Genomic DNA, 72,089 nt, shown 5'->3' on the forward strand with positions numbered 1-72,089 from the left:
AGAGAGAAAAAGTGAGGAGAGAGAAAGAAGAGAGAGAAAGGAGTCAAAATGTGAGGAGAGGAGAGAGAAAGAAGAGAGGGAAAGAAAGGAGTGAGGAGAGAGTGAGGAGAGAGAAAGAGTGAGGAGAGAGAGAGGAGTGAGAAAGAGAGAAGTGAAGAGAGAGGAGGGAAAAATGAGGAGAGGAGAGAGAGGAGAGAGGAGAAAGTAAGGTAGTAAAAAAAGTTATTTTATGTTTAGGGAAGTGAATAGTGGTTCTCTAGATGTAGGGAACTATTGTTCATATTCTGTAAAATAGGGAACCTCTAGGTAATCTGATGCAGAGCTCTATTTTGACAAAATCTCTATAATTTTTCCCTATTTTACAAACAGATTCATGTTTAGGTAATCTGATGTGGATGCTCTTATATCATCTGTTCGGACGGATGAACTCATCCAGACCTCTATGCTAAAAAACCTGCAAATCTGTAACTTAATCCAAGTATTAATCAACTGTGCGATTTCGTCCCAAATCATGGCAATCACACCAGAATCCTAAATCGAAATACCACCATATAATCATGGGTTCAAAGATTTCGTGGTTCACGATTCCAAATATCTCCGTCTGGGTCTTCAAGTGAGTCAAGCAAGAGAGTGAGAGAAGCAAGAGAAGAGATCTTATGGAGAGATGTTATGGTTAATTTCAGGAAGAGAAGGATTGGAAAGGCTGGCTATGGTGGCTGGTCTCGCGATAGAGAGAGAACGAGAGATTTACGAGAGAGAGAGAGAGAACGAGAGAAGAAGACAGGCATGGGAGTGAATGGAGAGGGTTTAATTTTGAGATCTAATATGGTACTTTGGTTTGATCCAATGGCTATTAAGCCTATCCTTATTTTGAGTCCTTATAAGAGAAAACCTGTATGTATATTTGTATATACACAACATGCATATATATATATATATATATTGTGAATATATAATATATGCATATATATATGTGCAGTACGCATATCTATATACGGAAGCACTACATATCTATAAAATAAATATCCATAAACTTACATAAACATTTAGATGTCTATGTGACTTTTTTAATAAAATTTGTTTGTTTTTTTTAATCTATGTGACATGCCTATTTGGCTTGTCACTTAGATTATGTAAGTTCATGAATGAGAAAATTATGGACATATATCATTTTGGATCTATATATAGATATAACATATATTTATATCATATATATACATATATATATATACACACACAAAGGAATTCTCACATAAGAGTCTAATGTTAGGGTGTAAAATATGAATCTATGTTTGTACCATTGATTTGAAACATGTGGAAACCAAAGCAGTGGACCCCACTTGTCATATCATTCATCCACACCATTAAAAAGTAACCCTTATTTTACACCCTTATATATATATATATGTTTGTGTACATCACATGCACACATTATTGTACACACATGCAGCCAAAGTTTCACATGCGCACAATATATTACACACACTGACTTGGGTGGGCCTCAATTGGCAGTGGACAAACAAGCATTGAAACATCACTTCTTTGAAGCTTGGGCCATCATTTTTGGGGTAATAAAATAGCTCCATTGGAGTCCAAGTTTTTGCTTGGCCCATCATTAGGGACATTATTTTGGACTTTTGGGCCACCAAAAGGGGCTCATTGTGAGTGCTCTAATTAGTGATAGATAATCCACAATTGTGCACATTAATGGGACATGGATGGGTAAAAAGTGGGTTTTATTGGCTCAACATAGGAATGGATGTGTACAATAATGCCATTTTAATGACTCAATTTTGTTGGGTTAACTTGTAAAGAAGGGACATTGTCATTTCCCTATATTAGTCATTTCTTGTTCATTTGTTAGGTCCCATGATCCCTAAACCACAATGATGTTGCATATTTTTAGTATGTCAAAAATGTGAAAAGTATGGCCAACAAAATTGCACTATTGTGAGATACCACATTTCACTTCCCATTCATATCTCACTTTGCATGTTTTCCAAGTTTTTGTTCATCCAATTAACCTAAACACCATTGTAGTTGCTTCAATAATTGCCGAGTTGGTTAGGAATAAATCCCTGTATCTAAAAAATTCAAATTCAACTAGGTGATATGCCCACGTGAATGTAATTTTAATTATATTGTATTATACATTTGATTGTTTTATATCATTAGTCGTACACCCAAGTTTTGCTCGTTATTTTTTTACATTTTTTAATTGGCATTTAGAAACATAATCATTTTACTGAAGTTCGGAGAGAGTTTTTTGCTTTGCTTCTACTAAGCGAGTCACGTCAGCCACCACTCAAACTTACGTGCTAGCAACCACAATGGTAAAATTTTGTTGGGCCAACAAAAATATATTGGATTTTGTGTTTTGTTGATATGACTGTATTGGGATACGTGTTTTGCTGATGTGACTGTATTGAGATTTTATGTTTTGGTGTAGTTTTGTTGGGGACAACATGGAGACATGGAATGTTGTTGGCCTCCATGTTGAATGCGAAGAGATAATGTATAAAAATTTATGTTTTGCTAATGTGGTTTTATTGAGATACGTGTTTGGCTTGACTTTTTATGCAATAGAGGTGGATTTTTGTTGGCCCAGTAAAAATGTGCTATTGCATTTGCTCTTAACATACGTCAACAAATTTATATGTAAACATTTGGTGTTTTTTTTTATGAATCTTGGAATTCATCAAGTACAAATAATATTCTGATTTATGTCTCATAAATAGTTCTGACTCTTATATGGATTTATTTAATTTAATGGTCTTTGGGTCTTCAAAACGTTTGCAAGTACAGATAATTCTTTAATTATGGTCTCTTAAATAATGTAGTCTTTTGAATAGATTAATTAAATGGCTATTTTAGACTCCTGAATATTTTGAACTACATAATTCTTGATTGTGGTCTTTTAAATGGTGTGATTTCTTAGATAGATAAATTAAATGACGTGACGCTGATGCCCTTTGTTCTCCTTTTTGTTTTATATAATTTGCTGCTTATCAAAAAAAAAATGGCTTGACGTTGAACATGATTCTCCCCTATGCTTTGGTGGTATTCATCATTCAATTGCACGCTGATTCAGTGAACCGCATGCACTGTCTAGTGAATACTTCATCTTCCTTCCATGTATAACGAAGATAGCTTAGCCAAGGATGGAGGGAGGGGGCTACACTAGGCTATAGCCCCCAACATTAATATATATATATATATATATATATATATATATATATATATATATATATATATAACTTCTCTCCTGCGGTATAAGTTTATGGGATTTTATTTTCGGCAGTTGGATCAATCCAACGGTTGACTGTTTCAACCTCTATTTTACACACAAATCCCCTTCTGTGACTTTGTTTCATTCGTACTTCAAATCTCAACAGCACGGCAATACACTAAACTCGTCGAAGCCAACCAACAAACGATGGAGTCTTCATCTCATCACGCACAATCTCGCTTTGGGAAGGAGTCGAGGCACGTTTACCTGCTGAGAATCGCAGGTCACAACCTAATTTTTGGGTAGGAAATGACCCAGTTGATTTGGGAAGTATTGCGACCCACGTGTTTTACAATTCCAAGGCTACAGGTACCCAATTTCTAATTCCATCTTGTTTTGGTTACCACATGTTTTACAATCTTTTGACATGGAGTATTTGATATTTGCCCAAACCTGCTTGTTGTTTGCCTTGTGTCATTGAATCTATAGTTATGGAGGGCAGTACTACTGGAAATAATGCAATCTCGCATATGGATATGGGTTCTTCCTCGTCCAATGATCAAACTTTTGTTCCTCAAGTAAGGTTTGAAAAGATTCCTAAAATTGGACAAGAATTTGAATCGTTGAACGACGCCCATAATTTTTATAATGAATATGCAAGGGAAGCTGGATTTAGTATTCGAATGTGGAGTACTAAACAATCCTAATAATGAAATTACCAGGAGGGAATTTGTGTGCTATAAACAAAGGACTCAAGGGCAGGTAGAATCAAGTTATGTTTTACACGAAAACGAGGTGTAACTAGAGAAGGGTGTAATGCAAAAAAAGTTCTTGTGAAGTTATACCCTAGTCAAAATTTCATTGTTTCTATCTTTTACAAGGCCTATAATCATGTCCTGACAACACCAAGAAAAGTTCATTTGTTACGATCTCACCATTCCATGTGTTCCGCCATGAAGGCATTGACATGACAACTTAGTGCAGCAAATGTGTCAATTTATAAATAAATTAGTATTTTGGAGATAGAAATACGTGGTGTAGAAAATATTGGCTGTATTGAAAATGATTTTTATAATGCTCGACGAGATGAGGTGAAAATGTATGCTAGACATGATACACAAATGTTATACAAGTATTTTGAATCTGAAAAGGAAAAAAAATTCAGACTTTTATTTTGCAGTCAAGATGGATGATGAAAACAAGTTCACTCATTGTTTGTAGACGGATGTGGAGTGTAGAAAGGCATATCATGCTTTTGGGGATGTAGTTGTCTTTGACACTACTTACAATACAAATCGTTATGGTATGATCTTTGCACCCTTTGTTGGAGTAAACCATCAGGGACAAGCTACTCTCTTTGGGTGTTCATTCTTGAGTGATGAAACGACTGAGTCGCTCCTGTGGCTTTAGAGTCAGTTATTGTCATGTATGCCATCTGGACCACCTAAAATGATTATCACTAATCAAGATCCTACAATGGGTAAGGCTATAGCTGAATTACTGTCAAACATTGTGCATAGGTTTTGTATGTGGCATATTCTGAATAAATTTTCAAAAAAGTTAGATACCGTAAAATGGAGAGACCATTATCGACAGTTTCATAAATGTGTATGGAATTTAGAGAGTTCAGAAGAGTTTAAGTCCGAATGGGCCGAGGTTATTGAACAAAGTGGGTTGTCTACCAATGATTAGCTAAAAGCATTGTATGATATCCGTTTCAAGTGGATTCCTGCTTATATTAATGATACATTCTCTGCAGGTATTCTAATATATTGTATAAATTGTGAAATGATTTCGAATTGTTCCATTTATTTCTTGTACTTACTGACGTTGGTTATTTAATATAGGTATGTCTTCTAGTCAAAGAGCAGAAACATGTCATGCATTTTTCAAGTCATATGTTTCAAGGAAAAATACGTTGATGGATTTTGTGGTTAGGTTTACAAGAGCTATAAAACGCCAAGGACACCAAGAGCTGTATCTTGACCACAAAGACATTAACGAACAGCCCATTACCAAAACTATGTTTGCAATAGAGAAGTCCGTGGCTGCAGTGTATACTCATACCATTTTTTACAAAGTCCTGGAGGAGTTGTACCAAAGCATGGCGTATATGGCAACAATTACCCAAGAATCAAAAAACATATGCCTCTACAATGTTTTGCGAGTTGATGGGAGTCAAAAAAGCATAAGAAAAGTTGTGGACAACAAGTCACAAACTCATTTGACTTGTAGTTACAGGAAATTTGAGTCAACTGGATATGTTTGTCGACACATCTTTGCAACTTTCAGCCGCAAGATGCAAGTTTATGCTCCATTGCCTGATATATATATGTGTTGCGTATATGGACCAAAGTTGCTAAGTGTTTTAATACCTAATCTTATGGCAGCAGTGATGGGCGAGGTACTTTTGACGTTAAAGTGGTTATGAATCACAATACATTGCGTAAGATTATGCCAAATATTGTTGAGTCTGCTATCATCAATGAAGAAATATACAAGATCGCATTTGACACAATGGAGTCCCTTCAAAGTAATATAAACTCATGGTCTCTAAATGATGTAGGACAATCTTATTATACACCTAGTATTGCTCTTTCGCAACGTGTCTACAATGAGCCGGAAAAGAAATAGTGAGTAACAATGATAGACGTTGCAATGGTTGCGGGTTAAAGGGACAATCACATGACAAGAGGAATTGTCCTTTAATTCGTGGCATGATGGTACATCATTGATTTTATATTCCAAGTTGTTTGCATTTCATTTATTAAGTTAATTAATTAATGCTGATTTTTTTTCCCGGCAGGAATGACATACTGGAATGTGTTTAGTTTTTGGATCATCTAATTTGTTGTAGGTTATGGATGTTGATAGAATCTATTTATGGTATTGTTGACAAGGATAGTTCATGTAATCTGGAAGTGGATATTTTTAATGCTACTAATTTGTTTATGTCTATTGTTGGAAGAGTTGATGAGAATTTCCATGAAAATGTGTTGATAAGAGTTGAAATCTACTAACATAGTTGATGAGTAGTAAAAATATTTTCTCTATCACTCAGTTGTTTCTTCTAATTAATGAAATGATATCGGCTATTTTTGAGAGAATTGACAGAGTTGATGGAATGTCGCTGTTTCTTTTGTTTAAAATTCATCGCTGTCTTTGCTTATAAGGCCATGTCTAGTTTTAGGGCAATCTGGAAACAAAGCAGCTTATGAAACAATCACAACAACCTAGTAATGTCAATTGGGCATGGATCTTAATCAAGACCAAATACACCTTTCATAAGATCCTACTGCAAGGAAGAACTAAATGATGATAGGCCTAGTGCCAAGAAAGAAAAGAAAGCAATTCTGCATATCTCACAACCTTTGCATCTTTCATTGTATGTATGTGTCAAACATTACCTCAAAATGGGTTATGTGATCATTCTAGGCGATTCAAATCACCCTTTTGCAAATAAAGAAAGATAAAACTCTTCATACAAGGCAGGTCTACATTACAAGCATCGAAGAAATTCAGCATTTCCCATAATATCAATCTCATTTCAACACTGCAATCAAACCCACCATGATTTCTCTCACCGACAATAATTGAGAAATTTGGCAAAAAATAATGAATTAGAAGCAACCAAAAATAACAGTTCCAAGCCCTAGATACAAATTTTTTTATTTTCCTACGAGACAAATCCAAATCTCCAGTCGTAACGACTGTGAACTTCGAAGCTCGAAATCGGGTCGAATCCAAATCTACAAATCGATAAAACGAAATAAGTGATTGGGTAGAAAATGAAATTGAAACCAAAAGGACTACGAATCCAAATCTCCAATCGATAAAACAAAGCAGCTAAGAAGGATTGGGTTGGTCCTTTGGGTAGAAAGGGAAGAGGAGAAGATCAATGTTTGCTGAGAAGGATTGCTACCTTTAGGTGAGACTAGTGGATGAGGAGGAGACGACGCTGTCACCAATCACAACGACTGCGAAGTTCTCTCTACATCTCCTCCGGTGAGAAGAACGAATTCCTGTGTAAAGTAGAGGTTGAAACTATCAGCCGTTGGATTGATCCAATGGCCAAAAATAAAATCTCGTAAATTGGTCCCGTAAACTTAGTCTTGTTAGGTCTTTCTTAAGTTTAGTTTGGGCTTCTCATATTATGGCCCACAATTTATATTTAAGCTTTAGTCTTGTTAGGTCTTTCTTAAGTTTGGTTTGGGCTTCTCATATTATGGCTCACATTCATATTTAATCATTAAAATCATTTATCTTTATTTAGGAAAATTTTATCTACAAATCACAAAAACACTAACTATCTTTACACTACTTTTTGAACATGATAAATTTACACCAAAAAGTTACAAGTCTACACACAAAATTGTAGTGAAAAGACCAAATTACCCTTGTTTTATACACATTTAACCCGCACACATTCAGGCACCAAATCACCTTGCTACCTCCACTACCTCCACCCAACCCACCCAAAAATGACCTTCCCTAGCCAACTGGCTCCTACCACACCCACCAATGGCTTGCTCTCTATCCTTCTATTCCTCACAATCTTTTTGTCCCACATCTCAACCCACCCTAAAAAAAACCATCACACCAACCAATGGCCACCTATTCATCCTTCTATCCCTCATAGTTCTTCTGCCCCACACCCAGCTTTTGTTCGGCCTCTTCCATCCCACCCAATCCAAACCTGCCGCTACCCCTAAATCATCAGCCATCGTTATGACCCTAACCCAACTGTCATAGCCCAAAAATTCTACTTTGAAAATTTCCCCCTTAATTGGAATGCGGAGGATATGAAAAGAGCCTTCTCTCGTCATGGGATGGTTCTGGAGGAAAATTGTGTACCAGTAGCATGTGTCCATATATCAATTTTCACTTTGTTACAACCAAAAAGATGAAGATCTAGATGATGACCTCCATTAACAATAGTGTTGTTTCATGTCCATTGCCAAAGACCAACCTTGAAAATACTTTACCCCGAAAATTAACGAAGTAAAATAAAAAATAGGATTAATTTGTCAATGTATACAAGGATATTTATGTAAACTATAAAAAATTAAAAAGTGGTGTAAAGATAATATTTTTGTGGTATGTATATAAAATTTTCCCTTTATTTATTTTTGTCATGTCTAGTTTGGGCTTCTCACATTAAAGCCGACAATTCATCAGTTTAGCATGGGTTTTATTGTCGTTTACAAGATCCAAGACATCTTTAGTTTGTACATTTTTATATTAGGCTATTTGTCTTTGTAATCATATACTTTCAAATGAATGAATTTTTGAATTTCTCTCTCTAGATTCTTCTTCTTCGAATCCTCTCACATTCATCTTCGTTATCTTTAAATCTTCTCTAAAACTTTGAATCATCAAAGTGCAACATGAATGTTCATAATATCATCTAAACAAGTTCTTAAATTATTCAGAAGAAAAAATATAAGAACGTTCGCTTTTTGTAAATATGTTAAAATATCTATCAAAAAATTGAATATCATAAGTTATTCAAGTACTCAATTACATCCATCCTATAGCTCCACAATCATCTTATAAGTCTGCCCATCAAACTTCTGAGGTTTGTATATTAATAATTTCACAAATCTCACCATTAAATTCTCCAAAAGCTCACCTGTCACGCCCCGTCCCAGGAACGTGACTTATTGGCAATACGTGTGTGCACCCACATGCCGCCACCTAAAACAGAGACTCAAATCCCTTAACTTACAATTTTAAATCAACAAATTTATATACAAAAATCCGACAGCATCTCCCCGTATATCGAAGAATGCCCCCTACAATAAATATATCAATAAAACCAATTAATCCCTATACAACAAAGCAAATCAGTCAGGGCCTCAGGCCATATCCATCATCAAACCGAAATGCATACATAATACTAAGGCTTTTGGCCAAACCATCCAAAATCATCATTCATCCATAACAATAAGTACCCATACGTATCTCAATACATAACTAACGAAAGACAAATCAAACACCACAACATAAACACCACACAAAACAAACCATCACAAGTCCAGGCCATCCGCGTCATGCTTTTACCTGCTGATCCGTAGGCGGAGCACTAGCGCTAGTACCTATATCACCTGAGGAGGGGCAAATATAACACGGTGAGCAGGAGGCTCAGTAGGGATATCGAATAAGAGCATAAAATGAGGATTAAGGTTGGAATATTATGGAAGAGTAACGCAATGCAACAATATGCCATGTTGTCACACAAATGCAATCCGTACATCTAACCGAGCCATGTCACTAGAGCCAATTATTTGGATCCACTAGTGCATGTCCATACTAGTACCATCAACCATGTTACTAGAGCCAAATAACCGGAACCACTAGTGCACGTTGACATACATACCAAAATCCCATCCACTGCTTCCACCATGCAACAAATGCAATATCACACATTCATGTTATGCAACTAAATTCATTGCGCAACTTCATTTAACATATGATCAAGAACATCAACTACTTGATAGGTGATTGAGGGTCCATGGTTAATGTATCCCACATCAAACACACAATATAGTAAATTGAGTTCACGATAACACCTTGCCCCAAATCCTCAACCCTAGCTCAATCACTTCTTAGCCAACACTCAATCTCAATCCAAGCTCAAATCTAACAACAATATGCATAAACTTTGGTTAATCAACAAGCTTTTACCCCAAAACTTCCAATTTCACGAAATCAGCCCAAACTTACAAAACCCTAACTTCAATCTTTGTAAAACTTACCTTAATCTTGTGAAAATCTTGAAATCCAAGTTGTGTAAGCCCCAAATCTTTGATTCAATCTTCCTTTTCTTTGATCTCCTTCAAAATCACCTTCTCTCCACTCTCTCTCTCTCTCTCTCGGCTATTTCTGTCAAACCAGTGAGAAGAATGAGCCCAGAATTGTCCAAATGTGTTTTAAAACAAAATTTATCATCGAGTGTCCGGACAGCTCAAAGAGTGTCTGGACACTTTATGAACAAATCAAGACAAAGTGTAAAATGCTCAAAAATTGCTCGAGGTGTCCGGACAGCTTAAGGAGTGTCCGGACACTTTGTGAACAAACTGAGACAGATTGCACACAACTGCTCTAGATGTGTAAATCTTCTAGAGGTGTCCGGACGCCTAGTATGGGTGTCCGGACACTTCATTTTTTTTATTGCGTTTTCACATCCTTTCCTACTTAAATAAATTTCGTCCTCAAAATTGAAATCATACATAAGAAGTCGAATAGATGTGGATACTTTTTCTTTATTTCGGATTCCAACTTCCAAGTTGCTTCATCGGTTCCATGATGCATCCACAACACTTTCGCCAATGGTATTGTGCTTGACCTTGTAACTTTATCTTGCCTATCCAAAATTCCCACCAGTTGCACAAAATAGGTTCCATCATCCTCTACCGTCAATGTCCCCCAATCCAACACATGTGAAGGGTCCGGTTCATATTTCTGAAGTGTCGAAACATGAAACACATTATGCACATTCAAAAATTTCAGCAGTAATGCCAAACGGTATGCCACTTCCCCAACTAGAATCTCAAAAGGCCCAACATATCTTGGTGCTAACTTACCCTGCTTGCCAAAACGTTGCACTCCTCTCCTAGGGCTCACTTTCACAAATACTTTGTCACCCACTGAGAACTCCAATGGTCTCCTTCTTTTATCCACATAGGATTTTTGTCGGCTTTGGGTCGTAAGCAACCTCTTCTTAATCTCCTCTATCTTGAGTTTGGCCTCCTTCACAAATTCAGGCCCGGACAACACTTTCTCTCCAACTTCCGCCCAACACAAGTGCGATCGACATGGTCTTCCATATAAAGCCTCAAAAGGCGCCATTCCGATACTACTTTGGTACGAGTTGTTGTAAACAAACTCGGCCAAATGTAAATAATCCTCCCAACTCCTACCAAAATCCATAACACACACCCGCAACATATCTTCCAATATTTGAATCGTTCTCTCACTTTGTCCATTGGTCTCTGGATGCAACGAAGCAGACATAGTCAACTTGGTACCCAACGCTTCTTGCAAACTCTCCCAAAAACTTCTCGTGAATAGCGGATCTCTATCCGACACAATGCTTAACGGAACTCCATGCAACCTCACAATTTCCTGCACATACAACCTACTCAATGATTCAAGTGAGTCAGTTTTGTTAATTGGAAGAAAATGTGCTGACTTTGTCAACCGATCCACAATCACCCAAATGGTGTCCTTCCTCTTCGGTGTCAATGGTAATGCTATCACAAAATCCATTGTGATACTCTCCCATTTCCATTAAGCAACCGGAAGCGGTTGTAACGACCCCGCCGCCTTTGATGTTCTGCCTCCACCTGTTGACATATGAGGCACCTAGCAACATACTTATCGACATCAACTTTCATTCCATGCCACCACAATTGACGCTTCAAATCCTGATACATCTTATATACCCCCCGAATGCATGGCAAACCGGGAATGGTGTGCCTCTCGCAAAATTTCCTAAAGTAATTCTTCGTCATTTGGCACCACCAATCTACCCTTAAATCTCACACCACCATCTCCGCCTCTAATCCATCCGGACTCTTCCTCAGTCACATCAAATGTTTCATTCCCAATTTGTGCATCTAACACCTTTTGAATCAATGTCGGCCGAACAGAAACACATCCCAAATACAACCTCTCCTCTCGCTCTTGCAATTCCAATCCATATGAATTAATCAACTCCACAAACTCCCACTCCCGCATAGAAATTTCCGCAATGGTATTCTTTCTACTCAAAGCGTCGGCCACAACATTAGCTTTTCCCAGGTGATAGTTCAATGAAAAATCATAATCCTCCAGATATTCCATCCACCTTCGTTGTCTCTAATTCAATTCCTTTTGTGTGAAGAGATATTTGAGGCTCTTGTGATCAGAGAGCACCTCAAACCTCTCTCCATACAAGTAATACCTTCACCGCTTAAGTGCAAACACCACCGTCGCCAACTCCAAGTCGTGAACCGGATAATTTCTTTCATGTTGCTTCAACAACCGTGAACCATACTCCACCACCCTCTCTTGTTGCATTAAAACACATCCCAAGCCTACTTTAGAAGCATCATAGTAAACGTGGTATCCCACATTCCTCTACGGAACAACTGATACTGGTGGAGATGTAAGTCTCCACTTCAACTCCTCAAATGCCTTCTCGTACTCCTCGGACCATACAAATGGTGTTTCTTTCCGCGTAAACTGTGTCATTGGTGCAGCAATACGTGAAAAGTCACAAATGAACTGTCGGTAATATCCTGTCAAGCCAAGAAAACTTCGAATCTCGATAATATTTTTCGGCCTTTCCCACTTCAACACTGACTCTACTTTAGACATATCCACCGCAATACCCTCTTGTGTGATAACATGACCAAGGAACTTCACCTTCGTCGCCCAAAATTCACACTTGCTCAGTTTCGCATACAACTATGCTCCCGTAACATTTGCAATACTGCTCGTAAATGCAACTCATGCTCCTGGACCGTGGGTGAATACACCAATATATCATCAATGAAAACCATCACAAAACGATCCAAGAATGGTCGAAGTTTCCGCTGCATTAAATCCATAAACACAGCCGGTTCATTAGTGAGTCCAAAAGGCATAACCAGGAACTCATAATGCCCATACCGTGTTCGAAACGCAGTCTTTTGTACATCTGACTCCCTAATCCTCAACTGATGGTAACCGGATCTTAAGTCAATCTTAGAAAAATGTCTCGCACCCCGCAAGTAATCAAACAAATCATTGATTCTCGGTAATAGGTATTTATTCTTCACAGTCACACGATTAAGTTGTCGATAATCAATACACATCCTCAAAGTTTCATCTTTCTTCTTCACAAACTACACCGAAGCACCCCACGGAGAGACGCTCGGTCTAATAAACCCCTTTGACTCCAAATCCTTCAACTGAGTCTCCAATTCCCTCAACTCCGCCGGTACCATTCGGTAAGGAACAATAGAAATTGCTTTGGTGTCCAAAACCAACTCAATAGTAAACTCTATCTCTCTCCTTTGTGGTATCCCCGGCAAGTGTGAACATGACACTCCTTTGGATCCTTGCAATTGGATCACCCCCCTCCAGGTACATTTAGAGTGACCCTTCGCATCCAAAAATCAATCATAACCCTATGCTTTGTCAACCAATCCACACCCAAAATCACATCAAAGTCCTTAAAATCAAGGTCATATAGATCCGCCATCAATTCTATCTCGCCAAACCTACACACAACTCCTTCCGCCCACCCTTCTAGTGAAGTGGTGTACCCAAACGGAGAAGTCACCGCAAACATACGTTTTATCGGAGACACATCTAACTCTAATGACATTGCCAACGATGTAGAAATAAAAGATGTTGTTGCACCAGAGTCAAACAATACTCTCACCAAACAATTTGAGAGAAGAAAAGTACCTCCAACAAAGTTCGGATGCTCAAACCATGTCTAGCGCCCTAAGGCAAATACTCTCGCCTGAGTCAATGCAAGTTGAATCTGTGACTGCTGCTGCTGTGTCCTGGTCTGTGATCACCGTCTTCCAACAGAGGCACCTGAGGAAAGCTATGACGCAAGAGGGGTAGTAGGTGATGAGGCTGCCGATGAAACCTCAGATCTCTGCTGTGTGTCTCTCCTCCTCTAAGGACAATCTGGCCGCTTATGGCCTATCTTGCCACACTCAAAACATTCAGGTCCAGAAGTAGTACACTGGTGCCTAACATGACCCGTCTATCCACATCGATAACAAACCCTCAGTCCCTGTTGTGATCCTCTACCTCCCTGGGACCTTTGCCCTCCACTGCTCTTCCTGACCGGTTCTGTGAAGTTTGACTGTCTGTCCTCTACCTCTTCTTACTAAACCACCCCTGCCTCTGTCCTCTAAAAGCCCCTCCAATACCACCACTTGATCGACCGCCAAAAGTATCCCAATATTTCCTTGAATCTTTATTAATCTGCTCTTGCTTCAAAGCCTCCTCTCTCACATCATCATAGGTAACAATCTTCATACTAGCCAGCGGTGCCCCTACATTTGGCACCAAACCTTGCCTGAATCTCTCCGCCTCGCTCTCCTCATCCGGGGTATACATCTTCCCAAATTCATATAACTCCTCAAACTTGTAACTGTAGTCTGCCACTGACATATCCGGTTTCTATACCAAAGTCAAGAACTCCTTCACCTTCTCCGTGCGATAAGAGTTTGGCACAAAATGCTGTAGAAATAATCTCTCAAATGATGCCCAAGTAAGTTGTTCCTTCCTCTGCCCCAGAGCATACCACCAATCATAAGCCTTGTCTTTCAGGAAGTACGAGGCTACCATCCCCCGTCTCTCATCCGAGATGCCTAAGGTATCCAATCGTCTAGTCATCTCTCTGATCGAAGTATAAGCTTTTGCAACATCTATGTCACTACGAAATTTAGGAGGTTCCAACTTGAGTAGTCGGTCCACCTCTTTCAATTGCCGCTGAATTCTATCAGCCTCCCCCGAGGTCTGACCCTCCACCACACCGTGAGTATCCAGTCCAGTGCGTGCCTGAACTATCTGAGTAACATTTTTCATCATCTCCGACATCTCCTTCATTACTTGCACTTGAGCCTCAAACATTGACGCCATCTGAGTAGTTGATAAAGCTTGCGCCTACGTAGGTGTGGCCTCAGGAACCACTCCCTCTCCACCTGCCACATTCATTGCAGGATTTTCTATCTCTTCAGAGTTCCTCACGACAGTACTTCTTCCTCATTGCTGACCAAGAAACACAAAGTAAATTCCAGAATATACAGGATTGATGACATACTTGTTTCTATTAATTCTCTCCACATTCATGGACAACTAATATCATCCAATGTAAGCATATTCCCCTACAAGCAGGAAGCAACAAGAAACTTTGCAAACTCTGCAACTTTGTTTCTATTGAATGTGAACGTTCATAAAATCAACCGAACAGAACAAACAGATCAGTCAGCAACATTGATATGGTATATGAAATAGCAATTTGTTACCAACATTAAGCTGGAATTTGCAGAAAGGAGTGATTCTTGAGAGCAGATGAGGAAAGCAAAAGGTTTAGGTTTAGGTTTAGGTTTAGGGTTAGGGTTAGGGTTAGGAATTCAGATAGCAATCTGAGAATTTTGACCTTCGAAATGGGCTGGAGTCTGGACCTTCCTTCGGGCTTTGGCAACTTATTTTTTAAGAGTTTTGTTATGTCATTGGGCTTATCTCATAAGAAGGCCCATATTCAGTCACGATTGAATCATCAAACTTCTAATTATATTTCCATTTTATTTTATTTTTAAACGGGGAGGGGGATTCGAACTCTGGAGACCCTTTTTACCATTCCAACTAGTGGCTTGGATATAATCATCTGCCCATTAGTTTGTGATTGCCAATAATAACACCTAATGCAACCCAATAATTAAATACTAATCCCTAATTAAATCAATGTGAAGACTTATGTAAATAATATTTCACATTAACTGCTAATTAATACCCAATTAGAAGTAGTAAAACGAATTCAAATGTAATTAGATATAAAGTTTGCTTATATATAACTCTAAACAACTCCACCCAAATCATCACGAAAAAAAAAAAAACACAAACTGATTAATCTGGGTTTAGTGCTTGTCTAATCAAAGTCTTCAGATTACATATATATATATATATATATATATATATATATATAGAGTTGTGATATAATGAAGACTGGTTTCACGTTAATTGTCAGTGTTTTAGCTGTTTTTGCTGCAACAAGTTTACCTGGTGCAGGCAGACTCAGCTCCAGAGCCGGTTGATGCTCCTGAACTAAAGTCACGACCTCGAGGGCTTGTCTTTGATGTAACTCACCATGGCGCTGTAGACGATGGAGATACAGAGAGTAGCTCGGTAAGTTTGGTCTCTACTTCTTTACTATAATTTGCTAAATTGTTGTTGATTTTGAGTGAATATGTTGTTTTTTGGGTTGCAGGGATTCTTAGCAGCATGGAAGGCTGCTTGTGATCATGATGAGAGAGCGACTTTCTATGTACCGGAAGGTACATACCATGTCGGTCCGTTTGAATTCTCCGGCCCTTGCAAGAACAATCAGTCTCAAAGATAGTGATTAGAGGGAATCTGATCGCTCCTAGTAAACTCCAATCGTTCCCGTCTAAAACTTGGATTCAATTCAGTCACTTGAACGGATTCAGTATAACCGGAGAACTTGACACGACCAACTTTGATGGACGAGGAGCGGTTGAAGCTTGGAAACAACACAGCTGCCATTCCTGCCAACATTCTTCCCGTTGCGAAACCTTAATCCCAGTAAGTATTGCTTCTGCTTCTATACATCATGGTTAATTAGACCATCACTTTGATTAAATGGAGTTTTGCTAGAATTTTAAGGGTCTTACTTATTTGATTTTGATCAACGCAGTCGCTGAAATTCGATCATGTTTCACATGGGACGATCAAAAATGTTTCCTTGTCAAATGCCAAGGGGTTCCATCTGGTAATTCATGAAAGCAGCAATGTCAATGTTCACAATGTTATTGTTACTTCTCCTGCTCCTGAAGATAGCCCAAACACTGATGGAATCCATGTCAGTCACTCTAGTAACATCAACATTTCGTCTTCCACGATTGAAGTTGGCGACGATAGTGTTTCCATTATAGCTGGTTCTGTCAATGTCACTGTTTACAACGTCACTTGCAATTGTGGCCATGGAATAAGGTACCAAAACTCTGACTCTATTGGGACAATTTTGATTCATAAGTAACGTAAATTATGTAATACTCTTTTTTGTTTTGTTTTTTTTCCGATATGGCAGTATTGGTAGCTTGGGCAAGACCAAGAATGAGGAGGATGTATCAGGGATCAGTGTCAAGAAGTGCAAAATAAAGAAAACAAAGAATGGTATCAGAATAAAGACTTGGAGTGGATCTACTTCAAGCAATGCTTCTAACGTGACATTCGACGACATTGAAATGACCGATGTCTCGAACCCCATCATCATCGACCAAAAATACTGTCCGAACGACAAATGTGATACATCAAAGGTACACAAACACACAGCACAATCATCTATCTTTGCATTGATGTACACAAACACACAGCACAATCATCTATCTTTGCATGTGTATATATATATCTCTATCAGTACACAGACTGACAGACACACACATGAAACAATATATATAGATATAGTTATTTACTAACTTGGTTTCAATCATTGTTCTGTGTACCTCAGCCTTCAAAAGTGAAGATTAAGGATGTTACCTTCAAGAATGTGAGGGGAACATACAAATCAGAGTTTGCAGTGAGTCTGTTGTGCAGTCCTAGTGTGCCTTGCGAGAATGTCAAGCTTGTTGACATCAATCTGACCCCAACACATGAAGAAGATGATGAAGATTGGAGGGAAGGCAATCTGAATCTAAACGGTGCAATTGATGGCTTAAAAGTGATTAATTCAAACTTCTGAAGTGGAACTGTGGAAGGAAGCATAGGCACTCTTTCTTAGTGTTTTTACTCTCTTAAAGGCTTAATGACTTGTTTAGTTCACATAGATATTAGATATACGTTGTTTAGTATATATAGAAATTGTTAATTTTCTTTTATGAGGCATTTGAGATCTTGTTGAGGGAGTCGTTTTCTCTAATTAGTAAATGTAATGACTATATTAATTTTCTTGTATTCTAATTTTTTTTTGTCATGTTGAACCCATCCAAGAGTTGGCTCACTCCGGAACCTGTCTTTGCATGGCAAACTCAATACATGTCCCAATTTAGTCATTAATATAATTCCAAACATGGAATTGAACCATATGTGTGCCAAACCAACACTTATCAAGATCCACCCTTGCCACTTAGGATATCCCATGATGACTTATTTTAGTTTCTTATAATCAAATTAACATCTTATTGATATAGTTAGGGGTGTAAACGGTCGGGTTTTTTATAAAAATTTAATCGATCGATCGGTCAATTATTTTGGTTATTTGGTCGGTCCTCACTATTTTTTTTCTTACAAATAACCGACCGTTAACTGTTCGGTTATTCGGGTAATTTTCTTATAGCCATATATAGTAATATTAGCTAATATAACCAATTTGTTAAAAGTGAACCAATCTAAGAAAATTGGATTTAGTTGTATGACTGGTAAGTGTAATTCAGTCTCCAACATCTTTAATTACACAAATAGATAACAAGAATTCCAGAGAAAAATAAAATCAATTTTTAACGTTCTTTTATTTTTTAACATGAATGACTGAAACGACATCGATTTATTGTGATGTCCTCCATTTTCGTTGGAATGAGGGTGTAGGCGTGTAGCTCATCGCAGACAAAAATTAGAAACTCAGAGGGAGGGAAATCAAGTAAGCCGCCTGAGTTCCGCTCTTAATTTTAGGTCATAAATATGTATAAAGAGCTAAGTTGCAAGCAATGGACTTGCACTCTCTATTTCCATGCACAGTGCATCTGCAAGTTTAAAAAATGCAGCAATACTCCAACACAATGACCACAAACAAAATTTTAGCAGTAGCATTAGGGGCGGAGATGGATGGGTAGAGTGGGGTCAACTGACCCCACTCAATTTTAAAAAAAAAAAATTTAATATATGTAATAGTAATACTATGTCGTTTTGAAGAATAGAAGAAGAGAAGTGTAACCTAAACTCTCTCTATCGCTATCTCATCGTCATCGAGTTTCTCTGGACTCTGATCTCCCTCTCGAATCTCGCTGTCTCGGCCTCTCAAAGAAAAGTTGTTGGCACTGCCACTGCGCATCACGACGATTGGAGTACTGTTGTACTGGTCCCGCTCTGCTTCTGCTCTGCTACCTCGGTTACTCTGTTACTCAGTAGTGAGTAGTCTGTCATTATCTTCAAAGAATCAACGGTCTGTCCTTCACTCCTTTGTTGAATACTTTTAATATTTTATACTTGAATAATTTAATTGTTGAGTTGTTAATATAGAATGTAATTTTTTGTCCTATTGGCTATTGAGCCATACATATTGTGCGAGTGAGTCTCGGAGTGTGTGACTTTTTTACTAGGAAATTGGAAACATGCTTTATTGCTTTACTGCTTTAGTGCTTTTGATTTGTGTCCTATTTGAGTCATACTTGAATTGTTGATTTAGAAATATAGAATAATGTGAATTGTTAATGGGATTTAGATCAATCTAGAGAATAAAATAATGTGAATTGTTATAGAAATAGAGAATAATGTGAATTGTTACCGTGAAACATTCTTTTTTACAGCTTTGTAATATGGATAAATACCTCAAAAGAAAAGCTCCAATGGTCCCAGTGGATGTAGATCAACCTAGTTTGAATCAAAAACAGAAAGAAATTGATTTGGAAGATATTCTTGCGGATCCTGGACTTCGAAAACCAATTAATGAGTACCTTGTTAATGATAGAGACAGAGTTCGAAGAGCATATTTACAAAAGGGTCCTACTCAACCTCATGGGCACATGTTCCCACAGAAAATGATTAGTGGTATGTTACGACGGTTCAATGAAGCTTGGTTTGATGAATATCCGAGCTGGTTGGAGTATAGCGTGGAGAAAGATTCTGTTTATTGCTTATATTGTTACTTGTTTAAGTCAAAAAGTGGTTATCAAGGAGGTGGTGATTCCTTTGTTGGTGATGGATTTTCAAATTGGAAAAAGAAAGGCAGATTCGATGTCCACGTGGGAAGGCCTAATAGTTCTCATAATGAAGCTCGAATGAAGTGTGAGAATCTAATGAATAAAAAAAAAGTATTGCATCTTTCTTCTCTAAGCAGTCATTGAAGAATCGAAGTGATTATCGAATTCGCTTGAATTCTGCTATCGAGTGTAGTCGGTTTCTATTACACCAAGGGCTCCCGTTCCGTGGCCATGATGAATCTCAAGCCTCAAGCAATCAAGGAAACTATTTAGAGCTTCAAGGTTTTCTTGCAAGAAATAATGAGGTGATAAAAAGTGTTGTTCTTAATGAAGCTCCTGGCCATCACAAATTGACATCACCCGATATTCAGAAGGAAATTACTCAAGCTCCTGTAGAGGAGACTACCAGTGCAATCATCAAAGACCTTGGTGATTCATTATTTTCCATTATGATTGATGAGTCGCGTGACATGTCATGCAAAGAGCAAATGGCTGTTGTTTTGAGGTACGTCGACAAAAAAGGGCATATAATGGAGCGTTTCCTTGGCATTCAACATGTGTCTGAAACGACAGCTATTTCACTAAAGGCTAGTATTGAAGCTTTATTTGCTACTCATGGTTTAACTATTTCAAGATTACTTGGTCAAGGTTATGATGGAGCAAGTAATATGCAAGGGGAGTTCAACGGCTTGAAAGCTCTTATTTTGAGAGATAATCCGACTGCGGACTTTGTCCATTGTTTTGCACATCAACTCCAATTAGCTCTCATAGGTGTCACAAAAAACCACAATGATGTTGGAGATCTTTTTAACTTTGTCACTAGTATCTTGAATGTTGTTGGAGGATCGTGTAAAAGGCGAGATATCCTTAGAGATAAACAAGAGGCCAAGATCATTGAAGCACTTGAGGGAGGAGAAATTTCAAGTGGAAGGGGTTTGAATCAAGAAACTACTCTAAGACGACATGGTGATACACGGTGGGGCTCACATTATCTTACATTGGTTCGGTTGGCTTCTATGTTTTCTTCCGTACTTGATCTACTTGAGATTATTAGAGTGGATGGTTCAAGCTCTGAACATAAGACTGAAGCTGCTGTCTTATTAGAGGTAATGCAATCCTTTGACTTTGTTTGCACTCTTCATTTAATGATGAAAATATTGGGACTTACAAATGAACTCTCACAAGCATTACAAAGAAAAGATCAAGACATTGAGAATGCAATGGATTTAGTGAAAGCATCTAAGATACGCTTGAGAAGTATGAGAACTAGTGGTTGGGATAGTTTGTTAGAGGAAGTTTCATGCTTTTGTGACAAGCATGACATTGATGTTCCTAACATGAAATATTTATATAAAGCTCGTGGCCGTCCAAGAAGGAATGCTCCAAAAATCACCAACTTGTTTCATTTTGAAGTTGAATTGTTTAACACTATCATAGATAGACAAGTTCAAGAGCTTGATAATCGGTTCACTGAGACAACAACAGAATTACTTCGTTGTATAGCATGCTTGAATCCAAGTGACTCCTTCTCTCCTTTCAATAAGGAAATGTTGGTTTGTCTTGCTAAATTCTATCCAGAAGAATTTTCTATGGTGGATCCTATGGTGCTTGGTAATCAACTTGAGACTTATATTATTAATGTGCGTAACAATGAAAAATTTTCAGGTATCAAAGGTATTGCGGGTCTTGCTCAAAAGATGGTAGAGACAAAGAAGAATGTAGTGTTTCCGTTCGTGTATACGCTTATCACGTTGGCATTGATCTTACCGGTTGCAACTGCAACTGTGGAGAGGGTGTTTTCTGCTATGAATATTGTGAAGAGCCGATTGCGTAACCGAATGGGAGACAAATGGATGAATGATAGCTTGGTTGTCTATATTGAGAAAGAAATTTTTAGCAGTATTGATAATGAGACTATTATGAAGCGATTTCAGAATATGAAGACTCGTAGGGAAGAACTGTAATTTCTTTGTTATTTGTCAAACTGTAATATTATTTTGTCCGCTTAGTATGTTATTTTGACATGTAATTGTTTATCATTATAGAAAGTGCGACCCCGGTGACAATTCATCCCAACTCCGTCATTGTAGCATCATAGCTAGGTGACACTCACACATCAATAGGGTCCCTTTCTTAAACTAACAAAGGTTATAGCTTCCTAAAGGATAAAAAAAAAAGCACCCTGCTCATAGTTCATCCTAAATCATAAAGGAGATCAAAATATATACCAAATTGAAAATCTAAATATTTTTGTTAACATATATAATTAATTTCAGTTCCTAACCATCAACAACGCGTTTTCTTAGAAGAAAACATCTCATAATAACTCTGCAATTAAACGTGCATATGCTAGAACACCATTGGGATGGGTGACCTCCTAAGAAGGCAAAGTCGTGCTGGCCTGATGTATCCTTCAGGAACTGGACAACCTAAAGCAGACAATATTTTTGATGTGTATGGGCTGAAAAATTATAATATTGTATCGAAGCATGTGCTCGATCCTCAAGACCTCCACCCGATAGCGTTTGGGTCACCGTGGGCCTTTCAGATTTGGACCACCTGATGTAATATTTTTCGCAAGTGCACAAGAGTTTACGAATAGTACAGTGTATGCAAGTACGAGGTCGATCCCACGGAGACTAGTTAATCTAATTAATGTACTTAACTTGATGAATGATTGAGATTTGGGGAAAAAGGAAGAATGATTGATGTAAATAAAATAAAATAAAAACAAAGAAATAAAATTCAGATTTTATATCCAATAAGAGATGAACACTAGAGCAATGATTTCACCTAGTAATCCTATCACAAGCATTCAATTAACAAACATACAATTATGGTTCCGATTCAAGGGTTGATTCTTTCTTAAATATGTTGGTTCGTTCGTTCGCGGTGCCAACAAATATTATTAACAATGGATTAATCCTGTTCGGTTCGCAGTTTTTAACCCAAGGCTAACAACTCATTACGATCTAAAGAACTATAACAACCAATCAATCCCCTAAACCTTGTTCATGGCAGTCGACCATTGATTTCCTTAATTTCAGTTCCACTAAGACATGTGAATTCGGTTCATTCCTTAGTCCTAGCTCGATAATCTAATTAAACATTCAATTGGTGGCCAATCAACCAAACAAACAATAGATTACAAGCATAGAAATTAAAGACAAGAATCATGAACCAAAATTATGCATTCAATTAATTGAAGTACTTGCAATAATCATACTAGGTTACATCAAGCCCTAGCAAAGGGGTTTAGTTACTCATGTTATAAGAACACAAGGAAACTAAATATGAGAACGCCATGAACCAATAATAAGAATAAAGAGAAAAAAAACTAGAGACAAGAACAAAAACAAAAACTAGAGAATGTGGCTCTCCAATTCGTGTTATTGCACTGCCGTGCCTCCCCTTTTATACTGATAAAAGCTTCCTTCAATTGATCACCTTGTCAAACTCGGTTTCCTTCACTTAATTTGATTCGATTTTCTTTACGTGCCGTGCAAATCTCATTATTGCTTTTGCTCTTTTAATGACCAACGACTTCATGCGCATATTTTCTATACTTGAATCTTTGCTTTCAAAGTCAACTAAGCTCCCCTTGATTTGTGTACTTCACTGACCCATGCATATCTTCATTTAGTGATCTTCACTGATTTATTTCCCTGTATTTGTTTGATCACATGCGGCATCTTTTTTTTGTTTCCTTCTAATATTGCCTTCTCTCATGGTCAAGCTTCCCTAACACCATCCGGCCATTCTCCGGCCTTTATGGGCTTCCTTGAACTCATGGCCTGGTGGCCTTTTAAGTCTCCATGTCTTGATACAAAATAAGACCTTTATCACCCATTTATTCATATTGTCCTGAAAATCAAAATAAAGGAAATATTTGTAATATCCATGACTAATTCACTTAAAAGAGACAAAAGTAAGTGTAAAGTGAGGTTTAAAAATATGTAAAATATCATGCTATCACCACCCACAAGGTGAGAGGTACTACATGGACTGGCCCTAACCCGTATAGTCCACTTGTTGGTCTCTCATAACCGAGCCCTCAAGTGTGGGGGAGTGTTAGATAAAATGTCCCACATTGATTGGTTCAAGCCAAACGATGTGGTTTATTAGTTGGAAACCAACTTCAACCACTTGAGGGCCCTTTTAGGAACAAAACCCACTTGGGCATTTGACCCAATGTGAGACAATACCTCAAGTGTTTGTTGGGACAACTTTTCTCTTCTACTCATTCTTCAAATTATCACAATTTTTCTTAAAAAATTTGATATAGGGAATAAGCAGCGAAGTTACTTAATACCGATTTAAATCTTTTCAAATAAAATGGTTTCAATTGTGGTGGAGGGAAGATAAAATTTAAATATGGACAATAATTTCGCAAATTTTCCAAACCATCATTATCCTAAAAAGTGGAGAAGAAAACCATCCCATATTAGGGATTTCGAGGGGGCGCTTTCCTTCCGCTTGACTTCAATGAGCCCTTGTCTCAAGGACTTGAGATACTCCGTTGTGCGTCGGATCTCCGCTTCCATATGTTCTTCAGTTGGTATTAACCCCTTTACCACCGCATTAATTGTTGGCGGATTTGCATCTACACTAACAACCAAATGGTCATTTCCTCCATCTTTATCGTGGTTGTTTCGTTACTAGGGATTGCTTCCCCCTGCTTCCAACCCAACTTCAAATCTCACGGTGGTCATATCGAAATTTCAACTTGATTTTTCGTTGAAACAAATCGCTCCCACTGTGGTCTCCAAAATGTAGTGAATAAAAAATGATCACCACGCTAGTTGAACACTCCTAAGCATTGCTGGGGAAGCTTGGTTGTTTGCTCCTACGTGATTCGGCTGCCTTCACCAAGAAAACAAAGGTAGTCAATGAGAACTCGACGGTTGTTAGACGACCGAGGGTACTCCAATGCTCAAGCTAGTCTTCAAGATAATCACCAGCAAAAGTAATCATAAAATAGAGCTTAAAAATTACCTTGAAGTCTTCCCCTTCTTTATCCAGTGGAGGAGTTTCATAATTACCCAACTCATTTGAATAATTGAAGAGATTTCTCTAAATCAATTTCTTGATTTAGTGGTAGGCTAATCCCCAAAATTATGGGTTTGTTGTGGTTAATGACAAGGTTAACAAATTGGAGTGACCAATGGGATTTTTTCACGTGTTAGTCTTGATATATTCCCCCCACATTTGCCCCTGAAGCCTGTTCAAACTTGTTCAAGCTCGGCGCCAGGATGAGAGTTATCCAGAGCACTTTTCTGATCCCGTAGTATCTAGGACAACTGATCACATAGCTTAGTTTACTGCTTTCATTTATGTTTTGGAGTTGGTCTCCGGCCTTTGGGCCAGCATTTGTAACCTTCTCTCATACTTTTGAGAACTTCATTTTCATTGTAGTATTTACATTTATTTAGGCAATGAAAACTATTTAATTTTTCAACACTTGCCACTTTCTCTTGCGTATTGCTGAGTTATTGGTCATTTTAGGCCTTTCTCATTTGTTGGAAGGCCTTTCTAATTTTTTGGGCCAGGAAACTTGTCCGTCTAGCTGAAATCTCTATGAAGAACCCCTTAGGTTTTTATTCAAATCCAATGGACTTGGGAAGTCCTATAGACTTTTTTGGGCTAGTAGACTTGTCCATCCAACCGAAATCTCTATGAGGAATACCTTGGGTTTTTATTCAAACCCAATGAATTTGGGAAGTCCCATGCACTGTTTTTGGATAGCGAATTTATTCGTCCAGCCGAAACCTCTATGAGGAACACCTTGAGTTTTTATTCAAACCCAATGGAATTGGGAAGTCCCATGGACTTTTTTGGGATGGCGGACTTGTCTGTCCAGTCGAAACCTCTATGAGGAACCCCTTGGATATTTATTAAAACAGAATGGACTTGGGAAGTTCCATGGATTTTTTTTGGGTTAGCGGACTTGTCTGTCCAGCCAAAACCTCTATGAGGAACCCCTTGAGGTTTTATTCAAATCCAGTGGACTTGGGAATTCCTATGAACTTTTTTGGGCTCGCAGACTTGAACGTTCAATCCAAACCTCAGTGAGGAACCCCATGGATTTTTAGTGAAACTCAATGTACTTGGGAAGTCCCATAGACTTTTTTGGGCTGACGAACTTGGCCATCCAGTCCAAACCTCAGTGAGGAACCCCATGGGTTTTTAGTGAGACTCAATAAACCCATGGACTTTTTTAAGCTAGCGGACTTGGCCATCCAGTCCAAACCTCAATGAGGAATCCCTTGGGTTTTTAATAAAATCCAATGTACTTGGGAAGTCCCATGGACTTTTTGGACTGTCGGACTTGGCTGTCCTGTGCAAACCTCAATGAGGAACCCCATGGATTTTTAGTGAAATTTTATTTTCTGATCACATCACTGTGAATCCAACCTTGTGTTTATTCATAACAAAGTGAGAATATGAGGATAAGTACTGTGGATGGATAAAAAACATAGGCCTAGTCAGCAAGACAACTGGCAAAGAGAGGAGGGAAGACCTCAAAGAAAACTACCTCGCGTCAGCTCAGAAATACTCAAATTCAAAAGAAGAGATCAAGATGAATCGTCATATCACAATTCGAATTTCAAAAGTTAGATGGGATAAGAAAATCCTAACAGCCACACTCCACACCAACTATAAAAGGTGTATTATAGCAATAATGAGGTACGCGCTAAGAATTCTCTACAAAAACTCTTTGATTTCTCTCTGAATAAATTTTTGACTTGAGCGTCGAAGTGCCCCCGGGTCACGAAGGGTCGCCGGTTCTTGTTTTGCAGGTGCAGAGGTTCGCCGTCCACGTCATTCCTCGGGATTGGGAGTCGATGTGTCAATCGTGTAAAAAATTGCATGACAATTCGTCGTCATCTGTGGGAAGAAAGTTCTGATCCGATGAATCTCTGTACTGCAACATGGAGACCCCAGAGAGACTGCCAATGATGGATTTTGCCACCGCATTAGTTGCTGGCGGATTTGCATTTACGCCAACGATCGGATGCCCATTTCCTCCATCTTCATCGTGGTTGTTTCATTGTTGGGGATTGCTTCCTCCTGCTTCCAACCCAACTTCAGATCTCACGATGGTCATATCAAAATTTCAACTTTATTTTTTGTGTAAATAGATTGCTCCTATAGTGGTCGCCAAAATGTAGTGACAGAAAATGATCACCACGCTAGCCGAACACTCCTTGGCATTTCTGGGGATGTTTGGCAGTTTGCTCCTCTGTGATCCGACTGCTTTCACCCTAAAAACAAAGGTGGTCATTGAATCAAACCAGCTGCAGATCTCAGTGCTTGAAGAATCACAAACGTAGAAGAGGGGAAGACCTTAATCGCCTATGGGATAGAGCGCGCAGAAGGAGAATAAGAGGCGTATGTGAACCGATAGAGAGGTGCGAAGAAAATGCATGTAGAATGAGAGATAAGATGCATGAATCAGTGAAAGAGGTGAAGGAGAAAAACCGTAACTGGCGGGCATTAGCCCATTACTTCACTCCAACCCCAAATTGAATCTAATTTTATTCAATTTAATTTAAAATACAGTACACGTGGCAACAAACCTGATGCATTTAGAATCTGATGTGGCACCTCTAAAACACATTCTCTATTCCGTATTACTACTGTGTATATGATATGATATGATATGATGATATGATGATTCTGCATATTAAATTGTCGTACAACTTGTCAAGGTATTTGAGATAGAGACAATTAAAGTAACGATAAATTTACATGCAGGAAAAACCCGGTTAACTCATAAAATAAAATAAAACATTTGATTGCTCCCTGTAATTCTATTGTTTGGGCTTTATTGTAGGCCATTGGCATGAGGACATATTGACATCAATTGAGTTTTGTTCCTGCTCTTATAAAGCCCATACAGTATTGGTCATCAAGTGTTGGGCTTTGAATACTCAAAGCCCAAACGTATACAGTTCCAGAGCTGTCTGAGTGACAATGGGGATCACGAAGGATCCAAGGATGGGCTGCACGTGCCACGTGGTAGTGTCGACGATGCTTGACTTAATTGAGAGTTATGAGAGCCAAATAGGTGGGCCTCAAGAGTCAAAACTATCTCCACGTCAATGAAAGCTGGAGGGTCTCTCCGTCAGTCCGTCTCTGTTCTATTCCGTAACAGTCCCCAAGTTATCTGCTGTGATTCAGGTCAGTCCGGCATTTCTGCTTCCGTTATTTCTTTTTCTTTGTTTGGTTGCCGAGAATAACAAGGAAAGGAAATGACGGAAATTAATGGGAAATTGTTTTCGGTTTTCAAATTTATTTCAAGTTTGAATTGTGAAAACGATGAAGCAAACGAATAATTCGTAACAGTTCAATTTAAGAATATCAAGTTTGCTGAACTGTTTGTTTTTTCTTTTTGCGTGTTTGGTTCCGTAGATTAAGAAGAAAAGTGAAATTAAAGAGGGGGAAAACGAGAGAAAATTATATTAGTCTTTGGTATTGTTATTCGTGATAAAAAAAATCAGGAAGAAAAAATGGTAACACTCTCAAATAATCAACCGAATGTTTTACTTGTATTTTGGTAAGTTTCAGTAGTCTTTTCCTGCAATTTCTCGACAATCAAACATAGAATGGTCCCATTTCCTTTGTTTCTCTTATTATAGGTCAATTGAAGTATCAAATTTACTGTAACTTGTGTTTTGAGATTTAGTTTTTTTATATTTGCTGCCAACCATACAGGGGATTGGTGTCATGTTGTATTTTGTAGCTCCATAAGAGGAGATCAAGAAAATGAGGTTCCAAACTATACAGTTGTGGACTTTTATTGGATTAGTTGGTGCATTTCTTGACCTTGCAATTGCTTTTCTGCTACTTTGTGCTTCATTTCTTGCTTTTATCGTCTCCAAACTTTTCGGTCTGTTTGGTTTGTGTCTTCCATGTCCTTGCAATGGACTATTTGGCAACCCGAAGGGTACTAAGTGCTTCCAGAGGAAGCTAGTGGATTCTCCTATGGAGAAAATATCCTCCGTTCAACTCTCTGTCAGGAACAGGTTCCCTTTTGATTCGTTGTGGGCCCAAGGGCCTAATTTAAGCTTTCTGAATCGGAGGAATCAAGAAAATGAGTGTAGTTCTATGGAAGGTGCGGCATCATGTAGCTCTTTGTATGATAGAAGGAATAAAATGAAGTTTTATTTTAAGGGTAAAGGGGCTGGAATGCAACGAGTAAGGAACAATCTTAGACGTCGCAAAATTGCTGGTCATGATCCTGCAAAATCGGATGCTCTTGTTGGTCCTCAATCTCCTGCTCAATCTCCTGCCAGTGTCAGTAAAATGAGGAGTGAAAGTAATGAAGGCTGCACGATTTATACCAGTACTGAAGGTAAACTGTTCTTTAAAGCTTGTTCAATAGTTCTATATTAGTTATTTGTATTAACCTTGCTTTAGTTCTATTTTGAATAGGTCTAAAGTTTCTTTCGTGTGTTCTAACTTCTTGTTTGATCTACTACTATAAAGTGGACACTGTATCTGTATTGTTCTTTTGGTTTCCCCAGTTAATATCTTGCAGAGAAAATGAAGGAAATTTAGAAGTTCTATTAGTTACTGACTGATACAAAAGATTGCAACATATTGTTTTGAACTTAAATGAAATTACAGAGTTTTGATTCTTATCACTCTTTTAGTTCGGTAGAAGGTGTTCTTGAAGTTGCTCCATAAGGTTCTGGAATCTGGATCTATATGAGATTTTTATTTTAAATTCAGGGATAGGTAATTTTCTACAATAACTAGAAGATAATTATTATTTCAATAATGGTGAGAAGTAGTTCATAATTTTTAAAATTTATACTCCTCACTTTAATGTGCCAAAAGTGGAATGCTATAATCTGCATGGTGGCTTTACTTTAAGGTGTCAATCTTTAGGCTTAGTTTTTAGGCGTTTCCTTCGGCAAAACAAGGCCTTCTTACAATTTAAACAAGCTTTTCAAATGGGAAATGTAATTCGCTCATGTGCTTTCTTGCATGTGCATCCTCTCACATAATTTCTGCAATGGCTACTGCTGTTACTGATGTGGAAGGTCTTGCAACTTCAGATGGTATGGAAGCTCCTCTGGACGTTGATTTTGAGGAAGAAGTTTCTCATGATTTTCAACTGCATGAACCTATGAATGGAACCATACCAACAGAAAAGAATGCGGTGATTTATGATGAGAATAAATGCAACGCACAAGGGGACATAAGCTTTGATGAGAACTCAAAGCCTACAGAGAGAGTTTTTGAACAAGAACTTCAACAACAGCTTACTTCTTGTGCTGCCCTGTCCCTTGAACTTGAGAGAGAAAGAAGTGCAGCTGCTTCTGCCGCTGATGAAGCAATGGCTATGATTCTTCGTCTGCAAGAAGAGAAGGCTTCTATTGAAATGGAGGCTAGGCAATTCCGCAGGATGATCGAAGAAAAGTCTGCATATGATGCCGAGGAAATGAATATTCTCAAGGAGATTCTAGTAAGGAGAGAGAGGGAAAAACATTTCTTGGAGAAGGAAGTTGAATCATACCGGGAAATGATTTTTGGAATTCAGCAGTTGGATGCTGATATGCCTGATTCAGAAGCCTCGCAATGGCAAGGGGGTTTTTCATCATTATACTCAAATGAGGATCCAGTGCTGATGCAGCAGCAGATTAAGGAATCTATTGGGTTAAAGGAAAAGGATAAAAATGCAACTCTATGTTCAGGATATGAAGTTACACCTATTGACTCGAAACATTGTACTCTTATGCTTACCAGGGAATCGCCAATTCCTAAACTGGATGAAGATGCAGTTATTGTAAGTAGCAATGATGAAGAACTTCATTATAAGGATTTGTTATCAGTGGACAATGATCCGTACACTGAAGAAGAAGTACAAAAGCCACATGTACATCCCCAATTCAACCCTTCAGATAATTTGAAGGTGTCTGCTTTGCATGAGAGAACCGTTGCTCGAGTTTGTGAAGGACTGGGGCAAATCAAAAGCACAAGTTTATGTGAAGGTTTTGCGTCAAAGACATTTGAGGATTCTATTGAAAGAAAGATAACTTTTCCATGTAAAGATAAGTTTGAAGAATATGTTGAAAGTTCAAGGAGCTTAGAGTGTTATAGGGATCCTTTTGTTCATGATGTTCATGTCATTGATGATAAATTGGAGAAGTTCACCAAATTAGTCAATGGACGACTAGGTGAACTGTCAATGTATTCTACCTCACCTGTACCAAGGACATGTGATGGTCTAGTGGATTTCTGCCAATTATTTCTTCGCAAGGCAGAGCTCTGCTTTCTGATTTGCGAAGAAATTCAATGTCTGCAGTAGATTATGAGCGGTTCAAAATTGACAATGAAGTTGAAAAACTTAGAGTAAGGCTAAGGATTGTGCAAGAGGGAAGAGAGAAACTCAATTTCTCTGTTGGAAGCAAGGAGAGGAAAAAAGTTAAGTTGCAACTCCTCGAGGATATTTTTTGCCAGCTTCGTGAGATACATCGGTTGACGGGATCTGAAAAGGCTGGGCCGCAGACCTCTTTTCCCCATTTATCCTCAAAGGTGCATTGAATTTTTTATTTATGAAAATCTCAACCGGTCAGATCTATATTTGATGTGATATGTCTTATTTTTTGCAATTTTTGGCAAATTTATACTGGAATATATCAATGGTGGAGTGTCTTTTGATCACGTGCTTAGTGCCTAAGTGCATATTGAAATAACAAAATCTATTCTATGAGTGGTGCCCATCTTGCCTTTATGTGTCATATATTGCAGTTTCTATGCATGAGGCAGTACAACGTAGCTGGCCATTAGAACTTTGGTCAGTGTATCAGCTAAGTGATGGTCGTTTCTCTAAGTAGGTGAGAAGACGTTAGTGTGAAATAATTCATAGGGTATGTTTGGGAGAGGGAAATGGAGGTGAGGCTAGAGAAGGGAAGGTAGTGAGGGAAGGCATTGGATAGAGAGATTATCACCAATTGTTTGGGATCTTTAGGAGTGGGTAGGAAAGACCTACTATTGTTTTTGGCAACGCTCCTAGTGATACATAACAGGAGAGACATTTTCCCTTGATAAATGTGAATAATGCAATTAGATAGGCTAACTCTTAATCTATGAGACAGTGAGGCTTGATTGGCAATGTTTCTTGGATGCCATTTAGTGGGTGAAATGGAGGGAAGTTGTCTAGAAGAGGTTTAAGATAATGGTATCTTGTGGGCAAAACTCATGATGGAAGTTGTAGGATGGTTGCATACAACAAGAGGTTGAATGAATCGATATTGGAATGAATAATGACCATCTCCTCTGTCCTCAGACCCTGCATTGATATGAGTCTTCTACCTGGGTTGCTTGTGTGCAACTTTGTCTAGAAATAGTTAATTAGTTTAACCCTCGTTGCTTTCCTGAAAAAAAATTGTTTAATGTGGGCCATAAATAGTCTATGCATTGGTGCAACATCAGTGCTGAGGAATTTTAAATTCATACGCTCAGCACTATCGTGCAAATGTTTGCAACCCATTCTAGCATCTCAAAAATTGGTTTTTCTGCATGGAACTTGTGAGTTTATTTGCTTATTCTTCTGATTGTGCGTGAACCGGGGCTTGTGACCTCTTTGTAGTGCATATACAAAAATGCATACAGATATACTAGCTTGCGAAGTTGTGTGTGTGTGTTTGAACATATTTTCATAATTGTCCAAGTACGCTTATTTTAACTCACATTTTCAGGATATGTCAAAGAAAAGACGGTGGAGAAGTGTTTCTTCTTTAGGAGTGCATCGAAGTACTTAAATGGCACAATACGTTTCTGAGTACAATGATAGACAAAGCTTATTATGGTGGACAATGGATAAAGTCACAAATCCATGATTTATATTTGTTGAGAGTAGTTCAAAGCTGGAAGTTGGTAGGGATAATGCTGAAGAAATTCAATTTTGACTGAAGTTAGCTCTTGGTACCACTTTGATAGTTGAATCTCTGTATTAAGTTTTCCTACTTTCTATGTCCCACTTGAGCTGTGAAAATTTGCTATAGTTTTCTTCTTGTAGACAGCTTTCTTTTCCCCCTCAAACTTATTGAGGTAGCAATGGGCATTTAGCTCCGGGTAAACTTTCGGATTCTTTGGATTGCTATATGTGGAATGATGGAACTCTTTACCAGGCATTTCTGGGAAAAAAAAAGAAGAAAAGGGGGGAAAATACGTAGATGATGGCATCAGCTTGAAGACTAGACAATACCGATTCCATAATCATAATGGATTGAGAAATGAAAGTGTATTATTGTGGGTTAATACAACTTTTGGTCCTTGAAAGATTACTCATGTTCCAAATTAATCATCGAAAGTTAAATTGTGCCAATTTAATCATCCAAAGTTTAATTTGTTTCAATTTCATCACTCAAGCAAATTTTGCTAATTTCAGTCAGTCAACTTGTTGATGTGGTAAGTTGACTATTAAACCTATTTTCCATGTGGCTAATAATGTCCAAGGTGGATTTTTTTTTTTGAAAATTTGCACAGCTGGACCAACCACTGCAAGACACATGCAGATTAAAAAGTAAAGTTACAAAATCAGAAAACGTATACAAAATAAGATGGGTTTTTCGCAAAAGTAACACTTTCCAAAACTCCTTTTTTAAAACTAACTCACTTTTTTTAAAACATGAAATCTAACACTTTTTTGAAAGGAATTGTCCCAAATACCCTTATTCCACATGATTTCATTCAAAAACCTTTTCCCCTCTTCCTGCGACATCACTTTTCAATTCGTTCTTCTTTCTCTTCGTTCTTCTTTCACTTCAACCCTGTTAATCTACGATTTTTGTCTCATTCGACCACCCCTCTGCACCTGATTATTCATGGGTATGTTTTATTTAATTTTGTATTTGTGATTTGGGTTTCGAGTTTTCATTCGAGCAGTTTAGGATACTTTGTGTGCTATGTTCCAGTATTTCATATTTGTTGTTTCGAGTATTTTGTTTTATCTGTTCGAGTATTTCATAGTTGTTGTTCGAGTATTTTGTTGTATCTGTTCGAGTATTTCGTTTTATTGTTCGAGTATTTCAGATTTTGTTGTTCGAGTATTTTGTTTTATATGTTCGAGTATTTAAGTTTTTCAACTTTGACCGTCCGTAACTTTTGATCCACTAGTGTGATTTCTTATTATAATATGTTTCCGAGGACTGATTTTGAAGACCTAAAATTCAATTTGGGGTTTACCCCAATTGAGATTCTGAAAGAGATCTAAAAGGCATCATTTTGAATTACCTGTTAGAGTAATTATAATTATATGTTCGAGTAATTGTAATTATCTGTTCGAGTATTTCAGATTTGTTGTTCGAGTATTTTGTTTTATATGTTCGAGTATTTCAGTTTTTCAACTTTGGCCGTCCATAACTTTTGATCCGCTCGTGTGTTTCCTTATTATAATATGTTTCCGATGACTGATTTTGAAGACCTAAAAGTCGAATTGGGGTTTACCCCAGTTGAGATTCAGAAAGAGATCGAAAATGCGTCATTTTGAATTACATGTTAGAGTAATTGTAATTATTTGTTCGAGTAATTGTAATTATCTTTCCGAGTATTTCAGATTTGTTGTTCGAGTATTTTGTTTTATATGTTCGAGTATTTCAGTTTTCCAACTTTGATCGTCCGTAACTTTTGATCCGCTCGTGTGTTTCCTTATTATAATATGTTTCCGAGGACTGATTTTGAAGACCTAAAAGTCAATTTAGGATTCACCCCAATTGAGATTCGGAAAGAGATCGAAAAGGCGTCGTTTTGAATTATCTGTTAGAGTAATTGTAATTATCTGTTCGAGTAATTGTAATTATCTATTCGAGTATTTTGATTTATAAAGTGTTTCTGAATGAATTTTACATTTTCTTTTACAGAAATGAGTGTTGTTGACCTTGTTGTTATATACGGCGAAGACTGAGAATTTTCTAGAGGAATTTATAAATTCATTGGTGTTACTAGGAAATGTTTAGTAGTGAATGAGTCAATTTTCTATGATGATTTTTTGGAGAAGATATACAATATTACAGGAATTGATCGAACTTCGAATGAGGTGGTCATGAAATTTTTCTATAACACACATTTCCATATGAAACGGTTGATTGTATTACTCGAACCAAATATAGTATTACTCGAACATATACACCATTTCCATTTAGAAAAAAAAACGTTTTACTCGAACATATAAACTATTTACTCGAACAAATATTTGTAATACTCCAACATATACACCATTTACTCGAACAAGAAAATGTATAACAAAAAAATGTTCTTCACATCTCTTATTAACTCCGTTAAACTTCAAAACGATGCCTTTTCGATCTTCTTCAGAATCTCAACTGGGGTGAACTCCAAATAGAATTTTAGGTCCTCAAAATCAATCCTCGAAAACATATTATAATAAGAAAACACACCAGTGGATCAAAAGTTATGGACAGTCAAGGTTGGAAAACTGAAATACTCGAACATATAAAACAAAACACTCGAACAACAAATCTGAAATACTCGAACAATAAAATGAAATACTCGAACAACAAATCTGAAATATGCGAACAGATAATTACAATTACTCGAACAGATAATTACAATTACTCTAACCTGTAATTCAAAACAACGCCTTTTTGATCTCTTTCCGAGTCTCAATTGGGGTAAACCCAAAATTGACTTCTAGGTCTTCAAACTCTGTCCTTGGAAACATATTATATAATAAGGAAACACATGAGCAGATCAAAAGTTACGGACTATTAAAGTTGGAAAACTGAAATACTCGAACATATAAAACCAAATACTCGAACAACAAATCTGAAATACTCGAACAATAAAATGAAATACTCGAACAACAAATCTGAAATACTCAACCAGATAATTACAATTACTCGAACAAATATTTACAATTACTCTAACATGTAATTCAAAATGACGCCTTTTCGATCTCTTTTCGAATCTCAATTGGGGTAAACCCCAAATTGACTTTTAGGTCTTCAAAATCAGTCCTCGGAAACATATTATAATAAGGAAACACACCAGCGGATCAAAAGTTATGGACGGTCAAAGTTGGAAAACTGAAATACTCGAACATATAAAACAAAATACTCGAACAACAAATCTGAAATACTCGAACAATAAAATGAAATACTCGAACAACAAATCTGAAATACTCGAACAAATAATTACAATTACTCTAACATGTAATTCAAAATGACACCTTTTCGATCTCTTTTCGAATCTCAACTGGGGTAAACCCCAAATTGAATTTTAGGTCTTCAAAATCAGTCCTCGGAAACATATTATAATAAGGAAATACGCGAGCGGATCAAAAGTTATGGACGGTCAAATTTGGAAAACTGAAATACTCGAACATATAAAACAAAATACTCGAACAACAAATCTGAAATACTCGAACAATAAAATGAAATACTCGAACAACAAATCTAAAATACTCGAACAGATAATTACAATTACTCGAACAAATAATTACAATTACTCTAACATGTAATTCAAAACAACGCCTTTTCTATCTCTTCCCGAATCTCAACTGGGGTAAACCCCAAATTGAATTTTAGGTCTTCAAAATCAGTCCTCGGAAATATATTATAATAAGGAAACACATGAGCGGATCAAAAGTTACGGGCGGTCAAAGTTGAAAAACTAAAATACTCGAACATATAAAACAAAATATTCGAACAATAAAACGAAATACTCGAACAACAAATCTGAAATATTCGAACAGATACAACAAAATACTCGACCAGATAAAACAAAATACTTGAAACAACAAATATGAAATACTGGAACATAGCACACAAAGTACCCTAAACTGCTCGAATGAATATTCGAAACCCTAAGCATTACTAGATTGAAAAATTCATACCCTAACCATTGTAGACTCGAAGCACAAATACAAAATTAAATAAAACATACCCATGAATAACCAGGTGCAGAGGGGTGATCGAATGAGGCAAAAATCGTAGATTAACAGCATCGAATACAATGAAAGAACGAAGGTGAAGAAGAGCGAAGGTGAAGAAGAACGAAGACGAAGAAGAAGAAGAACGAAGGTGAAAAGTGATGTTCTGGGAAGGGAAAATGAGTTTTGAATGAAACCATGTGGAATAAGGGTATTTGAGACACTTCCTTTCAAAAAAATGTTAGATTTCATATTTTTAAAAAAGTGGGTTAGTTTTCAAAATTGAGTTTTAAAAAGGGCTACTTTCCCAAAAAACCCAAATAAGATTTGTTCCGAAAAATATTTTAACAAATCAAAGCCTACGGCTTTGGCAGAAGAAGCGCCACCGAGATCGCCCATGCGGGTGTCACTGCCCTCAGCGTCCATCATGATGGAGACGACGTATCCCTTCTCCTTGTTGAGCCTGCGCACACGCTTGATGCCTTGTCTGTGCTAGTCGCGAGTGCCTGGCACATCTTGATGCGCGCCACATTCTTGCCACTAACTGCCAGCGCCTCCAGCTGCTCGAAGCCGCAGGTGGCAGGTCCGATAGTGCATACTAGCTTGGTCCGCCGGGTTCTCTTTAACTTTCCCAAAAATCGACACACAGAGATGATGCCAAAAATGGAATCGACACTCAAAGATGATGCAAAAGATGGATCGACGAGCAGAGATGATGCCAAACATGGAATCTGTTAAAGGTTTGATTGAAAGTCTGTTTTTTTATTCTCTCTCAAGGAGGCAATATATAAGTTACAATTAATCACCAATCAGTGATTCACGGGTATCAATTTTCCTTTGATTGAGGAAACAGGAAATCAATAAGAGAATATTATGTCGACTTGTTTAACACCCCCTTTCAAGTTGGTGCGTAGATATCTACTAAGCCCAACTTGTCCAACGAGTCATGAAATACCCTCGCAGATACGGCATGAGTTAGAACATCTGCTAATTGTTGATCTGATTTTACGAATGGAATCTCCACCAACTTATCTTCTAGTTTCTCCTTGATGAAGTGCCGATCTACCTCAACATGTTTAGTACGGTCATGTTGTACTGGATTATCTGCTATCTCCCTCGCTGCTTGATTGTCACAATATAGGTGCATTGGTTCTTTTGGCTTGAACCCAATTTCAGTGAGCAAAATCCTAAGCCACAAAAGTTCACAAATCCCTTGCGCCATCCCCCTATACTCAGCTTCTGCGGAGGACCGAGCCACTACATTCTACTTTTTGCTTCTCCATGTCACCAAGTTGCCTGCCACGAATGTAAAGTAACCAGATGTAGACCGTCGATTAACAACGTTACCAGCCCAGTCTGCATCTGTGTACCCTTCTACTTTCACATGACCATGTTTTCGGAAACATAATCCTTTGCCCGGGCTTCCCTTCAAATAACTCAGAATACGAGTAACTGCTTCCATGTGATCTTCACTTGGTGCATGCATGAATTGACTGACAACACTCACCGCATATGCAATATCGGGTCTCGTCAATGATAAATAGATCAACTTTCCTACCAACTTCTGATATCTTTCTTTGTTTGTAGGAATTTGATCCTCGTAAATACCCAGGTGATGATTTTGCACAATTGGAGTATCAGCCGGCTTGCATGCAAGCATACCAGTTTCGGACAGAAGGTCCAAAACATACTTCCGTTGTGATAGACAAATTCCCTTACGAGAGCGTGCAACTTCAATACCCAAGAAGTACTTGAGTCCTCCTAGGTCTTTCATCTCAAACTCTGACGAAAGGTGCTTTTGCAATCTCTCAATTTCTTGTACATCATCTCCTGTGACGATCATATCATCAACATATATGATAAGCAAGGTTACTTTCTTACCATTATGTTTGATGAATAGTGTATGGTCTGAGTTTCCTTGTCGATATCCATATTTCTTCATAGCTTGTGTACACCTCCCAAACCACGCTCTGGGTGATTGTTTGAGGCCATATAACGCTTTATGAAGCCTGCAAGCTTTTCCTTTTGAATCAGGGACACCGAATCCTAGTGGAAAATCCATGTACACTTCTTCTTGTAGGTCTCCATATAGGAAGGCATTTTTTACATCAAAATGTTTAAGAGGCCAATCAAAATTAGCAGCCAAAGACAATAAAACTCGAATAGTATTCATTTTTGCAACAGGAGCAAAAGTTTCCTGATAATCGACTCCGAAAGTCTGTGTGTAGCCCTTAGCTACCAGTCTGGCTTTGAACCGATCAACTGACCCATCTGCTTTGTGTTTAACTGTGAACACCCATTTGCAACCTACAGCTTGCTTACCCGAAGGAAGAGAAACTACACTCCAAGTTCTATTCTTCATTAAGGCCTCCATCTCTACTCTCATTGCTGCAGTCCATCGTGGGTCTTGTAAAGCTTCTTCCACCCTTGTAGAAATTTTTATTGCATCAATCTGGTGAACTAAAGCACAATACGATGGTGGTAATCGGTGAGTAGATACATAGTTTGTAATGTAATACTTTACTTTCTCCTCCGGAGAATACTTCTCAGGTGGTTTCCCACGATTTTTTCGAGGAGGTAACACATATGTACTTTCTACAGGACCACAATTGTAACAAGTTTCAGGGTCAGGGATACTTACCTCCGGGATATTGGTAGGACCAGCAGATCTTGGAGGTGATACTGGAGGAGGGGTTTTTTGTGCTTCATTTGCTGCACACGGCACTGTATGCAGAGTCCCTGATGTTGTAGTCTCAGCTTCATGCACTACGTCAGGCACTGTCACTGCTTCATGCATACTCACAGTTTCAATCTCAGTTGTGGGTTCTTCTAACACTGTACCGAACTGACCATAACCCTCATCATGACATTGAGGCTCCCCCTGAGGATCATGGTTGGTTCGGGTAGGGGGAAAAAATAATGAATCCTCGGAGAACGTAATGTCCATTGAGACATACATGTGACGAGAGGAAAGATGATAGCATCGGTACCCCTTCTGTTGGGGACTAAATCCAAGGAATACACACCGCACTACACAGGGATCTAGTTTACTTCGTTGATTCTTGGGTAAGTGCACATAAGCAACGCAACCAAAAACCCGAGGTTCTAAAGTTAAAGAAGAGCAAATAGAGACATGATCAGCCAATGTTGCCAAAGGAGTTCGAAAATCTAGAACTTTGGAAGGCATCCGATTCATCAGGTAGACTGCGTAGGTGACGGCATAACTCCAATATGTTTGGGGAACACTTGCACCAATCAACAGTGCTCGTGTGGTTTCAAGGATATGTCGATTTTTCCGTTCAGCAATCCCGTTTTGCTGTGGGGTTTGAGGGCATGTAGTCTCATGAAGTATGCCTTTGTCCTGGAAAAAATTAACAAGGTCACAATTTATATACTCACCACCATTATCGGAACGAAGCACCTTGATGGGGAGTGAATATTGGTTTTGAACCATGTAATAGAAAGCTTTGAATATGCCACTGACATCGCTCTTATTTTTCATCATATAGATCCAAGTCATCCTAGTGCAATCATCCACAAAGGTGATAAACCACCGAATTCCAGACAAAGTAGTAACCGGTGACGGTCCCCACACATCAGAGTGAATTAATTCAAAAGGAATAACTCGTTTATTAAAACTGATAGGATAATTAGTACGATGGCTCTTGGCCAACTTGCAGACATTACAATCTAAAGAAGACTCTGAAATATTCTGGAATAACTTAGGTAATAATTTCCGTAAATATCCAAAGGATGCATGACCCAACCTTCTATGCCAGAGCTGGATGTTTTTGACACCGGCATTATCACTACCTTGGACTTGATAAGCACGCCCTGAAGTAATATCCTCCACGTAATACAACCCCCTCCGTTTAGTACCACGCCCAATGATCTCCTGAGTCCGAATATCCTGGAGTAAGCAAAACGTAGGAAACATCAGTACAACACAATTTAACTGAGTAGTTACTTGTCCTACAGACAACAAATTACTGGATAATGCAGGTACAAGTAAGCAATTGTGTAGGGAAAGAGTATGAGTAAGGGCTACAGAACCCGCTGCAGTGACAGGGATAACACTGCCACTTGCTGTAATAATACTATCTTGAGGAGGATGAATTGTGGAATTCAAAAAAGCCGGATTATATGTCATGTGGTCTGTAGCACCAGATTCAATAATCCATCCTGTATCACGGGCTGCAGAGATAGTTAGGGCAGTGCCCATATTACCTGTATCACGGTTGTCATCTCCTTCGAAAATCATGCTGAAGAGAGATAATTCAAAATTGAGACCATCTATCTCGACAGCTGTTGAATTTGAGTGGCCGGTTGCTATGGCTGCCACTCCTGAGCTATTTTTTGCTGGATTTGTTCGTTTGTTACCCTTCCCTCGATTTTGCTTTCTTCGTTCGAGGAACCAATCTGGGTACCCATAAATTTCAAAGCAGGTTTCTTTAGTATGTCGAGTTCCATGGCAGTGGCTACATTTAAGCTTATCCTTTTCGGCTTCTTCTGAGTCACGTAGAGGCCGAGAGGTGTCTTTAGGAAAAGACTTGGTAACCATGGTCACGGATGAACTACTCTCTTTACCTCCAAGCATAGTTATCTGTCTTTGTGCTTCTCGTCGGACTGTATTGAAACACTCCTCAATCTTCGGGATTGGCTTCATCCGGAGAAGATCACTCCGGATTGAGTCAAAGCCGTCATCTAGTCCTGCAAGGAAATCATATACTCGTTCTTGTTGGATCTCTTCTTTCCGGGTTTTTATGTCGGCTGCACACACCATCTTGTTGGGACGTCGCTTATCAATTTCCTGCCAGACTCCCTTTAATTCTGCAAAATAGAGATTTACCTGGCGGCCCGCTTGCCGTGTCCTTGTTGCTTTACAACGTAGTTCATAGTATTGAGATTCATCCTCACCATCATAGAACATCTGAGAGACGCTATCCCATATCTCTTTTGCTGTTGGAAGTTCAATAAACAACCCAAGTATGTGTTGTTCCATGGTCCTCAATAACCATCCACGTACAAGGGCATCCTCTGTTCGCCATCGCAAATAGCCAGGGTCCTTCTCGTCAACCGGTTTTGTATGACCAGTGAGATACCCAAGCTTGTTTTGGCTTGCTGCATGGACCTCCATCATCCTCGACCAGATTTTGAAGTTTGTATCACCTAATCTGAAGCCGAACGCAGTCATGTTGGTGGATTCAAGAGGCCCGTTTGAACTACTCATTGTTTCATTAGAACCACTCATCGTGGTAGTTGGAATGGTTAGTGGAAGTACTCCACTGTCATCTGTCATGTCTCTTGTCTTGAGACACTACAGACTATTGTGGTTTGGGTTAAAAAGAATGAAGAAGACGAAGTGGATGGCGAGGGTTAAAGGACGCCTCTGATACCATGTTAAAGGTTTGATTGAAAGTCTGTTTTTTTATTCTCTCTCAAGGAGGCAATATATAAGTTACAATTAATCACCAATCAGTGATTCACGGGTATCAATTTTCCTTTGATTGAGGAAATAGGAAATCAATAAGAGAATATTATGTTGACTTGTTTAACAGAATCAACACGTAGAGATTTGTTTTCGATGGCTTGTATGATAACCGGAATCGCAGAGATGATTAACTAGGGTTTTCAGGTTTGTGTGGGTTATGAGTGTTTTACAGGAAAATTCTTCAGATATTTTAGGTTTTTTACATGTAAGCGTCGTTTGTTACATCGTTTGCCACATCAGAATTATCTAACAATAGTTTAGCAGTCAACCTGCCACATCAACAGGTTGACTGACCTAAATTGATAAAATCTGCCAGTGATGAAATTGGAACAAATCAAACTTTGGGTGATTAAATTGACACAATTTGATTTTCGATGATTAATTTGGAACACGGACAATCTTTCAGGGACCAAAAGTTGTATTAACTCGTATTATTGTCTCAAACAGAACCATCATATGACTCACCATGTAATAAAAGAAGCCACAAAAAATGATTTATCATTTATCAATCATGGATTTGACTCAAAATTCACACATCATATCTCAACATAATTAAAAAGCTCATATCACAAAAAAATTGTCGGTTTCAATTTTTTTTTGACATAAATTGAATTGATCGATTGGTCAGTTATTGTCAAATTTTTTTCCCCTGATTTCCTGTCAATTTTTTCTGTCGATTTTTTAAAGAAATATGTAAATATTTTTATCGAAAATTGACCATTCGGTTGGGTTTTTTTGGCTAAATTTCTACAGTCCTACCGGATAATTCTTCTCTTAAAAAAATTTATAAAAGATTAATGATTGGTCAAATTCAAATACCAATTCACCAATTAACCATTCCAATATTAATGACTGTACCCAATCTTAATGTTATGCAGCAGACCAATGAAAAAAGGTCGATTGTTAGAGACAATTGAGGAAGGCAATAAATATAAAGGAGTTTTTGAGAGAGAGAAGGAAAGGCAGGACTAATTCCAATGAATTAAATGCCAAAACAAACTTCTGTTACGCCACATATATCTCAAATCTCTCAACCCTTCCAACTCCTCATCAAGTCATCATCTCTCATTTTGAGATTTGCCGTTTCAAATGGGAAGTCAAAAGCTCACATTTTGACAATCCTATGAACAACCCATTTCCCTATAACAAATCTACATATTTAATTTTGTGTATTTCTTGAATTACCCTTTTCTATTGTGAGCAAGTAGAACCACTTGATGAGGGCTTTACTGTCTTTTAGGTTGGCTTGTAGGGAATAGGGATTGTTTTTCATCTATGGTTAAGTTTTTTCATTTATGGTTAAGCTTTTCTTCTTCATCATTCTCACCATTATTCAAGGAATTTGTTAAATATATCAACAATAGGAAGAGGGAGAGGGAGATGCATATATCCACAACAACTGGTTTCAAGAAATCTCTCTCTAACTCTTGGTAGGTAAGTTTTGTTTTTTATTTTATATTTTAACTCTGTTATCTGCTTTTCTCATCTGACTTTTTTTTTGTTTTTTTTACAATGCTTTATGTAAGAAATAATAACAATAACCCCGAATAGATTAATAACCATAACTTTATTACTCTATTCCTTAAACCTAATCTTTGGGAATGAATAAAATAATGAACAGTCTTTTCTGTATTTTGTGGGTGTTTGTCTATTGTGGGTTTGCTTCATATCTTTTGTTAAAAAAGCTTTCTTTTCTGTTGAATCTCGGTTTGTTGATGTATTGAGAGAGACAAGAAGATTATTTAATACATTTCTTCAGTACCCATCAGGCCATCAGAGATATCTGCGTATCTCAAGAACGTCAGGAAAAGATATAGACGTACAATACATAGGATTATCATAGGGATAGCCAACAGAGAGTAGATATATAGAGAGGGTTATCATCTATCTGATTGATTCTTTATTAACAGGACCTAAATGGATATTGCCTTCTGTAGATTTTAGTCTGCTTGTTCTAAAAAGGTCTGAGCTTTGATGGGTTATTTCTGTTCCTTCCTTGGTACTATGGAGGAATTCATAGCTGCGACAGCTATGTTGCTTTTCTTGGACTCTGAATCTCTCTTTTTAGTGGGAGTTATTACATCAAGTGAGGTTTCATTGTTATGTTAGTATTCAATAAATGTCAAATTTCTTGCTTCTCATCTGCAATCTGCATGGTGTTTAATTACTTTTCCTATTTGTGGATAAACTTGGTTCTGTAGGTTGGTCTTGGGTTTTTTGTTTTTTTTTTTCCATTTTGGATTTTCTTGACAAGAGCTGTTTGTTTGTTGATTCTCCTCCTAACTATGTTTCTCTAATTTTTGGTAAATCTGGCTTGCATTTATGGTTATAGTGGAGATGGTGAGTAACAATTTGATAGTTCATGATTGAACAGAGAAAAAAGGCATGACATTTGGATGGTGAAACTCTAGCAATGGCTTCAACATCTTTGAGCAAGCAGGGTCCACTTCCTGTGAAACTACCAGCCTTAAACTACATCCCTTATCCGCAACCAATGGCAAGTTATGAGGATGTTGTGGCCTTGAATAACCTCTTCATGTTTACTTTGGAGAAGCTCCATGCTGCGATGGGTACCAAATTCATGTAAGAATTTCTTTTTGATTATCTTATGCTCAATTTGTCAACCATTTATTGTTATTGATTAACCATTCAAGTTTTTCAGATTTCTGACGCCAAAATTTTATATCTTATATGCTTATTTCTTTTTCTTGTTTTTTTTTTCGTTGTGCTCTATTGTATTCATTTTTCTGGGTCTTCTTCTATTTTGCTCTCTTAGATTAGTATTCTACTAGAACATTACTACTTTCAAGCGTACTTCTAATCTACTTAGCATAGGTTACCTGCCGGAAGATGAAGAAAGTCATAAGACAGTGGTGTCTTCAGTTGATGATATTTTGTTGCAAGAAGTCCACCTCCTTGGACTGATCCAAGAAATTAGTATCTGGTCCTGAATTGTGTAGGAATTCCTTTCAGGTTTTCTTGAAATAGACCGAAGGATTAAAAAGCATGAGACTTCATTGTTTGTCTAAAGTGCATGGAAAGAATCCTTTTTACAGCCTGTTTGATCAGTATAGCATTATTGGCATCATTGATTCATTAGTATTTTTGACTGACCTTTTGACTTTGCAATAACACATGCATCAATAATTTCTTGAGACAGCCAGGAGTGGTGACAAAGACCAAATACTGTCTAGTTAATGGTTACTTAGCACTTCTCCAAATATGATGATCGTCTTGCAGAAATATATGCCAGAACAAGTCCAGTGGATCATGTCCATCACATGGTATTTGAGCAGCACAAACAATAAGATAATCTCTGGAATGTTATTTTAGATTCTACTAGTTATAACTTATAAGGAATTTCATGAGCAACATTGCGATCGAAGAAAGTTTAGCAACTTTGTTTGCCATAGTGGTTATGGATTAAAGATAGCCACAGCAAAGGATTGGTTTTGCTTGTAGAAATAAATATAAGGCTTTAATAGTGAGCTGGGCAGAGGCTTGCCAACTGAGTAGAATTGCAAGTGGGGAAGCACTTTCTTTTATTTGTGGTGTCTTTTATGGACCTCTTCAAGGGATAGACAGGTTGTTCTTTACAGCTTGGCAACAAGATTGAACCCACTGTCTTTTCATAATGTAAAACCTTTCATAATTCTTCTCGAAACAATAAAATATCATTGGCACTAGTTCTGTTGCTTCTTCCCTCTTTGATTCACTTTCAACAATTTGTTATACTGTTTGGTTGCTTTGTGTCGTAGGATTCCTATCATAGGGGGCAAAGAGTTGGACTTGCATCAACTTTTTGTGGTTGTTACTTCTCGTGGTGGCATAGACAAGGTAATGTAAAAATAGGTACAGCTAATGCATTGTTCGCTTTCCTCTCTTTTTTTCCCGTGTCCAGTTTTAAGTACAATTAATGATTGGTTTTATTTTTCAGTTTTTCCTCCGTGGGTTATTTTATTGTATGCTACATGTTGGTTGGTTAACGCATGAAGACTTAATACTGTCCTTTTGAGATGATAGACAACAGTCCTTTTAGGGAATAGTTATTCAATTATTTCTCTACTAAAATGCTGATCACAGACAAAAGGAAGAATAAATTGCCTACCAAGTTCTCATCGTAGATTATAAAGTTGTCTCAAGGATATTCTGTCTTCCTGAGTCCATAAAGCAGGCCAAAAAATGAAAACTAGTAACTTATGCAGTCATCTGTATGAGCACAATATGTGCTATTTGATGCTTCAAAATTTTGTGACATGATTTGTGCGAAGATTTCTTATGTTGTCGTAGTCATGGTTCTCTTGCTTGCACTGCCTTTGTGACAATGATACTGGGACACTGATAAATGCTTAAACTTTAGATGTTGATGAATATTATTTGCACCCTATTTTTTACTAAGTACACCCCATTCTAGTGTGTTTTTAAAGGGTTAATAGGGTGCACTTAGTAAAAAACGGGATGCAAATAATGATTTTCCTACCTCTGAAATCTATTATAGTTGCTTTAATTTTAAGATAGTCCTGGATATTTATCATTGTTTTTTTAATCTTTCTGTCAGTGTGTGAAAGGAAAACCTACAATTGGAGTGGCCATCCCATTAGTCACATCACTGTTTTCATTACATGACATTTAATAAGGGAAATTCCACCCTAATGTTTCCATGTTCTCCACTCCTTAGAAATTTCACTGTGCTATTACGTTTCTAGATTTGGTTATCATAGACATTTGCTTTTGTTCTATAAGATCTTTCATTAGTGGTTCTATCCTGTTTTTGGTAGAAGTTTAAAATAATTTTTTGATACTAGTAATCAACAATCCCATGTCTCCATAGTGTAGTAAAATCAGCAAAAATATTCCCCTATTTGATGTCAATAGTTAAGGAAAACAGTCTTGTTAGAATCATTTTAATATAGAAACTTTTCTCTTGAAGAGGCAGCTCCGCTCCATTCTTAAACTGGTATATTTTTGTGTATGACCTAACGAAGTGATTGCAGCTTGGTTTAGTATACTGATTCTGTATGATTGGATTTCCATGTAATGTTGCATTGGACTACCATTTATGACAAATCTGCATTCATATCATATTGATCGATGAGAAATATGTATCTACATGTAACTCTATTTTTCGTTCGAGTTCTAATAAAGTTGAGCGATCTGGTCAGAAAGTTACTAATGTTGTTGCAGATCATCAAGGAAAAAAGATGGAAAGAAGTGACTGCTACCTTCAACTTCCCCTCTACTGCCACGAATGCATCTTTTGTGCTGCGCAAATATTATTTTTCATTGCTTTACCACTACGAGCAAATTTATTTTTTCAAAGCCCGCAGTTGGACACCAATGCCTACTGGTATGTGCATCGAACTCTATATGCTCTGTGAATTGATGTTGTGGGTTTTTGCATAATAATTACCACAAAATCTGTTGTAGATTCTTCACAGAGCCCACCTATAGCACACCATCCAGTACAAATGACCACACAGCCTTCACCTGAAGTTCAAGCATCTGCTACGGCTACCTATCAACCACATATAAATGCAGCAGAGTTTCCTGGAGGTATTTATATTCTTATTTTTAGTTGTCCTGAGCGAAATGTATTCTTTCAGATGCCCTGTTCCTTTTCCTCTTCAAGATTTATTGACCTCTCAAATTTCTTTTGCGTCGATAATTAAATTTAAAAAATAGTCTTAGGCTTGAAGTTGGTGTTTCTCATTTTATCCTCTTCTGTTTCTTTTTTTCCCTACAGAATAACAGTGTGATATTTAATGAAAATAATTACTAGCAGGAAAACATCAACGCCAAGCTTGGCATTAGTATCCATCTTCTTTGTCAGTACTCATCTTGTGTCGGAGCTATCAGAATTATTATTATTTGCATGAGGAATCATGTAAAATTTACTTAGAGATTTTACGGAGACACTGGGTTGTGATTCTGTGGGAAGATGGTCATGGTCCTATTGCATGTATTTTTGAACATAGCAACCGGACTTGAAAATAATCTTTACTGCAAAATAATCATGCGAAATGTATCAGATCTACAGAGCCCATTCTATGGATACATAAATCTGTTTCGATCTTTTTTTGGGACCAGTTTATTGCTGCAGAAAATTTTAAAAAATTAGTTTGCTTTGATTGTTCTATTCAACTGCGGAAAAGACAATGTGCCATCCCCAAAAGTCTTTAAAGATTTTACCTCGCCTCTCCCTTTTTATCAGTCTTAGTAAATGTAGTGGTAGTGGAAGCTATTCGAAATATCTTTTAATAGTTTATCTGTTGTCTGCATGTTCTAGTTTCATTTGATCTTCAGCGCTTTCCTTTATTCTTGAATTTTTTTTTTACACAATTAACGGTTGGGGTTCTCATCCTGATTCTTATGGTTTGGGACTGATTAATTACTCATTTTTAGTCTTTTTGTCGCACCAGGGCAAACATCATCAGCGAATTCCCCAACGACAGTGGTAGGGGTCATTGATGGGAAATTTGAAACCGGTTACCTTGTTACGGTCACAGTAGGCGCAAAGAAACTTAAAGGTGTTGTATATCACACTCAACAGAACCCAGGATGGCAAGTGCCACGACATTCCAGTGTTTTAGCCAACAATGGTGATAATTCTAATACTGTACCTCGCACGCATCGTCGCCGGCGGAGGAAGAAAAGTGAGATAAGAAAGAGAGATCCTGCTCATCCAAAGCCTAACAGAAGCGGCTATAATTTCTTCTTTGCTGAACAACATGCAAGGCTTAAACCACTTCACCCTGGCAAGGACAGAGAGATCAGCAGAATGATCGGTGAATTATGGAATAAGCTACGAGAACCTGAAAAATCGGTGAGTTGACGAAAATATGAATCAATTAATGTACCTCTCTTTGAACGTGTTTCTTCACTAATGCTCTATAGCTTTACGGTATGCTTTCTTGTGTGCCTTATCCAGGTGTATCAGGAGAAAGCTATCAAAGATAAAGAAAGATACAGAATAGAAATGGAGGATTACAGGGAGAGATTGAGGACTGGTCATGTCATCAGCAATGTCGTGCCTCTACAACAACGGCTTCCTGGAGAAGTTGTAGATATGATGGAAACATATGTGAAGGCTGAGGAAATCAATGGAGGCGACTCTCAGACACTGGACGATGAGAGTATTTCTGGCGGAAATGATTCTGAAGATGATGAAATCGTTGAAGAAACGTCTTTGGGGATGGGAGTAGGTGCTGCATCTAGCAACGTGGGAAGCGAGGCTTTAGCTGAGCAGGCTACTTTTGATCTGCACAACAGAGAAGAAAAGGCTGTAGAAGATGAACATGTTGACAGAAACTTAGCTGACGATATGGCTGAGACAAAGAAAGAATCATTGCCGTCTAGCAATGAAGAATAAATTTGAAAGGACATGCTGGGGGCCAAGTTTTACTAGAATAAGAAGGAAGAAACACCATTAGGGATAAAGTAGTAGTAAAATGTAGTTCCATACTTACATTTGTTTATGGTATGTTACCTTTTAATTCGTTTTCTTCTGTATTTTTCGCTGTCGTTTCCGAAGTTGGCACAACGTCCTGGTAAGGCAGCAGAGGTGCGGAAGTTATTGGATGACTTCTGGCAATTTTGTAGCAGAGGTTTTTGATGCTGTTATTGAACTTGGCCAGAGTGAGAATGTTTGGTGAATTAATATTTGATTTTTCCACTGAGATCTTTGTGTATGGTTGGTGAATTAATAATTTTTACAATTTTTCCACTGATGTTTGGTGAATTAAAGTTACTAAACATTTAGGCGTCATTAATGTTAAAAAATTGTAATACACCGTGTTGAATAGCGTCAAATGTCATTTCGGTAAAAAAAAAAAAAGAGAAAGAAAGAGTGTTATAGGGGTATTTAAAATGTCATCTTTTTTGTTTAACCGTTAATAATCTATTAATAATTAATAGTATGGAAATGCACTCATTTCCTAAGCATTGACCCCTTTTATGATTTATGATATTATCGGAGTGAATTGAAAGATTTAAAGAATGACAACAACTAGGCTCTTCTAGTAACAAGTAAACTCTTTGTATGTAAAAGGTACCCATATTTTTTTTCTAGATAAAGGCCAATTACAAGGTCTAAGACGTCCCAAAAACACTTGATAATGATCTATTTTGTCAGCTTAGTTGGGTGAGTGTTATAGTGGTATTTAAAACATTTGGCCCTAAATGTTTTATTCTATTTCAATATGGCTCCTAATTTCATATTTACAATTACTCACCAAATATCAAGATCAATTCAAATTATCCCATAAAAATCTAGGGTTTTACAAAACCTGCATAAAAGAACAAAATCAATGTTAGGAGACTAGTACCAAAGTAAGTATGCATAGATTCTAAAATCTTTCCTCCTTTTTTAGACCAAAAAAAGTTTAATGGGGGCTATAGTAAAAGAAACTTTAGTTGCAATGCTAATAAAATCAAAATACATAAAACCCACATGAAGATACACATAATTCATAATTCAGGCTATATATCTTCAAGTGATTTGGGGAGAAAATCACTCGCACAATATTGTTTACTTCGGGTTTCACACCAGGACAAAGTTAAAACGTGCTTACTAGTTAAGGATGTGATAACCCATATAATGATAGCTCATATAAAGCATTTCATAGCTTCCCACCCAAGCTACGTGGGACGGAGGAATGACCAATCACCTTCTACGGGACCGTCGGTATCAGAAGACATTCTACTTAGCTGAACAGCATCAACGTATGATGTCATCATCCCTTGATGACTACTTCTCTTGCCTTGAACATTTATAATTTCAGATCCAACTCTGTTCTGATCCAATTCAAACTGCCACTCTTTTCTTGCTATACCTGTGCTGCTGTCATGGCTGCTCAAACATTTGACATTTGTTTTTGGCGAAGAGTCTGCATCGTTAGGCTTTATACGGCCCGAAAGACCCTTTGAGATTGCTTGCAACTTTGATTCTAGAAGAGCAGCTGTTGTTCCGTTCAACGAATTAGGGGACTTAAGTTGATCCTTTAGATCTGGAAAATTCAAATGTGCATACTCTCCCCTTAACATATATGCTGCTGTGTCATATGCAATGGCAGCCTCCTCTGCGGTGTCGAAAGTCCCTAACCAAACCCGCGTCCGATTTCTCGGTAACCTTATCTCTGCAACCCATTTTCCCCAATGCCTTTGCCTGACACCCCTAAATAGCTTCCCCGGCGACGATGTTGTTGTCGTTGTTTGATTCTGTATCCTTCGTCCGGTGTACTTCATGGGCTGCGTCTTCGTCGCGCCAAGCCAGTGCTCATCGTGAGTTCTTGAAGGGTAGTTTGTCAAATTCTGATGAACTTGACTAATTTGTGCAATATTGGAGTTTGAAGGGCTTGGAGACAGCGACAAAGGTTCAATCTTTTGATCCTTTAGTCTTGTCGATGGAGCCAAATCGGCGAATTTTGATGCATTGTTTGTAAGTGATGGGGGAGAAGGTGGTTCAGAAACATGGGATTGTTCTAGTTTTGGGAATGATTCTGAGTAATTCACGGAAACGAAGCTCTCTGCATTTGCGGGCAACGACAATGCTGATTTCATGCCACTGCTACTACCATTGTCGACATAATTAGTACCCCAAAATATTGAATCACTGAAGAATTTGGATCCAGTTTCCATGCCATGGAAATAAGATTGCAAGTCCTTGTTCATGAAGGTTTCTGTTTTGGGAAACTGATCCTCCATAGCCATTTTTTGGTGAAAAAAAACAAAGCAAAAGCAGAGGAAGAAGAGAATTGAAGCAAAAAATGAAGGTGGTAGATGTGCTTTATATTAAGTGTGAGAAGGTATGAATATACGTGTATATATATATATATAAATTCTCTTATGAGATCTCATAAAAAGAGGTCCTAACATGAAGTTATAACTTTTAGGATTCAAAATATTTTTGTCAAAATTTAGGAAAAATATATTTGTATTTTAACCGGTCTTATGAACCCAACGATACATTTTTTGTTCGAAACAAAATTAGCATGATAATTCTGGATCATTGGATATAAAAGACATTTCATACACATTTTAGGTTGCTTTTGATTTTTGTTTCGAATAAAAAATATATCGTTGGGACTGATTAAAATACAAATATAAATATAATTTTGCTAAATTTTTTTAGAAAATTTTGAACCCTAAAAGTAAATCCTAAAAATTAAAAACTCATTTTAGGAATTCATAGAATAATTCATCATATATATATATATATATATATTCTTTGTACATAAAGGGTTGTCATCATCTGAGTCAGATCTAGTTAATTGTTCATCTTAACAATTGGTGCTTCCATTTGTGTTATATAACGAATCAAAACATGACAGATCAATGTTCTTTGGCTTACCTGTCAACATTATCATAACCATGACCATCAAGCATAGAACAGGGACTAAACATTGTTTTTTAGGTATGAGGAAATCATGGGTGTCTTTGCCTTTATATAATTAGCAATGTATGTATAAGTCATAAATTTTTTGCCTTTAACGTGGGTTGGACCACTTACGTCTTTTGAAATATGTTTGGAGACACTTGAGGTACGACGTTTGTGGCTATTGGAGAGGTGAGGGTTTGAAAGTATTCCAATAGAAAAATTAGTGAATTTTTATTTTTTTTTCTATTCGAGCGCTCCCGAATTCCTAACTGTAGCACCAAACTTGGGTGAACGAGACCACAAGTCTCTACAGTGTCCAGCATGGTAGTGCTGGCAAGCTATCGAGTGATGATATGGCTATGTCTTTTGTCCCACTTCGTTCAGGGAAATATGTGAAATACAGAGTATAATAAATCCGAAAATCATTAAAATCTTAATAATACATGTCCCAAAAGTGTCCCAATGCATGTGTGATACTCATTTATTGGATATGATTTTCAGTGGATCTTGGTCATGATGTCGACACACCCAGTAAGTGAATGCCACATATGTATTGGGATGGGATGGGATGGTTTGGGACCTGTGTTAATTGCTAGGATCCTTATTGAAACTGTAATAAATCAAACTTCCTAACTAATAATAAATACTTTTTCTAGACTCAAACTAGTATGGTCTAGTGCAAGATCTAAGAAGACAATTAAGGCAGTGAGGGTGATCCAAAGACTTGGGAGTTCCAAAACTAGATTATCTTAAATAAGAAAAGAAAAACACCCTCTTGCTCCATTGCTGAACTAAAGGGTAAAAGAAAGAGACAGCTAAGCTAATAGGCCCAGTACTCCTCCTCCAATTTTGAGCCACAAATGATTAGAAAGTTCCCCATTTTGTACGTAGTGTTAAGTTTGCAGTGATGTTAAGATACCCCTCTCAAACAAAGCCACTTGGGCTGTAGAGATAGATTCTTTAGAGAAAGTAGTTTCATTTATTTCACTTTTTAGGGTTGTGGACAACTAGTGGTGTGGTTGTTTTGGCCTGATTTGTTAATATAAGGGTTAGCACATGGTATGCAATTATATTAAGGAGAGAAGAATAATATACAAACTGTAGAACTTGAGGGAAAGTTCCACATGATCCTGACTATACTTATTACCAGTAAAAGCATACAGACATGAGACCCTGTTAGTACATGCAGTGTTGTTGTTTTTTATTTGTTCTCCTTTCTCTTTATTTTGTTTGTTTTGAGACTCAAAAACAATACAAATAAAGAAGAATGAAAATGCTAGTTTGCTTTGCTTTTTTTGGTTTGCAAAGAAGGATTGAACATCTAGAACAGACTAGACCAAGATTGGATCACAACTCATGCAGGGAGTATGAGATCCTAATTAATCATGTTGAAATGTTATGTATTTGTCAGGTACTCAGCTCAACAGCTACCCTAATTGTGCCACAACTGTTAGTAAAATAATTTATTAATGTATATATGTACAAAGGGTCTTTACATAATCTTACAATGTGTATTCACTCATATATAATATATATACGACATCAAGGCACTCTGTTTATTTAAACTTGTGACATTTAATTTGCAGTCAATATGTACCTTATGTAATTTTGTTGTTTAGTTATTATATAATTTTTGTGGAATTACTGTTCATGTACTTGACTTGGATTGCCTACTCAAATAGTAGTTTGTTAATTATAAAATTTAAAAATATAGTCTATATATATGGACATCAAACAAAGCAATCATCTATATACAATAACTCATATATGCATATATATACAACTGTTACTCATTGCACAAATCGACACATCTATAGTGCCCTCTCTTTTTCTTTGTTTGATCATAATGTGGTGAATATTATTCTTGTATAGATGTGTCTAGGCACTGATTGGTAGAAAAAGACAATTAATATATATATATATATGTATGTATATATATGTGTGTGTGTCATTTCTTAATTGTTTTTTGAAATGTTGGCCTATTAACCTCCACACAACTACCCTCAAAACCTTTCATTTAACAAAACCAATCAAAGAAACGATCATAGAAACAGATATTAAACAATATATGTGTATATGTCTGGTGTAACTACTATTCTTTTGAAACGGGAAAGGGAATTCGAACCATGGTCATCAGGGTGACACACACACCATGTTTACTACTTCAACTAATAACTCGGGTCTTTGTGCAATTATTCTTAATTTGCAATTTTAACTCTTTTTATCCTTCCCATTATTTTTATTCATTTTTAGGGGATTTTTTTTCTTTCTAATCATGTTAAGATATTCCTCATAGGCACAAAATATATTCTCTCTATTATGACCCACATAAAGTTAGATCAGAAGAAGGAAAAAGAAACAAAAAATGATTGTGAAAAGATGAAAACAACATGTGTGAATGTGGTTGTGGAATCCTTCTTGGACAATTGATTCTATCTCTCTCTCTCTTTCTTTTTCTTTTCTTTTCTTTTCATTTTCATACCCACTTGTGACTTGACTCTTCTTCACTTTCTTTTTTATCTCCACCAAAATTAAAGGCTTTTTTGTGAAGAGAATATTGTATACCTTTTAGTTTTGAATCTATCTTTTTCTTGGATCCCAACCAACCTCCTCCTCCTCATCATCATCATGTCGTCATTATCATAATGAAATTAAGAATTTATAATCTTTCTTGATTAATAATAAAATTGACTATGAATAAATAAGGGCATTGCATATGTGTTTAGCATGCAAAAATTAGTCACTTAGGGGTTCTTTATTATCAATAGATAATTAATTGAGATATATATATGTATGTATGTATGTATGTAGGTATGTATAGGCAGCCAGCCAACCCTTTTGGGAAAGATTGATTCGAAAATATTATCATGTATGTGCTGAGAAAGCTAAGTTGTACGACTTACCATCTTGTGATATTGATGAGTCCCATCATGAGTTTCAACACCAATATATATATACACACACATAACCCTAAGCCCTAATTAGTAACTTAATAATTAAAATTCTATGTCAAAAAATACCCTTTGCTGGTTATATTAACAAAGCATTATTGCCTCTCTCTAAAGTTTCTCTCAACCAAAATTTTTCTCATAGTATAGATATGAGAAGGAGATCTCCTCTATACACCTTTAATGGTATGTCCTTTCATTATTTTTTTTGCCAATTTATTGTTGGTTTGTAGATTTAATTAGTCTACAATATATGTTGTGTTCAATAAGGATATGCAAGGTCTCTTCACCATACCGTTTTCCATGAAGATGAAATTTGGTTTTTCTCATTCATCTGTCGTGGATTCTTCACAACACAGATTTTGTTGGTGTGTTCCAATGACACATATTTGGTGTACAATAAGATGAGACTCCTAGATCTGCTGGAGATGGGTATTTCTTGATGAAGGAAAAAACAAAAATCTTGATCCACTTCATGTGTGTTGTTTTATCTTTATGTTTTTATTTAGTCTGTCAGGGTTTATTCCGGGACATGGTTATTCAGGTACATCGGTATTGCTTAGTGTTAGTCCGCCTTTTGTTCTTCTACTTTGTAATTCCTCTGCTAGGATTTGTAAGTTCCTACACTACAAACGTGATGCTAGATATAACGTTTGTTATTATAGAATGAAGTGATAAGTTTAAACACTTAAAATAAAGCCTGATTATCAATGTCGTTGCCGTTATCATGTGATTAAATTAATCCTGAAGGGTGAAGTTGATTAAAACAAATTCGGGGCCAAATAACTGGAATATATTTAAGAAAGGACACATATTAGGTGGAAGAAAATCAACATCGACATGTCGACATGTGTAAAAAATATTAACCGGCTCACCAATCTAGTGGCTCCACATGTCAATGATTGTGTGGTCCTTGGTAGGGATGTGGGTCCTCCATAATTGGTTTAAAATTTTAGAGTTTATAATTTAAATTCAACGGTTTGAGAGATGCGTCACATAACATAACATTTTTATTTTTTCAGTTTTAAAATTTATCTAAACTTTTTTCTATCATTATATATGAATTGTAGACTATAAGAAATTGTCGAGCCCCTAAATCTCTTTGATAGATAGCCACTAATCAATATTTTGTTAATGATGGAAATGGAGTACTGAGATTGAAAAGTAGTTAAGTTTGTTTATTTTTTGGTCATAACAAGAGTGTTCAAAGTTTGGTCTAGACTAATTTCCTAGTAATTACTGGACTTCCTCAAATCCTAAGGTCATTGGATAAAAAAGTGTCTATTTTAAGTGCAACATATATTAAAAATCATATTATGTAATATTTTCTTTCTTAATGAAATTTCTTTCATCAAAAAAAAAAAACTTATTAAAAAGATTTCTATTATAATTTTACTACATTGAAACGAAACGGAGCCTTAGAGTGTGTTTGGATTGAGGGATTTGGGGGGAAGAGAAGAGAATGGAGGGGAGGGGGAGGGAAGGGAAGAGAGGGGAAGGGAGACTATTTTTCCCTTTCCCATGTTTGGATAGATAAAAAAAAGAAGGAAAAAAAATTTGTTTAATTTACTAATTTATCCTTATTTTTATGTTAAAATATTATGTACAAGGGTAAAATAGATATTTAACTTACAAATGACTTAATTAGTAATCCCTTCCCTCCAAATGACTCCATTTTGGAGAGAGAGAATTTTAACAAAAATTTAATGAAATCTTCCTCCCAAATCCCCTCAAATCCCTCCCCTTCATTTTTAATAAACTATCCAAACAAGGGAATTGGAAGGAAACTCTATTTCCCTTCCTTTCCCTTCCCTCCAAATCCCTCAATCCAAACACACTGTTAGTCTACGCATGATATTAGACACATAACAAATTGATACTTGTAATACAGTTAATTTATGTCATTGAATTTTTTTTTATTTTTTTATTGTCATTGACTCAATGACTTGTATATTGTCTATTTAAATATCTTTTATATAAATAATATATATGTATATGAACATATGAATTTGCAATTTGGGATGGAGCTCAACTGTCCAAATTTAAGGGTATGGGGCTTTCCCATGAGGGGAAATGTTTAGGGCATATATAGGATTTGGATTAATTGTTTATTCAACTTTTTTAATAACGTGCTTTGTACGTAACGTGGATTTCACGTCAACTTAAAAAATCATCTCACCAGCACCCCATATGCTAAGCAAAATCAACATCTCATTAAGGCAAGCATGCTTTGCAGATGGACTTTCGGAGCAAACAGTGTTTATACCATAGTTAATTCGGAATATAAAATAGAAGGCTTGCAACGAGAGAAGGAGACAAAAACAAGAGAGCTGCTTAATTATTACATAGGGTCGAATACTGTTAGCATAATATATAGATAATTTCAATTCCTAACCATCAACAACACGTTTTATTGGAGGACAATAAAGGGTGAAATGAGTTTATTTTTACATCACAGGAGATAATATTTATAGGAAATATGGGTGGGGAGTTTTTTAGAAAATAATTCAAATTGAATCAATCAAAATCCCTAATAATTTTTGATTGAGATATTGATTGATTTTACAAAAATTTTGGTTGAGTGAGCCAATCATAATTAGAATACAATTGACATAATATTATCTCTAATAATGACAAGTAAAAATTAAGAAAATTATTATAATTTTCTATATTGGACCTTAAAATATTGTTGGATATTGTCTTTGTGTTATCAGCATTCAAGAAAACACATCAAGACTAGCAAAATTAATTGATAAATAATTAGCATAATATTTTGCTCATATATATATATATATATATATATATTCCCTCATGTCTTTTTTATTGATTTTTTTTATTTTGAGCTTTTTTTTTTTTTCAGTTTTCAGATTTCTATTGAATTTTTATTTTGAACTGATTTTTCTTTTTGCTTTTCGGTTTTCACGTTTTGTTATTCATTCATTTATGTTCTCTGGTTTTGCTTTTTACCCTTTTATTCGATTTTTTGATTTGGGGATTATTTATAATGGGACTTTGATTATTGATTTGGATATCTGATCTTTCCCCTCAAGGCTTTTCTATTAAAAAATATTGTGCTAATTTTGCTTTCTGCTTTAATGTTTTTATTAATCTATTGATTTATGTTATTATGTGTGAAAGGGGTTTTTGTTTTTCCTTTGGTTTTCTGTTTGCGGGTTTTCTTTTGCCCTTTATTTTTTTATTTATTCTGGGGATCATTCATGATTTGGAATTTGATTTTTGATCATTAATTTGGATTTTTTTCTCTCTCTTTCATGGCTTATCGATTGAATTTTTATTGGAGCTAATTTTGCTTTACGATTTTCATATATATATATATATATATATTTAACTGATTTCTGTTTTCTTGTTTTTTGGTGGGATTTTTTTTCCATATGGGCAGGATTTATTATTATTTTATGGTTTTTTTTGGGATCATTCATGTTTGTGTATTTGATTTATAGTCATTTATTTGGAGTTTAATTTTGCCTTCTTGTTTTCATGTTTTGTTTTTATTTATTGATGTATGTTTGCATTTTTTGGTCTAAATTATTTTCATGTGGAAGGAATTCTTTTTTGGTTCGTGGGTTCACCTTTTACTCGGTTTTCTAGTTTGGGAAATATTCATAATTTGACTTTTGATAATTTATTTGGATTTTTGATCTTTCCCTCACGTCTCTTTTATTGAATTTTTTTTGTTTTGTGCTAAATTTGCTTTGCAGTTGATTTATGCTTTGGTGTGAATTTTCTCCATATGGGAATAGTTTTTTTTCCTTGTGTTTTTTTCCTTTCCCATTTATTTGGTTTTTTGATTTGTGGATTATTTGTAATTTGATTTTGATTTTTGATCATTTATTCGTATTTCTCATCTTTCGCTCATGACTTTTCTATTGAATTTTCATTTTGAGCTAAGTTTGCTTTCAGTTTTCTGATTTATGTTATAATATTTTTCTGTGAATTTTGTCCTATATGCGAATGCTTTGCTTTTTTTTTTTTTGGTTTGTGAGTTTTTTCTTTTCTCCCGTTATTTTTTTTTATTTGAGGATTACTTATAATTTGATCATTTATTTTGATTTCTGATCTTTCTCATATGACGACGTCTGGCTTTTTTATTGAATTTTTATTTTAAGTTAATTTTGATTTTTGATTTTCGGTTTTCCCGTGTTTCCATGTGTAAAGTACTTTTTTTTTGCATTTGGTTTGTGGGTTTTGCTTTTAGCCCTTTATTTTATTTTTTGATTTGTAGATTATTTGTAATTTGACTTTGATTTTTGATCATTTATTTGGATTTGTATTCCTTCTTCCGGCTTTTTTATTGGATTTTTTTTTCTGATTTTTGTTTTTCATGTTATTTGCTGGATTTTTTTTTCTCCTTTATTTTTTGTTTTGACTTTGATTTTTTTAGTCTTTTATTTGGATTTCTGATATTTCCCCCCGTGACTTTTTCTATTGAAATATATTGAGCTAATTTTTCTTTTTGGCTTTCACGTTTTTTTTTTTGTTTATTGATTATTGTTCATGTTTAGGTGTATTTTTTCCACGCGGAAAGCATTTTTTTATTTTTTTTGTTTCATGGAATTATCTTTGTCCCACTTTATTTTATTTTTTTTATATTGGGAATCATTCATGATTTGGGATTTGATTTTTGATCATTAACTTGGATTTATGATATTTTCATGGCTTTTCTATTGAATTTTTAAGTTGAGCTAATTTTGATTTTCAATCTTATGTTTACATTGATATGTGTTTTTAAGTTTTTTGGTTTGATTTTTTTCCATGTGGGCGGGATTTTCTTCCCCCCTCCTTTTTTTATTGTGGGGATCAATCGTGATTTGGGATTTGATTTTTGATCATTTACTTTGGATTTCTGATCTTTCTCACTTGGTTTTTCTTTAGAATTTGATTTAGTTAATTTTGCTTTTTCGTTTTTTTATTTCTTGATTAATGTTTTCATATTTTGGTGTAAGTTTTTACTTCATATATTTTTTATTTTGGATGCATTTTTTTATTGTTGGTTTCTTTTTTCGTTTCTCAATTTCAGGATTATTTTAATCATTGATTTATTCATTGAACAATTACTTTTTGCTAATTTATGCTAGTTATAAATTTGTCTTCATGAGGATTGGGAGAGTATTCTCTGCCAGTAATTCATGCATGTGTTCAGCAGCTCATAAGGAGTAGTGAAATCGAATTATTCTAGTCTTGAGTTCTTTTCCATGAGATTTACTAAGGTTGGGTACCTATATTTAGAAATATACGACTGGAAGTATTTTTATGTTTGGGATTCTAGGATCTCTTTATACAAGGAGAAACCTTATGTTCCATGGGAGGTGTATATTTACTGAAGTTTTAAACCAGATCTTTCTCCCTTCTCACTAAGGTATTATCATCACAATAATTTTCTTTTTCCACTTAATCTTCTTGTTGTTCCTCCTTTTCATGTATATAATTAATTGATAAATAATTAGCATAATATTTTGCTCATATATATATATATATATATATATATATATATATATAAAATGTGGTTTCAAGGGCACTTAGGCTTGCCTTCTTGAGTGTGCCAATTGTTGTAGCATGGACATTCTTCTTTGTTACCATATGTGCCCGAAGGAACACACAAGCATGTATTGCAACATTTGTTGCAGAAAAACAGGCATGGCTTCTGGTGTGAAGTCTCCGAACACCGGTACTCGCATAAATCTTCACAATCTATCCATCAAAACCAAATTAATTCATTTTCAATGCTAATAACCTTAATTACTTGGAGTTGACATTTTTTTTTCAAATTTTGGTTTCATAAAAATGGAACTAATTATGCTTGCTATAATGTAATATCATACCTCCTGGAAGAAGCGATCCTTCCCCTCCAGCCTATAAATATAATCAAAAGTTAAAGAAAAAAAAAAGATTTCAACACGAGAGATATATATTTTCCCCTCACAATTAATGCACACGTTGGGGTGATTGCTTGTCAATAGGTGCGACGATAAGGAAATTCAGTAGCTCACACTCTCGCCCAAGGAACTTATGTGGTTTAAGAATTTGGAAAAATGACACGAAAATTCCCTATCCAGTGGAGACAGAATATATCATAGCATCTTTTTATCAACGAAAATTATATTTTACTTAAAAAACAGAAAAGGAGAGATTTTAGTCACAAGAGCCTACTCAGATTAGATATAAATGCTGATGAAGCCCTAAAAAAGGCCACGCGGGCCTGGATATCAAAATTTGGGCTGGTATTGAGTAATGGGCCTATTTGAGGTTCAACTTGGGTTCGTTTACGGCTAGGCCCACTCATATTATTTCTAGGAGGAACAAAACAATATTGCCAAATTCTACAAGCTGCCTGCACGCCTCTACACATGAATCACTCTATTATAACTTTCTAAAACAATTTAATTAAAGAATAATTAAATATACGTACGAGAAAATTTGTTTGTATGTGTGGTGAGTGGCACATTATATATGAAAAATTCCAGAAAAAATAATGAAAATGAACATACAGAGAGTAATTAAAAGAACATACATATGAAACTTCAACTGCAAATGCTGCCATGGCAAGAAGAAGAACCATAGCAATGGAAACTGAAGAAAGCTTTGCCATCGCAACCCTTCTTTTTGCTATTTTAAGATTAGTAGGCAATAATGGTTTGCCTTGTGTAATATATAAGGGTTTTAGGGATGTGATGTGATCAATCAAAACCCTAATTGCTACATAAGATCCTATCATAATCTTCTTTTTATGGTAACAATATAGATTGTAAATTATTTGGTTTTCCTTAATTAATTTTCGAATTAGTTCAAAATCTTTTTTATACCATCAATATATTATGTTCTCATAATATTCGCCATTGATGGTTAATTTAATTATACCCACATTAATTAGCTAAAATTCTTTTTTTTTTGTATAATCATAAAGAAACGTTTTTGACTTTTTAACATTCATGAAAATCATGTCAAAAGGTATAATAATAATAATACTTTTTTTTTTTCTATTTTTTGGAAACAAAAACTAAAAACAATAGTGATACCAAGAGAGTCCTAAGTTTTGGAAGAATGTAGTTGTACTAATTTTAAAAATTGGTGTGATTGAAAATCTGATAATGCGGATGAGAATGAAATGAAATGAAGCTGTTGGGGAACGTAAAATGGATGAACTAGAGATTTTAGATCATTAGCGTTTCTGGTGTGCTCCAGCGACATATATTCGGTTTTATAGTGATGAGATTTTAGATTTAAGATAGATTGGTCTCTTTTGTTGAAGGAGAAGCCAAAATCTTTGTTGTAGATCCAATTGCAATCTGTGTGTGATTTTTCTGTTTAGTCTTTATTACTCGACGTAGATCAGTGGAGTCGAATTCATTCAAGCGGTTGTCCGACGGTGGATGGTGTAATATGGTGTTGTCCAAGAGTTTATGGCGATTGGCGTCTTTGTTTTAGTGTTTTTTTAAAAGTTTTTTCAGTCCTCTTCAAGAGCGGAGCCAAGAACTGATGGTGGGCTACTATTTTTTGATCTGTTAGAAAAATTTAGCGGGGGTTCGGGGGCAGTGCCCCAGAAATTTTTTTAAGATCTATTTTACAACAATATAACTTATTGAAATGATATTATCGATCAACATTCATCTTGATGTTTGACCTCATAAAGTAACACAAACATATATATGCACTTACTAAAAAAAATACACATTAAAAGATACATGGACATAAGACCTTTCAATAATCAGAAGTATGTAAGAATAAATTTTTCGCAGAAAAACACTATTGTACAAAGGAAAAATGCAAATACCCAAAGAGAATGCTAGATATTGTCGATTTCCTTCGTAAATGTGATAAATGGGTCCAAAAATTTACCTTTAAAAGATGTGATTCTCTTTCCATGATAAATGGCCATACCGGAGTGTTGCTGCGACATACACCGTGGAGATTTCCAGTCGATGAAAGACGGAGAGACGGAGAGAATCGATCGAGGCAGAGAATGGGTTTTTAGGAAGAAAGAGAGAGAAGCTTCTTTTTTGGTAAAGAGGAAAGATCTGACAGTTATTGCAAATTTTGTCCCAAATACACGTTAATAGCAAGGTTTTGAAAACCGGACCGGACCGGCCGGTCGGACCGGTCCAACCGGTGACCGGCCACATGTCCGGTCGGGTCCGGTTGAGGTGTCAGAACCGGTAATTGATGAACCGGGATATTTTCGGTTGAACCGGCCGGCTCTTCGGTTGAACCGATCAGAATGTCATTTATTAAAGTAAATAAAATATTTTTGAAATTTTGTTATTTGTAGGGTTTGAACTCATGACCTTTTGTTCATTAAAAAAGGCTTTAACCACTAGGCTATGAGATTTTCTTTGTTTAAAATGGTACTTTATTTGAATATATTGTATTTTTATGAAGTTTTCTTATATATTATATGTATATAATATAAATATATATATAAATAATTCATTACGTTAAAACCGGTTCGAACCCGGTTTGAACCCCGGTTGAACCTTTGAACCATGAACCGAAGACTTTTCCGGTTTGATGACCGGTTCGGTTTTAAAAACCTTGGTTAATAGCCCGCCTTTTTTGTTTGCCTTTTTTTTTTTTGGTTTGAATTTGCCTTGTCAAGTCCCATGTGGCATGCCACCTAGGCATATGTACACTTAGGGATGTTTGTGTATGTATGACTAGTGGAGCCGATATTTATTAGATACAATTATGTGGGATTTAGAGTCTTCTTTCGAACGTCATAAGAATCCCCTCAATCAAAGCTCAAATGAGTGAGTTATAACTGTCCGAACACATTAACATCGAACATACTAATGTCATAAACATAGTTCCAATGTGCAAACTTTGAGTTTTGATATGACGTTCAAATTGTTTGAAACTCAAAACATACATTAGATACAATTATACGGTTATTAGAGTCTTCTTTTGAACGTTATAAAAATCACATTAATATGAGATCAAACGAGTGAGTTATGGCTATCTAAACACATTGACGTTAGAAATACAACTCTAATGCGCAAACTTCGAGCCTAAATTTGACCCTTGAGACATTTGAATCTTCAAAAATGTATTAGACACAATTCTGTAAGTATTAGAGTTTTCTTTCAAATGTCATAAAAAAGATTTCAATTGGAGCTCAAATCAGTGAGTTATGACTTCTGATCACACTGACGTCAGGAAAAAAATATTTGATGGTTGAAATTTAGAAGTAAAATAAGGGTTGAGGGTATTTTGGTCAATAAAAAGATATTTTAAATTATTTATCCATAATAGAATATATCTTATTTATTTATGGATCTTATGGGTTGAAAAAAATTAGAGTAAACCTATTAGAATAAAAATTTATTTTGAGGGAGCTATTACTAATTAACTATATTTTTTTTTTGAAAATAAAAGTTTATAAAATTTAACAACAAATACCAATTACTTAATTCACTAAGGAATATTGAAACAGTAAAATTCCTAAGCGGAAACACAAACAAAAAATGTTATTGAAACTAATTTTAATATTTATTACGAAAAAAACCGGAATTTTCAATTATTTGTGGGGGAGGCTTTTCAGAAAAAAAAAATCATTCGAAGACTTAAAATTCGGATAGTTTAGAGATTTGTTTGCTTGTCTTCAATTTTTATGGACTTTGATACTTTTTACCCTTTGTCGGGTTAATTATATTTTCATCATCAAAAGATTGCGGTCGTTCACTTTTAGCATCCAAAATTTTTTTGTTACAAAGTCATCGCCCATTTTTGTAAAATAAGACTTTTTGGGTACTCGATCAGATTTGCTACAGTTCGGTCAAGGTCAATACTGATTTGGCATATGGTCAACCATTGCAAAATTGGATGTGCTCATGTGGCTATTCCACCTAAATTTTTTTTAAAAAAATAAAAATGGCATGTCATTAAATATTTTTTTTTTATTAAAAAAACTTTTCTTTCACTCACCTCTCCCATCTCTGTCTCTTAATCTGCAATAGCGTGAGTCTAGATTGGAGCATGGTCGGCATTGTATAAGCTAGAGAGGCCAAATGTGATGTCCTAATTGATTACATTCCTCTCTTCCTTGCTCCAAAGACTTGCGGAATCGAATAGTCTAAACCGTCAATTTCAGCCCCAGAAAAATCTCAGTCTTCCATGGTTGTTTATCACAAGTGTCATGGTTGCTGCCAAATATAAGTGAGTGAGGGTGGAGGTGGAGTGCGGTGGTGTTCTTTGAGCCTCTGTGAGAGAGAGGGGAGAGGTAAGAGAGAATAGAGTTTGATATAGAAGAAGGCAGGGAAAGACATGTCATATTTTTTTTCCACCTCAACATAAATTGACCAATGAAATTTAAGTGTGGATGCCACGTCAGCAGAGACCCTACCCGATTTTGAAGCAAATCTAATCGAGTCCTCAAAAAGTCTCACTTTGAAACAATGGGTGATGACTTTGTAACAAAAAACTTTGGGTGCTAAAAATGAACGATTGTAATCTTTGGGTGATGAAAAGTGTAATTAACCCCCCTTTGTTAAAGTACCTATCACGAATAATGATTTTTTTTACGGTGGTTTTTCAAACAAGACGTAACTTCAAAGAGATACAATTTTAATATGATAATATAACAAATTTTTCTCTCATCTCACAAACTCCCCGAATTGAGGAGTTAAAAAATATGGAGTTGGAGAGTTAAGTAAGGGGGAACTTCTCCCGTCATTCAACTTATTTAACTCTCACTCATACAATCCAAGTAAAGGGAGTTACTCCTACCTCCTTAACCCTCTTCTTCTTTGAAAATCTACAAGAGCAAAGCTCCATTTGGTTTCATCCATTGAGGCCCGCTTGCGCAGGCGAGGGCCAAATTGGGCTGGTCCGGCACCGATTCACCAAAGTCCTCATCGTCGTCGTATTCTGTAGGCATTACAATGGAGGAGAGAAAAGATAAGGAGAGAGACAAAAATATGCTTCATTCGACAAATGAGAGAGAAGCATAAAAAATCGATGGCATAAGTGGAAAATGATTGCAAAGTGACTTAGAATTGTCTTAGAATATTGTTAAAAAATGCCTCGATTTTTGGGACGTGAAGTTGCCGTTTGGTGGTGGTAAACCATTTATGGTCCACCAACAATATATTGTTGTTCAAAATGGTCCACCAAACGGGGCCAATGTGAAATATTGTATTTTAAGTTGACCCTATATATGTTTATAACCAATAACTATTTCACATGTTACATAAAATTTTGGATAAAATATGTCATATAGATCTGGGGTAAAATTGATGTCTTATTTTGAGGTCCGTATTATTATTATTTTTTAAATTATATTGTTGTAGTAAAATAGTTTAAAGGTTTAAAATTTTAGGAGTTTGTTTGTTGTCTCCAATAATTTTTAGCTTGTGTCGCAACCGGGGTCACGACGCAGTCCGACGTTTGAAAGGATGAAAAATGTTTAGAGTCGCCACCAATTGATTTAAGGTGCAATTGGACACCGTAAAAAACCTGCGAACCAGAGAAAATGGTACAGGGATCGATTGAGTGTGGGGAAGGTGTTAGGCACCCCACAACTCCCGTTTGAAAACGGTTACCCGGATTAATCTAATGGCTATCTTATGGAAACTTGCTCTTTGCAAGATATAATTATTTTGAGAAAAAGGTTGGTATGAAAAATACTATCAACTCATGATAGCTTTGGAAAAAGGGTTTGAAATAACACTTATCAACTTATGATAGTGTTTGAAAAAAGGTTTGGAATATTACTATCAACTTATGATAGTTTTTATTTGGGAATACACTGCCAACTTTTGGTAGATTTAATTTTAAACATCAATTTATGGTATAAATGATAAAATGCCCTACCAACTTTTGGTAAGTTTGATTTTAAATACCAACTTATGGTATAAATGATTATATGTACTACCAACTTTTGATAGGTTTAATTTTCAATACCAACTTATGGTATAAATGATCTTATGGAAACTTGCTCTTTACAAGGTGTAATTGTTAAAGTTTGAATTATTACTTTCAACACACTTATCAACTTATGATAGTGTTTGAAAAAAAGCTTGGAATATTACTATCAATTTATGATGGTTTTTATTTGGAAATAGGTTTGAAATAACACTATCAACTTATGATAGTTTTGGGAAAAGATTTGTAAGAATACTATCAACTTATGATAGCATTAAAAAAAATTGTAATTTTACTAAAAACTTATGATAGTTTATATTTGGAGACACACTACCAACTTTTGATAGATTTAGTTTTAAACACCAACTTATGGTGTTAATGATAAAATACCCTACCAACTTTTGGTAGGTTTAATTTTGAACACCAACTTATGATGTAAATGATAAAATGCCCTACCAACTTTTGGTAGGTTTAATTTTGAACACCAACTTATGGTGTAAATGATAAAATGCCCTACCAACTTTTGATAGGTTTAATTTTAAATACCAACTTATGATGTAAATGATTATTTGGAAAAAAATGTCATTTGCCAATTTAATCCATTATTGCCAACTTATGGCAAATTCATAAATGAAATCAAATATGGTCCATAATCCAGATAAATGAAATCAACTTATGATTTCCATAATTGAAATGACAACATATCAAAGAATCAAGATTTGCACAAAACAGATTTTCAAACCACACACTGCGCACAGATTTTTCAACTCTGATTTCACCTATCAAATGAGGTCGAAATGCAACGATATTTTATATACAATGTCACAACACCTCAATAAACACTATATCAAAATTTCAGAGAAAAATTCAAAGTTTAAAGCAGTCTACTAATCTCGGACAGATTAGGGTCTTGAAAATCCTGCAGTTTGAAGTCCTTGATTGTAGGGGCTCGCATTGGAGAAGATTGTTGTAGCAAAAAAAATAACAGGAAAGCTTGATGATTGATGAACTTGATAGCAAGAAGTTTCTCCCCTTTTCTTACTCTCTTTTTCTTTTTCTCCCCCCCTAGCTCTCTATTTTTGCTCTCTTCCCTTAGCTCTCTCCCCTAGCTCTCTATCTTGCTCTCCTCCTTTAGCTCTCTCCCTTAGCTCTCTCCCCTAGCTCTCTATTTTGCTCTCCTCCTTTAGCTCTCTCCCTTAGCTCTCTATTTATAGGAAATTAGGAGCTACCCATCCATTGAATGACCAACCATGGCAACCTAAGTGGAGTCACCACCATTGAATAACCAATTTGCACTAAGTAAGTGGATTCACCACCATTGAATGTAAATGGAGTCACCACCATTGAATTTGCACTAAAATGATGGATTCACCACCATTGAATGTAAATGGAGTCACCACCATTGAATTTAAGTGGAGTTGCACATCAATTTGCACTAAAATGATGGTGATGCATGGAATGATGTCAAGAGAGATATACATATATGTGTATTTATGTATAGGTGGAAATAGTAATGGGTTTGACAAATCATGTGGTGGGCTTTCAAATGATAATCAAGACATTGGTCAAGATGGTAGTGGACACAAGCAAATTAGCTCTTAATGAAATGGGCCAACAAATGTTGAACATAGGTTGGTATGAATTGGGCTAAGATATGAGTATTTGTGGGCTTAAGAATCCAAGAAAGAGAATATTTATGGGCTTATAGGTACAACAAATGTGTTTTTTTGCATTTTTGTGTTTTTTCTCATTTTTGTATTTTTTGTATTTTAGCCGGACGAAAATCGGGTACTACAGCTGCCCCCCTTTGTATGTCTTTTATGAAATAAAAGGCAAACAAAGGTATAGTCAACCGAGTTTCGTACGAGAATTGAAATGCACGGGATCACTATGGCCATTCCCGGCTTGGCCAAATATTTGTGCAAGAAAATAAAGGGGCACGGGATCACAAGGCCATTCCCGGCTTGGCCAAATATTGGTGCAGGAAAATAAAGGGGCACGGGATCACAAGGCCATTCCCGGATTGGCCAAATATTGGTGCAGGAAAATAAAGGGGCACGGGATCACAAGGTCATTCCCGGCTTGGCCAAATATTTGTGCAAGAAAATAAAGGGGCACGGGATCACAAGGCCATTCCCGGCTTGGCCAAATATTGGTGCAGGAAAATAAAGGGGCACGGGATCACAAGGCCATTCCCGGCTTGGCCAAATATTGGTGCAGGAAAATAAGGGGGCACGGGATCACAAGGCCATTCCCGGCTTGGCCAAATATTTGTGCAAGAGAATAAAGGGGCACGGGATCACAAGGCCATTCCCGGCTTGGCCAATGTTTTTTTTTTAATCTTTGACTTTTTTTTTTTGGTGAAAAGGTGCTCGGGATCACTGTAGCCATTCCCGGCTTGGCTGAAAATTTTTTATTTTTGATTTTTTTATTGTGAAAAAGGTGCTCGGGATCATTGTAGCCATTCCTGACTTGGCTGGAAAAGATTTTTTGATTTTTTTTTGATTTTTTTTTTTGAGAAAAAGATGTTTGGAATCATTATAGTCATTCCCGGCTTGCCTGGAAAATTTTTATTTATGCAGCGATGATGCATGCACTGACCTATTTTGCTCAATTATGAATGTCTCATGAATGAATGAATGCATGTTTTCTCAAGGCTTTGCCATCCTCCAACAAGCGCACAATTACGAATTGCTAAACCAAATTTGTTTCTCTGTTAGGGTTGACCTTCTGACTCACTGAGCTTTCAATGTATCTTCTCTAATCTGATTAGTGAAGGCCTTTTTCCATTCTGGATTCTAGCTCTTGGGCTATCTCTTTTCCTTCTCCAATGTGCATTCCCATAATCAATTGATTTTCCCTGAAATTTGCATGTTCGTACGCATCTGAGTTCAAAGCTACCCATTTATTTGAATTTCTTTATTCAATTTAATTTTTTTTTTTTGCACGGCTTAGGAATGTGAGCTTCTCTTTCCTGCTAACACCTGCTTCAGCTTCAGGCTTTTCACTCAGATCCTTTCCAGCTTAAGATGCCAAAATCCATCAACTTCCTATCAAAAGTATTGTCCTGATGCACTCATTATATTTCCTGTCAAAACTTTGTCAGTGATAAATTCAAAAGTACAGCCTTGCTTGTCAATTATTGAAAGCAAATGATAAATTTTTGGAGTATGAAATGAGAATTGAATTGGGATGTGGAAAAGGAGACAACAAGCAACAAAATTGAAGAAATGAATTTCCTCACAATTTGTTTCTTGGAGTATCAAATGAGAATTGAATTGAGATATGTAAAAGGAGACTACAAACCACAAAATTGAAGAAATGAATTTCCTCACAATTTTTATTGAAAAGGATGGGTGGTAATAAAATATTTTAGAATGAAATATGTACAAGAAATTAGGGAGGTCAAAGGCAAGAAGGACAAACCGAACTTATTCAAGATGAAATATGTGATAATTCAAAGATTGTACCAAAATTGCCCCAATTTTGGTGTGCACCCAATTAACAATAATCAAAACTGACTTGTATGAGGCTATCTCTGAACCTTCCATTTCTGCCAACAAACTTCTTCTTTCTATGTAACAGACTAACACCTTAGCAAGGTAAAATATCTGATGGTATCAAGAGCACCCCAAAATCTACCCCAGTTTTGGGTGCATGTCCAATTAACTGATCTCCAACCCTTCAATTACGAAATTAATTTTGCACTCCCACCTATGTCAATGTGAGACAAGTTAACAGTCAACTCAGGCAATACTCATCAATTCAACAGATTCGTGATCCAACCATCTTGCAGCCCAAACTAAAATGCCCATAAGGGTTTTTTTTTCACTTTAGCAGAATTCTTCTTCTTCTTTTTTTTTTTTTCCCTATTTTTGCCTAGAGCGCCCTTGCGGGTTTTCACTCTAGCGGGAATATTTTTTTTATTTTTTTTCTACCAATAAAACTTAACAACTTCCTTGAAATTGTCCCGAATGTGCATTTTGAGGGGTTCAACTTCAACTAGCGTCTTCTCAACCTCTTGAACAAACTTTTCCAAGTTAATCATGTGATCTTCATCCTCACTTGGCTTGGCAATTATGTTATCCCCATGCACTTCAATCTCTTTATGCATCATATCATGAAACAGAATGACCTTGGTTTGCTGATAAGTATCTCCTGCATTTTTAGACCAAATGGCATGACTTCATAGCAAAAGGTATCACATAAAGTGATGAAAGTAATTTCCTCTCTATCTTCTGGTGCCATCGTGATCTGATTACAATCATCCTTCTTCAGTACTGGTGCAATATTTCCATATCATTCGGGGTATTTTACTACAGCAAGACATCCCGCATCAAATTGCTTCTTTATTTCATCTCTAATCTTCCAAGTTTGCACCAATTCAAATTTCCAACCCCAAATTAACAACCTCATCCATTTGAATTATCTTTTCTTTTTGATTAAACTTGTTTCAACATTTCTGACTATATCTCAGATTCATCCTCAATGTTCAAGTCAAACTCGACATTGTTAATGGGTGCCCCAAAATCTGGTTCATTCGGTTCATCTTTTCATTATCATCAATTTCAATCCTGTCAAAATGGAATTTGCAAGATTTGGAATTTGCAAGTGATAGAC

General features: G+C 36.4%; 5 protein-coding genes, 1 long non-coding RNA gene and 1 pseudogene across 6 annotated transcripts; 5 read left to right on the forward strand and 2 right to left on the reverse strand.

Moving 5' to 3' along the window:
• Nucleotides 1-6,587: 6,587 nt before the first annotated feature.
• On the reverse strand, nt 6,588-7,288 carry LOC120003236. The gene is made up of 2 exons (XR_005469317.1): nt 7,152-7,288; nt 6,588-6,978 (listed from the first exon to the last, which is right to left on the reverse strand). It is a non-coding gene; the product is annotated as an uncharacterized LOC120003236 (long non-coding RNA).
• Nucleotides 7,289-15,942: 8,654 nt separating this feature from the next.
• Nucleotides 15,943-17,702, forward strand: LOC119995656 (exopolygalacturonase clone GBGE184-like). Its single transcript, XM_038842162.1, has 7 exons — nt 15,943-15,966; nt 16,013-16,129; nt 16,212-16,342; nt 16,414-16,546; nt 16,659-16,954; nt 17,052-17,280; nt 17,472-17,702. The coding sequence occupies exons 1-7, from the start codon at nt 15,943-15,945 to the stop codon at nt 17,700-17,702; spliced, it is 1,161 nt and encodes a 386-aa protein (XP_038698090.1).
• Nucleotides 17,703-18,878: 1,176 nt separating this feature from the next.
• LOC120002573 (zinc finger MYM-type protein 5-like) lies at nt 18,879-20,348 on the forward strand. Its single transcript, XM_038851339.1, has 2 exons — nt 18,879-19,118; nt 19,483-20,348. The coding sequence occupies exon 2, from the start codon at nt 19,492-19,494 to the stop codon at nt 20,017-20,019; it is 528 nt and encodes a 175-aa protein (XP_038707267.1). The 5' UTR covers nt 18,879-19,118; nt 19,483-19,491; the 3' UTR covers nt 20,020-20,348.
• LOC119995665 (zinc finger MYM-type protein 1-like) lies at nt 20,325-22,438 on the forward strand. The gene is made up of 3 exons (XM_038842170.1): nt 20,325-21,835; nt 21,921-21,977; nt 22,261-22,438. The coding sequence occupies exons 1-3, from the start codon at nt 20,325-20,327 to the stop codon at nt 22,436-22,438; spliced, it is 1,746 nt and encodes a 581-aa protein (XP_038698098.1).
• A 5,479-nt stretch (nt 22,439-27,917) lies between these two features.
• LOC119983953 lies at nt 27,918-32,992 on the forward strand (annotated as a pseudogene).
• Nucleotides 32,993-43,560: 10,568 nt separating this feature from the next.
• Nucleotides 43,561-49,937, forward strand: LOC119997001 (high mobility group B protein 15-like). The gene is made up of 7 exons (XM_038843777.1): nt 43,561-43,702; nt 44,647-44,855; nt 46,031-46,109; nt 47,457-47,619; nt 47,700-47,825; nt 48,692-49,095; nt 49,201-49,937. The coding sequence occupies exons 2-7, from the start codon at nt 44,686-44,688 to the stop codon at nt 49,639-49,641; spliced, it is 1,383 nt and encodes a 460-aa protein (XP_038699705.1). The 5' UTR covers nt 43,561-43,702; nt 44,647-44,685; the 3' UTR covers nt 49,642-49,937.
• A 741-nt stretch (nt 49,938-50,678) lies between these two features.
• On the reverse strand, nt 50,679-52,041 carry LOC120003376 (ethylene-responsive transcription factor ERF062-like). The gene has a single exon (XM_038852344.1). It carries the CDS (start codon nt 51,978-51,980, stop codon nt 50,910-50,912), a length of 1,071 nt encoding a protein of 356 aa, XP_038708272.1. The 5' UTR covers nt 51,981-52,041; the 3' UTR covers nt 50,679-50,909.
• Between the last annotated feature and the right edge of the window lie 20,048 nt (nt 52,042-72,089).

Source organism: Tripterygium wilfordii, chromosome 1, assembly GCF_013401445.1.
Source record: "Tripterygium wilfordii isolate XIE 37 chromosome 1, ASM1340144v1, whole genome shotgun sequence".
Lineage (NCBI taxonomy): Eukaryota > Viridiplantae > Streptophyta > Magnoliopsida > Celastrales > Celastraceae > Tripterygium > Tripterygium wilfordii.

What these genes read in the sequence shown, in the direction of transcription:
- LOC120003376 (XM_038852344.1), bottom strand. Translation starts at nt 51,980, where the DNA reads ATGGCTATGGAGGATCAGTTTCCCAAAACAGAAACCTTCATGAACAAG.
- LOC119995656 (XM_038842162.1), top strand. Translation starts at nt 15,943, where the DNA reads ATGAAGACTGGTTTCACGTTAATT. An exon ending in GAGATACAGAGAGTAGCTCG is followed by an intron (nt 16,130 to 16,211) that starts GTAAGTTTGGTC and finishes TTTGGGTTGCAG; the next exon opens with GGATTCTTAGCAGCATGGAA. An exon ending in AACAATCAGTCTCAAAGATA is followed by an intron (nt 16,343 to 16,413) that starts GTGATTAGAGGG and finishes GATTCAATTCAG; the next exon opens with TCACTTGAACGGATTCAGTA.
- LOC119997001 (XM_038843777.1), top strand. Translation starts at nt 44,686, where the DNA reads ATGGCTTCAACATCTTTGAGCAAGCAGGGTCCACTTCCTGTGAAACTA. An exon ending in GCGATGGGTACCAAATTCAT is followed by an intron (nt 44,856 to 46,030) that starts GTAAGAATTTCT and finishes TTTGTGTCGTAG; the next exon opens with GATTCCTATCATAGGGGGCA. An exon ending in CTCGTGGTGGCATAGACAAG is followed by an intron (nt 46,110 to 47,456) that starts GTAATGTAAAAA and finishes ATGTTGTTGCAG; the next exon opens with ATCATCAAGGAAAAAAGATG.
- LOC120002573 (XM_038851339.1), top strand. Translation starts at nt 19,492, where the DNA reads ATGGATAAATACCTCAAAAGAAAAGCTCCAATGGTCCCAGTGGATGTA.
- LOC119995665 (XM_038842170.1), top strand. Translation starts at nt 20,325, where the DNA reads ATGATTGATGAGTCGCGTGACATGTCATGCAAAGAGCAAATGGCTGTT. An exon ending in AAGACTCGTAGGGAAGAACT is followed by an intron (nt 21,836 to 21,920) that starts GTAATTTCTTTG and finishes TTATCATTATAG; the next exon opens with AAAGTGCGACCCCGGTGACA. An exon ending in CATTGTAGCATCATAGCTAG is followed by an intron (nt 21,978 to 22,260) that starts GTGACACTCACA and finishes CCTCCTAAGAAG; the next exon opens with GCAAAGTCGTGCTGGCCTGA.